The sequence below is a fragment of the Delphinapterus leucas genome, chromosome 11 (assembly GCF_059928025.1).
Source record: "Delphinapterus leucas isolate spDelLeu-1000000601 "Yukka" chromosome 11, BTC_Dleu_Yukka2, whole genome shotgun sequence".
Classification (NCBI taxonomy): domain Eukaryota; kingdom Metazoa; phylum Chordata; class Mammalia; order Artiodactyla; family Monodontidae; genus Delphinapterus; species Delphinapterus leucas.
In genome coordinates, this window is record NC_143139.1 from 75,766,517 (window position 1) to 75,838,605 (window position 72,089).

Below are 72,089 nucleotides of genomic sequence, written 5' to 3' on the forward strand. Positions count from 1 at the left end.
TTCAAACACCAGGCCAAGAGTGCAGGGAGTTCAGTTCAGACATGCTGAGTTGTGGCGTGGCTGGTGAGGCACCCAAGTGGTGATGCCCGTCTATTGGATTTGGTAGCAGGCGCACCGTGTTTACCTTCAGGGAGAATGCTTTCAGTGGCATGTAAGGCAGGGGGACTATCGAAGGGAGGTGAAGAATGAATGGGATTGAGGAAAGCTGAGATGGGGGTGGTCAGAAGCCAAAGAGAATGAGGACCTTTTGCACTGAGGACAGGCTTTCAGGGCCCAAGGCGATGCCCTAGAGCAGTAGTTGTCGAAGGCTGGTACCCAAACCTGCAGCAGCAGGCACCCGGTAACTTACCAGGAAAGCAAGGGACCTACCCAAGACTTAACTGAATCAAAAACCATAGGCTAGAGCCCAGAAATCAGTGTTTAACAAGCTCCCAGGTGATTCTGATGTAGGCTAAAGTCTGAGAACTAGGCCCTAGGAGGCAGGAGAAACAAGCTTTGATAGAGCTGGTGGTGCCATCTGTTATCAGGGAGGCATCTGTGCGGGTTGTGAACATGTTGAGTCCGGCTGGGATGGCTGGAACCAGAAAGTCTGGTCTGGGGTGGGGGGTGGTGGTATCGGACCTAAGGGCATGAATTTCTGTAAAGCAAGGAAATGAGGAAAGGGACTGACTGGTTCCTTCCCAGGGCAGGATCCCTGCTGCTTGAGTATGAAATACACCTGTTTTGATCTTTCGAGCAGACCATCAATTCTACATCTTTCCACTCCTCTGAGCAACATAGTAGTGAGCGGATCTCTTGAAGCAGGAGCCTGGTGTTTGGCTGAAGCTGTCACAAAGTGGCATTTCTCACAGTATTTGCAGAGCCCCTGGGAAATGTTAACCAGAAACTCCGCCTGCTCTTTCACTTCAGTCTTTATGGTTGAAAACCTTTCTAAAATGGATATTTTTGTCACTTCAGAGACTAGGATAATATCCAGAGTAGCAAAGTTGTGAAAGATTTATTATCTTTCACAGATAAAGATAAAGCAGAGTGGCTTTAAGATGAGCTCTCAAATAGTGGCACTCTTACTCACTTGTGTTCTGATTTGCCTTCTTGAGAGGAAAGGATTGGGATGGAAGGAGTTCCTGCTGGGTGCTGGGACTTGCTTGTGACCTTCGGCATACATGATCTATGACACACTCTGTTATGAATGTCTCTATCGGATTTCCCTTTAATGGCTATCATGAAAGTCATCTGTCCAGTGGCAGATAGCAGGAAGGATGGCACAGTGTAAACCTAATGAGAGCAGGGCTGGTTAGTTCTTGGTTTTCTCTCTAAAACTTAGAATTATAACAGCACCCAGTAAACATGTTGAATGAATAAAAATACATGGTAATTATGGGGCTTCCCTGGTGGCGCAGTGGTTGGGAGTCCGCCTGCCGATGCAGGGGACGCGGGTTCATGCCCCGGTCCGGGAGGATCCCACGTGCCGCGGAGCGGCTGGGCCCGTAAGCCATGGCCACTGAGCCTGCGCGTCCGGAGCCTGTGCTCCGCAACGGGAGAGGCCACAGCGGTGAGAGGCCCGCGTACTGCAAAAAAAAAAAGCGGGATGTGGGCGTAGGGGCTGTTTGCCAGGAAATCCAGTAGAAGTCCCAAGCCTGTGCTGTGAGCCAGGGTTGTTGGGTTGGATAAACCCAGAATATATGACCCAGGAGTGAAAAGGAGAGTTTCCGCTGTGCCACGTAGAGTAATGCTCTCAACCCCACTCCAAAGAGGTCTATATCCCAATCTGGAAGGAACTGTGAATAGGTTACACGGCAAAGAGGAATTAAGGTTGCCAATCAGCTGACCTTAAACTAGTGAGATTATCCAGGTAAACCCAATATAATCACCAGCATTCTTAAAAGTGGAAGAAGGGGGCAGAAGAGGGACAACCAGAGAGATGGTAGCATGAGAAGGACTTGGCCTGATGTTGCCGGCTTTGAAGATGGAGGAATGAGGCCATGAGCCATGGTATGTGGGCAGTCTCTAGAAACTGGAAAACGCAGAGGAACAGATTCTTCCCAAGGGCTTCCAGGAAGACCCAGCCCCGCTGATACCTTGACTTTAGCTCAGCGAGACCTATTTTTGATTTCCAACCTCCAGAAGTAAGTAAATAAGATGATAATTTTGTATTATTTTCAGCCACTAAATCTATGGTGGTTTGTTACAGCAATGATAGAAAACTAGTACATTCTCCAACAGGAAAATTTTAGAGCACTCCTACTAAAACAAGGGGGAAATACTGGGCAAGCAAACAGACCAGACAGATGGGTGCTGTAGACTAGATCTCTGGGATCTCTTGTTCTATGGCTCCCTGGATATTTTCCTAGGGGAGACAGAATATACTATACAAAGTGTTGTCAATAGTAGCATGCACATGTTCCAGAAAACCAAAGCTCACGGCACCTGCCAGCAAGAGCAGAAAAGCCTGAGAGTGTTGCTCTGAAGGCACTCCACCTAGCCTGGAAACCTGGTTCCTTCACCCGTCAGCTGAGTTACTGTAGGCAAGTTAACCTCTATGTGCCTTAGTAAAAGAGGATGATAAATATGTATCTGATGGAGTTTTTATGAGATTTAACCATGTTAATACATAAAATTAATTATCATGACTAGCATGTGGTTAAGGCTCAGTAAATGTTAATGGTTGCTGTTATGACTAGGCAGTATGTATAGAGGTTAGTAACCCTGGATCTGGAGCCAAACTCCCTGGGGTCAAAGCCAGCTCTGTCACTTACATCATCTATGCTGGGGCAAGTTATTTAACATCTACGAGGCCTAGTTTTTTCATGTGTAAAATGGGGATATTAAAGGTACTCACAGTTGTGATGGGGATTAATCAATTAATACACGTAGAGTCCTAGAACAATGTCTGATACATCCAGTAAAGGTCATCTGTCGTCGTCATCATCATCGTCATCAGTATTATGGGACCACTGTCACTCTAGATGATTAACAACTAAACAACCCCCATCATGAATTCAGTAGCATCTCATGTGATCATCCAGACCTTTTAGGTTAAGGAGAACCATGGTTCCCAGACTGTGGGAGTTACAGGGAGCAACACCATCTTTCTTATCAGGAAATCAAATCATAGTAGCACCTAGGTAAGATGCATGTGAAAGGAAAGTGAAAAAATTAGTCATCAGAAACACCAGTAAGGAAAGACTCTTAGATAAGAGAGAGCCTACCTACTTCTCTTTTTTCCTCTACTCTGCAATTATGCAGGGCTGTACTTCCCTGTTGCTTTTGATTCAATGTTTTTACACTTTGTAACATAGTAAGAACATTAGGTTAAGGAACCTTGCCACTTTCTTATTCAGAGCAGTCCTCTCCACAATGCCAAGAATTCTCACTTCCGTAGATAATGACAAGAAATACGACACCCCATTAGTAAACAGGCAAATCATTTCGTGGCAACAGCCGATTTAATCAAAACATTCTGGTTTTTCCCTCATCTGAACCCACACAAGGAATGAACCAATCCAATGGGAAAAAATATTTGTTTTATCTTTACCACATTTATTTACTCTTAGGGACTGTTTAACTTCATCGGGCAGAGAAGTTGGAAAGAACAAAAATACTCGAGGCACTGAACAGCCTTCTCTATCTCCGGCACCAGACGGGAATGGCCTGGAGGTATTTCCACAGGGACGTGTTCTTGAGCTTTTTCTTGAAATCCTTTGCCCTCTTCTTCACAGGGGAGAACTAAACTATTTGTGCACCACGTTTTGGGGGGTAGGGTGCAGAATGGGAATTGAAGGATAAGTCAGTCGTTTAACAATCCTGCCTATCCATGCAAATGATTTCAAAATATGAAATACTCATTCCAGAAAATTTATTGACAATTTATTGTCAAGGTATTGTGTAGGTGTTACAGAAAGACAAAGGTAAATTACACATGGATCAAATCTCAAGGAACTCCCTGTCAAAGAAGTCATGTAAAAGACACACAGATACCTGTGGGGAGTAGAAAGCTATGGGTGTGTTTTAGGTTGGATTCCTGGAAGTACAGCTAGAGCAGGGCTTGTGGGCTTTACTGAGGGAGGGATCTGGGGTGAAAACTTTGAGGCTGTGAGCGGAGAAGGACAGAGCAGGAGAGAAGCTAGGCAAAGAGGTGGGTGTAGCTGGAGCCTGATCCCATGAGGAGCTCTAAAGGATGATTTGTGCCTGTGGTATAATAAAAAATATATATCTGGTCTTTGTCCCTGATTTTGGAGTACAGAGCTCCTAAAACCCTTACAAGTTATCTTCTGTATGCTAATGAGGTGAGTCCCCAGATCGTCTCAGGATGGGAGCTCGTCACAAGAAAAGCCAGCTATATGATTAGAGGGTTGGAACTCTCAGCCCCATTTCCCAACTTCTGGGGAGGGCAGAGGGGCTGGAGATTGAGATCAGTTCCCCAATGACCAATGACTTAATCAATCATGCCTGCATAATGAAACCTCCATAAAACCCCTAAACAATGGGATTCAGAGAGTTGCTTTTTTTTTTAATTGAAGTATAGTTGATTTACAATGTTAATTTCTGCTGTAGAGCAAAGTGATTCAGAAATATATATCTATATACGTAGATATATATACATAGATATACATATATATATATATATACATTCTTTTTTTAAAATATTCTTTTCCATTATGGTTTATGACAGGATATTGACTATAGTTCCCTGTGCTATACGTTAGGACCTTGTTGTTTATCCATTCTATATATTAAAAGCTTACATCTGCTGACCCCAAACTCCCACTCCATCTCTCCCCCAACCCCCTCTCCTTTGGCAACCACATGTCTGTTCTCTGTGTGAGTCTGTTTCTGTTTCATAGATAAGTTCATTTGTGTCACAGTTTAGATTCCACATATAAGTGATACCATATGGTATTTGTCTTTCTCTTTCTGACTTACTTTACTTAGTATGATAATCTCTAGTTCCATCCATGTTGCTGCAAATGGTATTATTTTGTTCTTTTTTATGGCTGAGTGGTATTCCATTGTATATATTATTACATCTTCTTTATCCATTCATCTGTCGATGGACATTTAGTTTGCTTCCATGTCTTGGGTATTGTGAATAGTGCTGCTGTGAACATTGGGGTGCATGTATCTTTTCAAGTTATAGTTTTGTCTGGATATATACCCAGGAGTGGGATTGCTGGATCATATGGTAATTCTAGTTTCTGTGTTGGTGAACACATCCATGTGCTGGGGCGGTGGCTCACCCCAACTGCATAGTGCAGAAGCGCCTGTGCTTGGGACCCTTCTGGAACTTGCTCTATGTACTTCTTCATCTGGCTGTTCATCTGTATTCTTTGTAGTAAATTACAACATAAGTGGAGCACTTTCCGGAGTTCTCTGAGTCATTCCAGTGAATTATCAAACTTGAGGGGGCATCACAGGAACCCCTGAATTTGTAATCAGTTGGGCAGAAGTGTGGGTCTCCTGGGGATCCCACTTCTGACTGGCATCTGAAGTGGGGGGCCGTCTGGCGGGACTGAGCCTTTTAAGTTGTGGGATCCAATGCCAGCTAACTCCAAGTAAATAGCGTTAGAATTTAACTGAGTGGTTGGATACCCGGTTGGTGTTGGAGAATTGGTTGGTGTCAGGAAGAACCATACATTTTGTGTTAGAAGCGGTGTCAGAAAACAACATGTAGTACCACAAAGGGGAAAAGCTGTTGTACACTGTGTCAGCTAGCCATTGGCTGTGGGCTGCCCCTGGGGATAGAATAACCTCCCAAACGTTTCTGGGCAAGGTGGCTCCCATGAGTCAAGGGCAAACTCTCCAGAGAAGGAGGCAGCTGTAAGCCTGTAGCAGCTGACACAGCAGCTGTGGGATGCCCACATCTGCCTGGCAAAAGCATCTGGACAGGACACAACAGCACTGATTACAAGGTCGCATTCAGAGGAGCATAGGAAAGTGTTGGGGGGAGTTCCAGTGAGAAGTGAACTGAGCCATTGAAATCAGCAGGAGAGAGGTCATTCAAATGGAGGTTCTTCCAAAGGAAGTAAAACAAATACCTCAGAACAGTCATCGAGGAAGCTCCTGCCTGAAGATTCCAGTAAGACATAGGTGATTGTATCAGCCAGGGTTCTCCAGAGAAACAGTACCAATAAGGGCAAGTAACTTGCTAAGGGTCACTCAGCAAAGGAGTGGGGTTCCTGCCCAATCCGTGACTCCCACTAACGCTGCTCCCCACACCATGCCACCGCCTCCTCCTTCACGCTTTCTCCTTAGCTTCCCTATGACTCAGTGGTTCTCAAACTTCAGTGTGCATCAGAATCACCTGGGGTGCTTCTTCAACCAGACTGCTGGGCCTGGCCATAAGAGTTTTGTTTCAGGTGGTCTGGACCCAGGCAGAGAGACAGCTGCAAAATTCACTGCGTCCAGTGCAAAAAGAAAATGCAGGGCCCTGTCCTGGGGGGGAGTCCATCTGCCCTTCCCACAGGCCCACGGCCCCGGTGCACCCTTATCAGATACCCTCGCCTATTCCCAAGGAAATGCAACCTCCACACCAGGATACACTCAGTACCTGGATCAGGGCCGGCGAGAGGCCCCTGAAAAGTCACTGTGGTACTGCCCACCTGGGATGGGGACAGCGCCACCTTGCCCTGACCTGAGCACCGAGGGGGCGAGGGGTGCGTGTCCCACCCCTCCTCTCCCTGTGTCTGTGACCAGGGCCCAGCCTGGGGCAGAGGACAATGGCAAATGCAAGCCTCCCCTCATCACTGCCACTTGGCTACCCACCCCCCTTCCCTGAGTGGAGGGAGGCAGGGTCCTGGGGCAGGGAGGGTGGAGGCAGAGGGCCTAGAACCCGGGCAGGGAAGCGCTGGGAGGCTCCAAGGTCCTGAACCATTGTCCGAGCTGACTTCACTTAGGAAACACTCAAAGATAAAATTAAACTTCAACTGCCGGGCTCTTCTGAACCCGTGGCTGTGTGTAGCTACACTGGTTGCACGCCATGAATCCCGCTCTGGCCACAGGGGATATTTGCATTTCTAGCAAGTTCCTAGGTGTTTCTGAGAACCGTGTAATCATTCTTTTTTTTTTTTTTTAAGTGAGGCAAAACATTGCTGCATGCTGTGGCTTTCCTTCCCTTCTCTGTAAAATGGTGACACTTCTGCCTCACTGGATTGGGGGAGAGGACACAGGGGAGCAGGCTTAGCACAGAGCTAAGAACACAGCCCACACTCTAGCATAATGATGTCAGCAACAACGACACTAGTAGTAATGATCATTACTGTCATCACTACCTCTACTTTTGTGCAGGCTATTGTGTCTAATGCTTTTATCTGTCGTTTCCTGCTTATTTCCTCTCCGCTGTCTGTCACCTCAATTTTGAGAAGGAACTGAAAAGTACAGGGGAGGGCTTGGGGTGGGAGTGGGGAGGGACACCTCTGGCCAAAGCCAGCTATGGCAGGAAGCCACATCGAGAGGAAATGTGTAAGGATGCTGCCATTTGCCTTAACAAATATCAACCTTGGATCCTCTGAAATTGGCACTAGAGGGAGAAGATAAGTGTGAGGAGGCGTGGGTGGACCGCTGCACCCCATGTTCCCCTGGGGACTGAGCTTCTGTTCTGTAAAGGACATATGAATATCTTTAGGGAGGAGACAGCTCCAGGTGGTATTCAGAAAAGGACAAGATACAGTCCTGGGGATGGAGATGCAGTTCTCACTGCCACCCCTCCTGTCCCTTCAGGTGTGAGTGGAGAGGGGCCACTTTCCCATCAGCACCTAGACCAAGTTAAGACGTCCAGAAGCACAAGACTGCAGCAAGGCTGGTTCATTTCCACAAGGCTTTATTAAAGTCAGGCTTACGGGGCCTTGCTTGCTCTCCAAGGCTTGCCCCATCCCATCCCCTGTAGAAAGAATACACTGTTCTCAAATTCTAGTGCGGGGAGACTAAGGCCCAGAGAGAGAATGAGACTGAGTGCCTCTGCAATGGGTCTCAACCTTGGAATCTTCCTAGGAACTAAAAAACACCAGTGCTTAGGGCCTACCCCAGGGGTTCTGATTTAATTCATTTGGGGGGCATTCTAGGCACTGGTGTTTAAAAAAACCTCCACTGGTGTAACGACTGTGTATGGAGGTTGAAAACCACTGCTGTACAGCTCACTCAGCTCTGGGTGGCTCTGGGGACCCTTCCATGCAGAATGAGCCACCCAATCAGGGGCACATCCATTATTCACAATTGTGTGTCCTTGCCTGAGTGGCTATCCAGGAAGTCCTCAGGACACACAACATGCACACAAGACAGTGCCACTATAAGGCCAGATGAGGATGGGGTGTGGAATTATTTTAAGGGAAAGTGGGAGGGTCACTGGGTCACAAGTCACCATAGGGTGAAAAATCAAGAGGAGGGATTCTAGGGTTGTGTCTAGAGTATGTCCCCTGGAAATAAAATGAATGATATAGAAAATCTTCCTCTTGCTGTTCTGATTGGCAGGAACCCCTTCCTCACGGCCTTAAAGCAGCTGTGCCGGAGGGTGTTTTCACCGCTGTGCCCTGAGACCTAAGCCTGGGGTAGGTGCCGGATGTTTATGAGAATTTTGCCTGGTCTGCCCTCTCCTCTTTGCCAGATACAAGCTGCCAACTTGAGTACAATCTCCTCACCTGAAATCAATTCTACAAACATTTATGGAACATCTTTTCTCTGACGGCAGCACACGAGGAACTAGGGAGCACACGATAAATAGCTGTTGTCATTGTTGATTAATACTCTTTTTAGAATGTTGACCTCAAGCAAGTTAACTTGCCTCGCAATATTTTAGTTTCCTAACCTGAAAACGTGATAATAATAGGGCTTACCTTGAAAGGTTGTCTGAGGTCTAAATGAGTTAACACATCAGAACACTTAGAAGGGTGCCTGGCGTATATTAAGTACTTAACAAGCATTAGCCAGTGTCATTATGATGATTAATATTAATGTTACTAACTGGGGCTACCACAGTGAATAAGACAGGCATAGTCTTTGGTCTTATGAAACTTACAGGCAAATGGAGAAAACAAGCAATTATAATAGAGTGGTGGGTGTTAACATAGCCAGAAGTAGAGGTGCTATAGGAACATTCAGGAGGGGCCCCATACCAGGCTTGGGGGAATATTGAAGTTTTCTTAAGGGAAGCAATGGCTTGGCTGAGACCTGAAGAATGATTAAGAGATTTGCAGGTACGGGAAGGACTGTGATGAGGGGAGAGGCAGAATGATCTTCCAGGCAGAGGGAGTAGCAATGTCAGCAGGTGAGAGAGGACTGGCTCAGCAGAGAAGAGGAGGACACAGGAGCAGGTCCTTCAGGCCTGGGAAGCACGCTAAGGAATTTGGACTTGATCAAAAATGGATGGGGCTTCCCTGGTGGCGCAGTGGCTGAGAGTCCGCCTGCCGATGCAGGGGAAGCGAGTTCGTGCCCCGGTCCGGGAGGATCCCACATCCCGCGAAGCGGCTGGGCCCGTGAGCCACAGCCACTGAGCCTGCGCGTCCGGAGCCTGTGCTCCACAACGGGAGGGGCTACAACAGTGAGAGGCCCGCGTACCGCAAAAAAAATGGAGAAGACACAGGTCCTGCCCTTGAGTAGCTGCCAGTTACGCAGGACAGATGGACATAAAATAGATACTTTATTATTTTTATTCATTATTTAATATAATGTGAGACTAGAGAGGAAGGGCCTGTGGCAGAGAAGGAAGGGTTTATAGAAAAAACAAAGATGAAACGCCCAGATCGACATGGACAAGTGCTACATGGGAACACTTCCTCTATCTAAGCATGTCCTCTTGCCTCTCTTCCCAGGTTCTTTTGCTGTAACAACATCCTCTACCAAGTCAGAACCTTACTGTGATCCCCAGTGCCATTTTCTCACTCACTCCTCACATTCAACCAATGGCCAAGTCCCACTGAGTTGCCACTTCTCATTGCCCTGAGTGAGGGCTTTATCATCCCTTAAGGGATGCTTTCAACAACCATGTCTATCGATCTTGAGTTGCCCTGATCAAATTCAGTTTCATACCACGACTGCCAGAGTGATCTCTGCAACATAGAAATCCAGCCATATCCCCTCCCTGGGGCAAAACTATTCAGTTTTACAGCATCTTGCTTTCCCTGCATTTCTACCCATGCACAGAGCTATTGTGAGCTAAGGATGCACATGTGTAAAATACCTTCAGTCCCTCTGGGGAAATGTAAGAGTGCTATTTTTATCATTTATATTTTTAATTTTAAAAATTGAGATATAACTTACATAACACTGTTTAAGTTTAAGGTGTACAACATGATTTGATACATTTACAATTTACATGATTATCACCCCATCACAAAATTATCATTTCTTTTTTATGGTAAGAACATTTAAGATCAAGTTAAGAGTGCTATTTTTAAACCTGTTTTTAGTACTGAAGTTAAAACAGTATCTTCTCCTATCTGTAATTTCACTGAACCTGAACTATTCTCTTTCTTGAGTAACCTGAATTAAAATGGGGAGGGGTACCTAGACCTTTTAGTTGCAGAGATAAAACTCATCCTTACCTCCCTTATTTGTCTTCCCAGAGTGAGAACCATACAAATGCCAAAACACAGGTTAGAGGGAAGGTTATTTAGTGATGGAGTCTTGCATGTACACTGACCTAGCCTGAATAACATAAGATTTCAGCCTTTTCCTGCTTTTTGTCCTTCTCCAAGGTAGTTCTTTTCCAGTTTTACCTTTTTAAGAGTCAGGTTTATTGGGGAATAATTCACATAAAATAAAATTTACCCCTTTACAATGTATCGTTCAGTGAGTTTTGTTGATTGTATACAGTCATGTAACTCCTGCCTTAGTCAAGATATAGAACATTTCTATCAAGTCCGAATGTCCCCTCATGCCCTCATTTCCTGGCAACATATGACCTGTTTTCCAGAATGCCATGCAGATGGAATCCTGTAATGTATAGCCCTTTGTGTCTGGCTTCTTATGCTTAGCATATTGCTTTTGAGATGAATTCACATTGTTGCATGTGTCTGTAGTTTGTTCTTTTTTTATTGCTGACTATTATTCTATGGTCTGGATGTAGACAATTTGTTTATTCACCTGTTGGCAAACATTTGGGCTGTCTTCAGTCTTTAGCTATTATGAATAAAATTGTTTGAAATATGAGAGTTTCTGTTGCTTTGTATGCTCACCAATGTTTGGTCATGTCAATTTTTAAAATTTTAAACATTCTAGTGGGTGTACAATGGTATCTTCTCGTGTTTTAAGTTACATTTACCTAAACTCAAATTAGCATCTTTTAATGAACTAATTTGCCATTCAGTTGTATTCTTTGGTGAAAGTGTCTGTTTAAATATTTTGACCACTTTTTAGTTGGATTTTTAAATATTATTCTTATTGAGCTGTAGAAGTTTTTTGTAAGTATTCTAGATATAAGTCTCTTATCAGATATAGAATTTTCTAATAATTTTCCAAGTCTGTGGCTTTTTTTCATTTTCTTAACATTATTTTTATAACAACCTTATTGAGATATATTCATTTAACATTATCTCTTGAAGAGCAGAAATTTTTAATTTTGATGAAGTCCAATGTATTATTTTTTTCTTTTATGGATTCTGATGTTTGTTGCCTATCTAAGAAACCTTTGCTTAACCCAAGGCAACAAGATTTTCTATGTTTTCTCAGAAGTTTTATAGTTTTGTTTCTTAACATTTAGGTCTATGATCTACTTCAAGTTAATTTTTGAGTGTGGTATGAAGTAAGAATCAAGGTTAATTTTTTTTTGGATATCCAATTGTTCCAGCACCATTTTTTAAAAAAAATTATTTATTTTACATTTGGGTGTGTTGGGTCTTCGTGGCTGTGCGAGCCTTCTCCGGTTGTGGCGAGAGGGGGCCACCCTTCTCTGCGGTGCCTGGGCTTCTCATTGCGGTGGCCTCTCTTGTTGCGGAGCATGGGCTTTAGGCACGCGGGCTTCATTAGTTGTGGAGTGTGAGCTCAGCAGATGTGGTTTGCGGGCTCTAGAGCACAGGCACAGTAGTTGTGGCACACGGGCTCAGCTGTTCCCTGGCACGTGGGATCTTCTTGGACCAGGGATTGAACTCGTGTCCCCTGCATTGGCAAGCAGATTCTTAACTACTGCACCACCAGGGAAGCCTGCACCATTTGTTTTTGTTTTTTATAAATTTATTTATTTGGGGCTGCGTTGGGTCTTCGTTGCTGTGCACAGACTTTCTCTAGTTGCGGCGAGTGGGGGCTACTCTTCGTTGTGGTGTGCGGGCTTCTCATTGCAGTGGCTTCTCTTGTTGTGGAGCACAGGATCTAGGTGCGCAGGCTTCAGTAGTTGTGGCACGCGGGCTCAGTAGTTGTAGCTTGTGGGCTCTAGAGTGTAGGCTCAGTAGTTGTGGCACACAGGCTTTGTTGTTCCACGGCATGTGGGATCTTCCCAGACCAGAGATAAAACCTGTGTCCCCTGCATTGACAGGTGGATTCTTAACCACTGCACCACCAGGGAAGTCCCCAGCACCATTTGTTGAAAAACTGTTGTTTCTCCATTGAATTACCTGGACACTTCTGTTGAAAATCAGTTGACTGTATTTTGGTAGATCTATTTCTGGACTCTGTGGTCTGTCCCTTTGATCTGTATTTCTATCTTTAGACATAGGCACTGTCTTGATTACTGTAGCTTTAGAATAAATCTTGAAATCAGAGTGATTTCGACTCCAACTCAACTCCTCCAACTTTGTTATTCTTTTTTCAAAAATCATTTCTAGGTCCTTTGCACTTCCAAAAACTTTTTAGATTCAGTTTGTTAATTTCTACACCACCACCACCAACAAAAGCTGATCAATAGTTCAATTTGGGAAGAATTGACATCTTAACAATACTGACTCTTCCCATTCACGAGCATGATTTGTCTCTTGGTTTGTTTAGTTCTTCCTTGATTTCTCTCAGCAATAAATCTACTTTTCGAGGTACAGCTCTTGCACATAGTTGATTATATTTGTCTCTAAGTATTTCATGTATTTAATCTTTTGTGAGTGATATTTTTAATATTTTCGATTTCCAATAGTTTGTTGCTAGTAAATAGAAAAACATCGTATTTTTTATATTGACATTGTGTCCTAAAACCTAGCTAGACTCATGTTTTTGTTGTCGTAACTATTTGTATTTTTGATTTCTTAGAATTTTCTATGCAGATGATTATGCTATTTACAATTAAAGACATTTTAACTTTTTTCTTTTACAATCTATATACTTTTATTTATTTTCTTGTTTTATTGGACTAGCTAGGACCTCCAATATAATGGTGGAAAGAAGTTGTAAACGTGGGCATTCTTGCTTTGATCCCAATCTTAGGGGCAAAGCACTCAATATTTTACTGTTAAAAATGATGTTACAAATTTATTTTTTATAGATAAGGTTTGCCATATTGAGAAAATTTCCTTCTATTCCAAGTTTGCTGAAATTTCTTATAATGGATGGATGTTGAATTTTATAAATGCTTTTTTTACATGTATTGAGATAATTATATGATTTTAATATTTTTGTCTGTTGAGATTGTGAATTTTACTGGTTGATTTTGAATGTTGAACCAACTTTGCTTTTCTGGAACATACCAAAGTGGGTCATGACATATTACCCTTTTTATAGATTTCTGGATTCAATTTGCTAATATTTTGTTACTATGCTCACGAGAAATATTGGTCTATAGTTTTCGGTCTTATCTATCTTTGGTATATAGATAATGCTGGCCTCCTAAAATGAGTTGTGAAATCTTCCCACTTCTATTTTTCTGGAAAAGTTTATGTAGAATAGGTGTTATTTCTTCATTAAGTGTTTGGTAAAATTCACCAGTAAAGCCTCCTGAATCTGGAGTCTATTTCTTTAACAGGGCTACACAGGTTATCCATTTCTTTCTTTCTTTCTTTCTTTTTTTTAAATATTTATTTATTTGGCTGCTCCAGGTCTTAGTTGCAGCATGAGGGATCTTAGTTGTGGCATGCATGCGGGATCTAGTTCCCTGACCAGGGATTGAACCTGGGTCCCCTGCATTGGGAGCATGGTGTCTTAGCCACTGGACCAGCAGGGAAGTCCCTATCCATTTCTTTTTCAGTGGGCTTTGGTAACTGGTGTCTTATTCTCTTGTGGTGGTCTTTGTGTGAGATGTTGGCATATTATAACAGCCTTCTGATTTCCCAGTTGCTATCAGTGATATTTGTTTATTCATACCATCTTTATTTATTGTGCCTCTTTATTTTTGTTCATTTAATGGCTGCAATAAACAGATCACAATAAAATGAATCTGGTTGACAGTGAACACATGGCAGGGGAAGTTTGGTGGTTGTGGCAGAGTAGAAGGCATTGTAGACTTTGGCTAAAAATTTTTATGTCATGAAAGAGAAGGATTTGCCTGATGACTTTGTCAGACAAATTTATCTCTTTTAAGTATCGCCTTTAAAAACAGGAGAAAAAAAGGGAAGTTGCAATAAAAATCTCCTTCCCAGCAAGCACTGGAAAAACCAAAGGGAAAAATAGCAGGACTTACAACATGATGTGCACAGAGTTATTTCTAAACAGGTTTTTTGTTTTTGTTTTCGTTTTTTTGGGCATTTTATAAGAAATAAGACTTTACCTTAGTGTTTATTTTGGAGTTAATGGCACATACTGAAATGTGATAATTTATTGATTGGGAGTATTTTAAAACAAAACAGAAAGAACCCAACTGTCCCTTCAATTCCTTATCCCTAGCCTATGTTTAAATATTGTAAATAACCTTTGAAAATGTAACAGCCATATTCGTTGGAATAGCATTCAGTGATTTGAATGACCTATTTTACAAGCAACTTACCCTACAAGTTACTTTTCCATTTAAAATGTTTTCTTTGTTCATACTAAACCCCATTCTGTTTTCCCAAGGACAATTTGGTTACAAGTACAGAATAACCTACTTAATCTACTTTGGTTTAATTTACTTACAGGTAAAGTAGATATTTCTTTTCCTACCACCGTCAAAGGGTTTTTATAAGAGTAAAGTCAGATATATGCTATAATATATTGGTGAAAAAAGAGTAAAGCCATCATATAAAGACAAACTGATGATATTATATTGCTTTCCTGTGTGGCAGGGCATGATCATTATAATTTAATGTGCTAGGAACAGAAAAGGCCTGTATGTGTGATCAGCTGGCCTTTTCACGTGGGATGTATATGGAGGTTGTCCTGTGGCTTGAGGAGGTGGCTACTGTTTGCATGGTTTAGAGCTTGCCTTTTGTAGCTCTGGTTGTAACATGCCTTTGGTTAAAGTTAGTCTCACCCATGATTGCCAATCTCCAGGTTGGTTCACTGGGTGCTGCTACTTCTCAGAATTCCATGACTAAGCCAGGAGTGGTGTTTGTTATTTACTAATAGGTATTTCTTCTGCCTGTTCTGCTTACCACATCATCATACCAGGCCTTGACCTTTGTGAACTCCTCTGGAAAATCAAACATACCTAGAAGCTGCCCCAGCTTAGGTCTAATAACACCATCAATTGCTCTTTGGGAGGTTGTGGAACAGAGCTTGGAAGGTGATTTGAATGAGAAGGAAACATAACAGCTCATCAAATCCAGATTTTCCATGAGAAGACAAGAATCCAGAGAAGTTAAGGGTCTTGATTAAGGTCCCTTCTTCCAGGAAGCCTTTCTGGACTTCCCAAGGTGGTTGTACTGGTGCTTCCCAGCTGTTTGCAAAGCCACTCTTAATTCCTCCACAACTTTTCACTCTTTGCTAAAATGATTTCCTGGTGGTGTCTCTCACTAACAGAGGACTGAGTTACATTTGTTCACAAGGCCTAGAACATTTTAAGCCCTCATGAACATTTGTTGAGTGGCTGAGTCTCTCACTTACTAGCTACTAGGTACTACAGATGTGAAGTCAGGCTCATGGAAATTAAGGAGAAACTCCAGGAAAGCCCAAGCTCTTCTTGGTAGCAGATCAGTCTGTAGGCTAAGCCAAAGACTGAGCTGAGAAGCACATGTAAGCAAGGGAAGATGAAAAAATTAAAGGGAGCCAGTCCAGAAAGGAGCTAGTGAAAGTGTTTCAATTTCCCTACTTGTAGATGCATTTGTTTAATTGATTCATTCGGCAACTTTATATTGGGCATCTACTATGGACCAGGAGCTATTTCAGGCATTGGAGATACAGTAGTGAATAAAACAAAGTTCCTCTTATATTTCCAGTGGGAGAGAAACATTAAACAAATACCAAGTGAAAAATACTGATAACGTCAGGTAGTGATAAATGCTGGGATGGTAAATAAAGCAGGGGAAAGAAATAATCACTGATAAAAAAAAAAAAGGAAGGTCTCTCTGAGCAAAGACCTGAACAAAGTGAGGGAGCGACGCCATGAGAATATTGGAGAAAGAGCATTTCAGAGAGAATAAGTACAAAGATCCTGAGGCAGGCTTGGTGTGTTTGAGAAACAAGGTGACCAGAAGTTTAGAGCAGCGTGGGGAAGGAGAAAGGAGATGAAGAAAATTCTTCTGCACTAGTGAAACTGTCCTTTCCAGCACCAGAGTGTTATGATTGGTGATCTCTGACTATATAGAGCAGTTCCAATAAAGAACGCCCCATACAGTGCTGAAGCCAGACCTTTATCTCTCAGGAGTGCTCTATTGAAGACTACCCACCCTCTAGGACGAGGGTTCTCACCTGAGGTCAACAGGCCCCTGGGGGCTCACAGTCAGGCTTCATATGGTCAGTTAACCCCCTCCCCAATCTGTGCCTCCCTCCTGAACATTTTTCTGCAGATAAAGTCTTAGATGGAACCTGTCTGCAAATGCCTGCAGGACCAGGTAGGAATATAGAAGAATGAAATAGGCCAATGTGAGAACCCAGCCACACTTTGTTTGCCTATTAAACAGAGGAATATCCTTCACTTCCACAGAGAAATAAGCTCTCTCCCATTTGTTTTGAAATAGTCAATCTTTTGGTTCTATTTTTAATTTCCTCACTCTGGTAGAGACTTAGGGCCAGAGAAATACTTCTTCACCATAAGAAAACCAGCAATGTAAGGGTGATGACAGATGGCAAGTAATGTTCAGTGCTGGGGATCCACAGAGGATGCCGAGGATTGTGGAGAATGGGAGGGGATGTACCTTCCAAAGGCGGCAGCCGCCACTATGCTTCTGCTGCTCACTGCCTTGAGGGACTGGGACCCAGTGTGGACAGATCTTAGGACTGGTTAAGAGAAAGCAAAAATCTGGATCTCTTTGGGGGTGAAATCTCCAGAGATTTTATTTGGTTCACATTTTTTTTTTAGAACCCTGGTAGACCACTCATAACACTCAGGGTCAAATATGGCCCATATGCAGGTGGTTTGTTGAACTCTGATCTATAGATTTTACCAGAATTTCTGAGAGATCTGTGACTTAACATTGACAACTACTGTCCTAGAACATGATTCCCTTCCACTTCTGTGGGTAGAAAGACCAAGGACACAGCCATCAACCATGTCCCAGGGTCCCAGAAGTCTAGGGGACAGCCATCTGCCTGGCTTCTCCCTCCCCCCATCCCTGACCCAGAGCACAGAAGCCAGCAGGATCTGCTCCTTTTCCTCTGTCCCCCAGTGAGTGTCCTCCACTATAGGGGTGGAGCAAGCAGGACATTGTAAAGGGAATTGGTACTGAGAAGCACCAGATGAAGTTTAAGAGATGCTCATTACTGTGAAAGGCAGCTCTCTTCTTTGTCGTCTCAGTTCTCCACTCCACTCCCTCCCATACATCCCTCCACACCCAAACCACTACACCCCATGAGAGTATCTTTGATTACAAGTTATGGAAACCCAAATCAAACCCTGTGGGGAAAAACTAAACTCTTTCATTCCTGTATCTGAGAAGCCGAAGGGCAGTGCAGCTTCGGGCATGTTGGATTCAAGTGCTCAGGAATCTCTCCCTGTCACTCAAACCTGAGCTCTGCTTTCTTCTCTGTTGCCTTTGTTCTTTGACAGACTCTCTCGAAGTGGTGGAAAAGTTGGCTTGCATGGTCATTACTGCTCATCATCTCAGAAGGGGAGGCACTTACATCAAGTCCTAAAAAAAATAATCTGCTTGGGCTGTGATACTGGACAAACCCCTGTGTCCAGGGGCATGGGGTACTCTTATTGGCTAGCCTGGGTCATATGCTCTCCAGAAGAGTGGGTTCCAGAATCACAAGGAGCTTTGAAGGTGCTGAGTGTGAGTGTGTGTGTGTCTGTGTGTGGTGGTGGTGAAATGGCAAACTCTAAAAGGAAGGGATGGTGGCCACTTAAAAGGGTACCTTCTACCCACAGGCACTTCAGACACAACAGCCAACGGTCATTCCCTCAGCCCCCAAACAAAACCCAAAAAGCTCTCTCTGCAACTCAGCAGAAGCTCAGTGCAGATTGCTCATCAATTCCAGTATCAGAACATCTGCACTGCAAAACCAAGAAGGTGCAGTTCGGGTTTGGTACACAGAGATTTTCAAGCCTTGGCAATTCCTCCACGCGGGCAACAGAAGACACTCTCCAGCTTTGTGAAAATCACTCTCCCTTCCCTCCCCAATTAGAATGAAAGTTCACTACTGCAGCCATGCACCTGCCCTGCTGAACAGAACAGATGTACTCCTGAAAAGCTAGGAACAAACAGAATCACTATTTTACCCTATACATTTAAAGCTGAAGGTGAACTCCAGGGAATCAACTAACGGGAAGTTCTTGGGCAGTGACCAGAGAGTGACTGTTGGGTTTCATATAGGCAAAAATAAGATAATCTTACCCCTAGGGAGAAAAATCCAAACTCACTGAGAGTAAAAGAATGAGAGTTGAAATAATAGCTAATCTTTATTATTTGCTAAGTGCCAAAGCACTTTTTATAGATTATCTCATGTAATTCTCACAATATCTCTATATGTTTAATTATTATCTCCATAAGAGGCTAAATCATTTGCCAAAGATTACATATGCAGCCAGCAGTGGCTGAGTGAGGATTCATGCCTGGGCAGTTTAACTTTAAAGCCATTCTGATGGAGCATCAATTCATTCATTCTACAGTCATGTGGAGTGCCTACTACATGTTGGGAACTATTCAAGGTGCTGAGATATATAGCTGTAAACAATGTAGATACAAATACAGATATATGTCCTCATGAAACTTACATTCTTGTGGGGGAGAAAGATAGGAAACTGGACCAATGGATAAAACATAAACTAGGTTAGATAGTGATCAGTGTAAGGGAAAAAACTATGGCATGGAGGCAAGAGAAGTGGGGGGGAGGGGTGGATTCTGAACAGTCAAGTCTCACTAAGAAGGTGACACTGAATAAAGATCTGAGGAAGTGAGGGAGTGAACCATGCAGATTATCTGGAGGAAGAGCATAATAGGTAGAGGAAACAGCAAAGACAAAGGCCCTGAGGAAAGAGCAAGGGCAGCATGCGCTACCAATAGCAAGAAGTCCAGTGTGACTTGAGCATTGTGATCAAGGAACAGAACAGGAGGGGATGAGATCAGAGGTACCAGATCTTCTAGGGTCTTGCAAGTGGCTGTTAGTGTTTTGTCTTTTACTCTGGTGCAATGCAGCCACTTGGGTTAGAGCAGAGGAGGGACGTGAAATGACTTAGTTTAAACAGGATCTCTCTCACTGCTCTGTCAGAAATAGCCTATTGGGGAGCAAGGAGGCCAAGAGGGAGGCTGCAGCAGTAAGCTGGGTAGAAATGGAGGTGGCCTGGACTAGTGTGCAGTGGAGATGCGGCAAGTGCTTCCATTCTGGGTTTATTGTGAAATCAGAGTCAGAGGATTAGCTGACAGGTGAGATGTGGGTGTGTGTGAGAAAGGGCAGTCAAAGATGGCTCTAAGGCTGTTGGCTGGCCTGAGCAACTGAAGAATGGAATTGACATTTTCAGAGATGGGGAAGGGTGCAGGAGGGATGGCTTTGTTTTTATTTTCTTTTTAAGGGTGTGGGGGGAAGGGTTATCTAGGCCCCATTTTGGGACCTATTAAATGGGAGATACCGATTAGACATCTAAAGGGTAATGCCGGGTGGCAGGTCTGGGGTTCAGGAGGGCAGTCCATCAGCTCTACAAACTATACTCTACCCTTTGAGAGTAAGTGAAGACTCCTGCATGCAATTTTGGGAAACTGATGGCTGTATCAGAAATACTAGAACAGTATTAAGGAAAGTCAAATTTAAAAATTCACCCACATCCTGCCACCCTAAAAACAGCTGCTTTTATTTCTTCACGTTCTGTTTTTGCCCACATGCATACATACTTCTCTAATGTCAAAATCATAGCATGGATACAATTTCATATTGTACTTTTTTTCACTTAACATGATCTCATAAATATTTTCCTAAGTGGCTCCCATATGTGCTTCCTGGGGCCAATAAAATGCAGAGCATTGCTGAGACCTTTCAGAAACAAAAGTTAAAAATCCTACTTTGGTACAAAGCTTGGTGCCCCTACAGCTGGCATTGTGTTTATTGAAATCTTTGTGGACAGTGACTCTCTGTGGATGTGACTTTCAGCTGGGCCCTGAATGATGAGAGTCTGCCATGCACCCAGTCTGGGGAGGGGCATTCCAGGAAGTGAGGAGGGTGTGTGCAAAGGTCCTTAGGAAGCCACAGGAAAGCACGTTAAGAAGTGCTGCTGGCAGATCCATTTCAATTGACAATTAAATAGAAATTATTTTATCTTTGTAAAATTTAAAAAATATCTTTAAACTACAGAAAAGTGGGTACACCCTTCCTCTGGGATGCTCTACCAAGGAAGGAGAGGTCAAATGGAATAATTTAGAGCATAATGAACCCTAGTAGATGTAGTGGCCCCTAAACGTTCTGGGCCTCAGACTAGACACAAACTCCACATGGAATCTTATTTTTTCATTCATACCAGTCCGTCACCCAGAACCAGAGTCCAGTCCCTTAATTTTATAGAAAAGGTCTAGGGTCCAAGGACGATAAGCGACTTGTGCAAAATTATTCATCTCCATTATAGAGGGTTTTAACTAGGATTCAATTAGCTCTGCCCTCCAGATCAGACTCTAAGAAACAAAACATGATTCAGTGCACGCGACTCCATCGTTGACAAAACCCTTTGTTAGCTGGGAAATGCAACCCCCCCTTCCTCTCCAGCTAATCTGCCTATCATTTGCATAATTATTTACTCAAAAGCAGGAAAATTATTGAGAAAAACCGTTTGTCCAGGACTCCCGGCCTGAAGGCAGGAGCTGGTTTATGCTTCCTCGCAGAGCCAGCAGGGGGGTGCACCAGGCAAGGTTTGTGAGCCGCGCCTTCCCCTACGCCCCCTCCCCTTTCCTCGCCCAACTTCCCTATGGCCAACGCTTCAACTAAAAGTGGCCATTGACCTTTCAAGCTTTTGAATAGTGATGCAATAGAATAGTATTTCAAAGAAAAATGGTTATCGAAATTTTGGATCCGGTTTTCCCATGAGTGTTAATGGTTTTTAAAAAGTAGGTCACATTTAAAGTAGGTCACATTTCGGAGGCGGACGTGCAGGGAAGGAGATGAGTTTCAGCTGAGGCCAGGTGGCCTTCAACCAGGTGGGAGGAGGTGAGGGTCCCTGGGCAGGGAAGAAGAGCTGGGATCTTTCCGCATTTCCGGGCCCCGGGTGCAAGCTCTGCGGGAAATCTCAGAGTCGAGCGCTCTCGGCCTGCGGACACCGAGACGGGCTGGCCAGGACCACCAGGGCGCGCGGGTCTGGGCGCCCCCTCCGCGATCGGCGCAGGTGAGCCGGAGGGCCGCCGGGTGGCCGGAAGGAGACAACGGAGCGGCGAGGAGGAGGAAGGGACGGAGGAGCCGGGCTGGGCCGGTGCGGGAGACAGCGAGCAAGACCGCCACGGGGAGGAGACAGAGCGGCCGGCGCCGTTTAACGAGGCGCCGCTCTACGCCCGCTGGCAGCCTTCTAGGACCGGACCCGAGAGGACCGCCATCAGCCCGCTCCCTCCGGGTCCCGGGCGTGGGCGAGGGGGTGCTGAAGAGGGAGCTCTCCCACTCCATTAATGTGTCTTAGAGCGGGAGGGGCCCTTTCCGAGGATCTCTAGTCTCTCCAGCCACCACCCCCCCGAAAATGGTGCGGCCTGGAAAGTCGCCTAGAGAAGGCGCGGAGGGGATGGAAAAGACAACCAGCCGCGGCGGGCCGAGGGGCGAGAACGTCTGCTAACCGCTCGACTCCGGCGCACAGCTTGCATGGGTTGGGCGCAAGCTCCAGCCGCCGAAACCGGGACGGTGATGGCCTGGTTCTTCTCCTGCGCGTCTCCGAGAACTCCGGGGCGTGGGGTCAGAGGAGGGCGGACTCCCAGGCATCCACCCCGCCCTGGCCGGCACCCGAACGCTCTGAGCCCGTCTCTCCTGAAGCCTGCGCATTAGCACCGGAGTCTCTTTAAAGCAGTAGCGGGGGCCGCGGTCACGTGAGGTGGATTCCTGGAAAGTTCCTGGAAAGCGGCCTCCGCAGCCGCGGGGCGGGGCGCGCGGGGAGCGCGGACTAGGGAGAGAGGCGGGGAGCGAGGGAGGCGCGTAGGTCTGGGAAGTCGCGCGCACACAGCGCTCCGGGGACAGACATTTAACTCTTGTCTAGTCTCGCCGCCGCCGCGGCTCGCGGGCCTTGGGCTTCCCTTGAAGCATGAGCCTTCTCGCCCGCCGCCACTGGCACTGCGCGGGCCGCGGACAGTGCGCGCCGGGGCCCCGGGCGCACAGCCTCAGGATCCCCGTCGCCTACAGCTGGGGCGCCGGAGGAGCTCGGGCAGGGGCCCGCGGCAGGTATCGGGCCGGGGAGCTCAAGGGCTCCGCCCCTAGGAGGGCTGGGGAGGGCACTGGGGCGCGGCCGAGAGAGCGGGGCAGCCTTGGCTTCCGCAGTTTCGAGCCTCTGGGCTAGAGAGCCCGAGCTGCAGCTCTGCCCCGAGGCTGGGAGCTACTGCCTGCTTTCTCCAGTTCTTTCCCGGCGTCTGGAAGTCTCCAGAGTTTTTGTTTTTGTTTTTCCTCCCCTAAACTGCCATCCAGATTAATAATCCTCCTAATAAGCTGATCTCCCGCTCCTCCCCACCCGCCTACCTCCCGCCCTCTTTCCTCCCTCCCTCTCTCCTTCTCATCTCCTTGGTTGCAGCCGGAGGGAACCCAGCAGCTGCCCCGGGTCGGGGGTGTCCGAGCCCGGAGGGGGTGTTAGAGCCCGGCGAATCGAGGCGATGGTCCCCGGGGCTCACGTTTGCCCTCTGTGCAGAGAACTCCGACCGCCCCCGCCGTTGAGCACAGGGCTCGTCACATCCCCAGGCATCTCATTCCCAAATTAAAAGTCAACAGGGGAAACTCGGGCAGACACCCCTCCTCCCGGGCCCCTCCCGTCTCCCCCGCCCCATGCCTGCTGGGGAGGCTGCCTGGTGCGGAGGCGGCAGCGGCGGCCGAGGCCGAGGTAAGGGCTCAGCGTTGGTTGTCTAGCACGTCCCGCAGCGCTCTCTGCCGCCTGCTCGGCCCCCGGCTCGGGTCAGGGCTCGGAGCCCCCGCGCGGGCTGCGCGCTCGGGCAGATTCCTCGACAGCGCTCGCGGCGGCAACAGCAGCCTCAGCCGCCCGGCCTCGGGAGCGGCAGCCACGGCGCCCCCAACCCCTGCCCCAAGCGAGCTCCGGGAAGCGGGGGGAGGGGAGCGAGGCAGCCTCTCCTGCTGTGTTGCGGCAGCTCCCGCACCTCCGCGTCCCGGGCTGCCGGCTCTGCCCGGGAAGCCCCGCGGCGCTGTAGGGCCGGGAACTAGGTTTGTGCGGGGTGCTTCCTCCTGGGGCTCCCCGGGCTGTGCGGAGTGTGAGATAGGAATGCCAAGTGGGGACCTCTCCTGTTCTTTCCTTTTTACATTTTTCTACTTGTCCTTGACTGAGGCCTGTTTACCACCGTACCCGCAGGTGACTCTTTGCTCTTCTCATCTCCTAGTCTGCGATTTCAGCGAGCAGCCCTGGGCGGGAAATAAGCCGGTTCGCCGCCCTCATCCTGTCCCCCGCCCCAACTCTTGCGTCTTGGATCCCTGCTCTCTCTTTATCCTTCTTTCTCTAGAACGGGCCAGGGCAGTAACTGGATGCTCGGGGTTAAATGGTGCAGGAGCGCAGACGCGGAGGATTCCCGGGATTTTCCATGTCTCTGTCCCTCCACCCACGCCCCGGCCGCAGGGGTCCAGTTCCGACTGACCCAACCCTCCACTTTCTCTTTGCAGGCAAACTGTGCGTGACCGCGCCTGCGGGGGATTTTGCTATCCGTGCACCGGGACCGGGGGAGGAAGAACCAGCGGCTCCCCATTACCTCCCCCTCCATTTCCATTTCGCGGACCCCTCAGGGACTCGTTTTGGGGTTTCCACTGACTTCTAAGAAGGACGCGTGCCCCTCTCTGACCCCAGCTCGGGCGGCCACCTGTCTTTGCCGCGGTGACCCTTCTCCCATGACCCTGCGGTGCCTCGAGCCCTCCGGGAATGGCGCGGAAGGGACGCAGAGCCATTGGGGGACCTCGGGGTCGGCGGAGGAGCCGTCCCCGGAGGCGGCGCGTCTGGCGAAGGCCCTGCGGGAACTTAGTCACACAGGTAGGGAGCGGACCGGCCGCAATGCGTGCGAGAAGGGGGCGCCTCCCCAAAGACAAGGATGCGGTTGTGCTAGCGAGGCTGGGAAGCAGTCGCTACCCTCCCCGCCCCAGATCAGGGAACCGCGGGGAGAATGCCCCTACGGACCTGGATCCATGGAATGCGAAAGAAAAGTGGTTCTCGGGGGACTCAGAGGCCTAGGGTAGGTTAGAGCGCTAGAAGGGCTCTTTGGAAATAGACTCTTAGGGCGCTGGAATTTTTGCTATTTTCCGCGGCCGTTTGGGGGTCGGCACTCGGGCTCGGACCTTAGCCGGAGAAAGTGCCCGGCTCCTTTCCTGTCCGCGGGGTGAGAGGGCGGCGAGTGGGCGCTGCGCTGCCCGCAGCTTCAGCTGCATCTGGCTCCCGGGCCGGGCAGCCGCTGCAGCCTGGAATCTTGGCGGCCAAGTTCGGGGACCGGCTGATTGCCGCTCAGGACTGCCGCAAAGCCGGGAGGAGGGCGGGCTGCGAAGCCCCAGCCGAGCTTGGCCTCGCTTGTTTCAAGTGCAGTCTTGCGCTTTGCGCGGCTCGCTGTCGTCTCTCGGCATCTGAAAGAAGAAAAGATGGAAAAAAAGATTCTGGCAAACCTGCAGGCTTTCAAAATCAGGATCCTCAAAGCTTACGTTTGGGGCAAAGTTGAAGTTTTGGTAGCAGTAGGGAGAAGGAAAAGTTCCTTCACTTGCGGTTCCGGTCTTTCCGTGCAGGCCACGGGCTTTCCCTCAGCGGGAGGAACCGGCAGATTGCAGGTACCCGAGCAAGTTTTTTTTTTTTTTGGAGGGGGGGGGAGCATTGTTCAAACTTTTAAACTGTAAGATGTTGCTAAGTCAATTTTGAAAACGGGATGGGAGATGGAACTGGCAGGTAGACTCGAGAATGCTGGGGAGACCGACGGTTGTGATTGGATTTGAATTAGGGCAAAGTCCAAAAGAGTTTATGGAAGACTGTAAACTGGAAGTACTAACTATCAATTGGGCTTTCTCTCATTTCTCAATGGCTGATAAGGTAGTTGTAATCAAAGCAGCGAACAGAAGCTATTGTATCATACTAGAACTGCCCTCTTAAAACAAGTAAATAGCGGTGCTTTATGGGACTTTGAAAAGAGATATGGACGCAGCCGCTAACAGATTTGGGGAGGGTGGGAGTGGACACCAACCATTCAGAAAGTTGCTTCTTTTTATCTTGTTGGTATTAACTGGAGTTGGGTTTTCCACTTTTTTAAGGGCATGGCTTTTATTTCTAACTTCTGACTTAATTTACATTAAATCTTTGATTTCACTTGACTAGTGGAGAAGCACCATGCCCGGTCAGCCAGTGTGTCATACTGCAAACATTCTTTTGTTTCGTTAGGAGAAAGTCTTAAGAGAGTTTAAAGAACAGCTACAGAAAGTTACTTTTAAAAAAGAAAACTGGCTTGCAGTTTGTTCAGAAAATAAAATGGACCTATGTTTTCATCAAATTTCTATAGAAAGTATTTATGGTAGCCTCTGGTAAACTTTCACACACTTCTTTTTAGAGCTAGAAAAATTGTTGCCAAGTATTTACCCTATTTTAAAAATTCTCTATAATAACTATTTTACTCTCTTTTCTTTTTCTTTTGAACAAAAACCCCAGGTTGGTACTGGGGAAGTATGACTGTTAATGAAGCCAAAGAGAAATTAAAAGAGGCACCAGAAGGAACTTTCTTGATTAGAGATAGTTCGCATTCAGACTACCTACTAACAATATCTGTTAAAACATCAGCTGGACCAACTAATCTTCGCATCGAATACCAAGATGGGAAATTTAGATTGGACTCTATCATATGTGTCAAGTCCAAGCTTAAACAATTTGACAGTGTGGTTCATCTGATCGACTACTATGTTCAGATGTGCAAGGATAAGCGGACGGGCCCAGAAGCCCCCCGGAACGGCACTGTTCACCTTTATCTGACCAAACCGCTCTACACATCAGCACCACCTCTGCAGCATCTCTGTAGACTCACCATTAACAAATGTACCGGTACCATCTGGGGACTGCCTTTACCAACAAGACTAAAAGATTACTTGGAAGAATATAAATTCCAGGTATAAGTGTTTCTCTTTTTCTAAACATGCCTCCTATAGAGTATCTCCGAAAGCAGCTATGTAAAAAGAGAACCAAAACTTGAGTGACGGCTCTGGATAACTACGCAGAATTCTAAGAACAGCTGAAGTCAATCTAATTTAAATGTGTGGAGGGGTAGCTAGGTATTTAAAGTTCCCCCAGATATTTTCACCTGAGTGATGCTTCCCTTCCTAAGGCTGACCAAGACCAGTTTATCCTTTTAAGTTAAAAATAAAACGTCCCAAGTAAAGGCTGAAGGAACAATTTATCAGAACTCTTTGCCTTTCTGAGGTTCCTGTTAGGTGGAAGGTGCCAGCACCGGCAGTAGAGAAGGAGCTCCACTTAGGAGTGCTGAAGAAGTGGAAGGAACCAAACTGACACAGGCTTAACTTCAATTTTGTATGCCTGGTGATCAGAGTCTATTTTAGGACATTTGATACTTTGCATTCTGATGTACTTAGGAGATTTGTTAAACAGATATGCTTGTGAGTATTTATCCTTCATTTTATGCAATTAACCAAATCAACCAAAAAAAGTGACCATGAAATCCTGTATTTGTCTTTTTACTACATGTATGAACTCTCTCATGTGAATGAGTACTGTAGTAATCCATTTCAAGGGAGCCTTATTTCAGAAATATTTCAAACTGGTGCAAATGGAAAAGACTTCTTTTCCTTTAAGGCTAAAGACAAGAATGTCATGCTATACAGGTGCAACTCAATCCCTGTTAATAAAACCATGTAGATAGAGACATTTTACCCTTTGAAGTAGCTGTGTCCCACAACCTGTTGCCATTGATTTTTCAGAAATGGCTTTAGAAATTTCCAAGTGGTCTAACCAAGGACATTAGCAATTGTCTCCCTTCTACCATGTAGAATACTCTGACTTAATTTTCTTCCAGATATAGGGGGATACCTGCCTGTTTTTCAAAGTGTTTATTTACTGCTGTTACTATTTGATTAGAATGTATTAAATAAAAAAACCTGACTTTCACAAGTTGCACTTAATTACTTTGAATCGGAGAGGACATACACTTTCATGGTAATAGAGGGTTGCCATAAAAACTTACTGTCAAGTGAAATAACTAAGTATTCAGCCAGAGGTAGAACGTTACTTGCCCTTCTCTAAAGTTACAGGTCACACTTGCCCTTTGCATTTTGGAAAGCATGGTTTAGAAACTACAAGAATTGCCAAGTGGCCTGGTCTTTTACAACTTGAAAAGGCATAATACTAACGCCCGTTGTGTTTCCGAAAAACCTGGTTTAGAAACTACAAAAATTTTTACAGGTTGAATAGGCACAATACAAAATACAAAGTAAGAGTTTTATGGCCTTTTTTTTTTTTTTTGCCACACGGTCTCACGACTGATGCAAATGCACCATCTTTTCTGGAGTTCAGACATTATTCATTTTGCTGCCTTTAAAACAAAATGTGCTGCATAGCTGCATACTATGGTGTGTCACTGGGAAGGGGAGCCTAGTATATGATGTGTGTGCCCCAAGTGAACAAGAAAATTCAGTTATAAATTATAGTAAAACCTGCTAATCGCATATCGTGAAAATATGAATATTTTCATGAAGCTCTTAAAAACCGGTTTTGTGCCTGGAAGGAAAACATAACTGTGCGTGTCCAAACAGCAGAGCCAAACACAAAAGATTGCTAGGTGTGCCTTAGGAAGAATTTATTTGTAACCTAAAATTTACAGAAGAGCTAGACTTTTAAGGTCTGGTCTCTGATGGGGAGGTAACCTTCTCATTAGGATTCTCAGAGTCTGTGCTTTATTTACCCTCTTTTTCCACCAAGAACCATTGTGTGGTGTGGGACGTTTGGCTTTTCTGGCGAAACTTGCACATGATCGGTGCCAAGGGGCTTTGTGGAATTTCTTTAAGGTCTTTTGCATTTCTGTCCTCATTGTTTCAAACACTCTGCTACCTCTCAGTTATTGAGAGTTGGATGTATAGTGGGGTGTGAGTACCCGTGGCATTGTGGAAAGTTCTTCTTAATGGCTATCAAGTGACTGATTACAAGAAAACCAGAGGACAGCAAAAACATCTCTGGATTGTGCTGTGGAACTATTGTTGCCTTATGTTTCAATCTTCCCTATTCCAAGTAAGTCGATAAGCATCAGGAAACAGCCCCCCTCCCGTTTTTTTGGTTTTGTTTTGTTGTTTGTGTGTTGTTGTTTTTACAGTTAGTAACATCATTGATTTATTGAGTTTATTGTGTCCCAGATGCTCGTTCAGCACGTTCCATGCATTATCTCATTTAATCTTCACACTGAGCACAGTACAGTGATTACAGGAGGCATACCTTCTAATTTGTGAGTGAGGAGGCATTCCAGGAATATCCTAGTCCTTTTTATTCCTGGAGAGGAATTACGAAGAGCAATTTACTGCTATTTCTACATTGATCCAGATGAACAAGTTAGAGCAGGCTGTAAGAGGAACCCTCAGCCTTTTTACTGGTGCCTCAACGGGAAAAGTATAGGTATCTTAATTAGCGTTGTGCTCTGTGGGATTGGAGCTAGCTTGGCCTAGTGGTTTTTTCCTAGTGTCGGGGTGGGTCAGGAGGGGGTTAACTGTTTTACCTGGTGTCTGGTAAGTGATGCCAGTTACCAATTATCGGTCACCCCATTTTACAGACTGGCCAACAAAAGAGTTAAGATTGTACACTTGTCTAAATTATTCTCAACAGAATCAGAAAAAATATCAGTGTTCTCCTTTTATGAAGGGCAGTTTGGGGCATCAGTAAAGGTTTGTTACTGTCGTTATTGTTGAGGAATATAGTATACAGGGCTTACATCTCCACAGATTTAAAATATTTTGATCTGAGTTTCCATTCTGAGCAGAGTTGAGGCGGTGGAGTTTTTCATTCCATCTCAGTGGGCACTGGGGACTGCTTTTTAGGGACTTGGAGGTTTTTTAGGGCTTTGGACAGTGGAGAAAAGGCGGTTCAGCTTATGAGCTGAGAGGTCTTTTCTGGCGTGTCAATAAGAAAGTCTTGACTTCATAGCAATTATGTAATCCAAATAGGTAACAGAATGGGACAGTTGTTTGGGAGTGTTTATTTTCTTGGGAAGGATTTTTCTCTGCTTTTAGAAAATTGTACTCTGGGAGGAGGGTAGGAGAGAGACACGTCATCAAATAATCCATGGGATGGAATGTCCCAGGACCAGGCCATGCCCTTCTCAGCTGAGGGTTTAGGCACAAGGAATGGGGGTGGAGTGGCAGTGGTGACATCTAACAGCTAGGCAGAGGCCCTCCTGTGTCCGAGGTTTCTAGCCTTTGGAGCAAAAAAGTGTTGTCATTCATTCTAGGCCTTTTGTTTACTAAGTGGCCTGCATTCTCCTCTCCCAATTTTTTCACTTCCTAGAATAAAGCTTGAAACCACTTTTCAGATGACATAATTTAGTTCCATCATTTTACTGAGGAAGACACCCAGCCCCGGGGAGATCAGGAGAATCGCGTGCACATGTACACAGAGACACACACACCATCAACCCAGCAAGTCAAGGGCGGAGTCCATATTGGAACACAGATATTTTAAACTCACGTTTAGTATTTGTAAAAGCTGCACCCTCCTACCCTTTGTTTCAATCATCAGTACTTTTCTTTGGCGACCCTGTACACCCTACGGTTCTTTGAACATTGGGTTTTCCTTCCTTTGGAATTTAGACAGTGGGCCTTGGGAATACTCTGCAGGCTAATTCCCGGTTCTTGGCTCCTTCCACCGAACTCTGGAAGAATCAGCTTCTGCTGGTTTTCATGATATTTTGATTCGCATCAGAGTTTTGCATTAATTTTTAACTCCTCAACGTTTCTAATCTACTTGCTGTTTTAAAATCGAAACCCTGCCATCCATGCTGTTTTGTGATCTCATTTTTGCCTCTGCCAGATGTGACTCACGCCCAGCTGGTGACGCCTGTTGGCCCAGTCAATGCCTACCCTCCTGTCCTCACCAGGGGAGCCATTCTTTCTTTCGCCCACTCTTGGTCCTAATGGCTCAGTTCATTCCTGCCTTACTTTCCCCCTTTTGTAGCATGAGGTTGCTCTGTTTGCTTGTCTGACCCAGCCCTGCTGGCCAGATCATACTCCAGTGAAAGGGGGTAGTTAATTACCTTCTCCCAGAGTTGGGTAACTGAGTGATTTAGGATCGGTAAGATTAAATCTGACTCTTTGTCTCATTCTTTGGTTCCTTTCAGGTTTTGAAACAAGTAGCCAGCCCCAAATGCCACGCTTTTGTCATGTGCATTTTTTAACTCTCTTTATGTAAAGTATCAGAAGCTGCTTCTTCACTAAGTTGCCCTTCATTTGAATGGAATGGAAATACCCTCTGTTCCTTCCCTTCTGGATATCTATCTGTAAAAATGAATCTGTGATAGTTTCGTTTCACTCTCCTATGTAGGCATGGTTTTCTTGTATTCTCATCTTCACATATTTTTGATGTTTCTAATTTTTTCCTCTATGTGGCTTGAGTTCAGGTTACTTTATTACTAAAGTAAAGTAACAGCTGTTGCCACAGAAGCTTCTTAAAAGCCCCGGAGTACCAAATGCCTAGATAGTAAGTCAGCTGAAATCATGGAGCAAAACCTGGGTATTCCTTCGGGAGCTTTGTCAACGAGAGAGGCTGGATCACACGAGTGTTGTCACAGAGAATGGGGTTGCATCAATAAACATCTAAGCCATAAAACTGCTTTCATAGACAATTCTCACTCTGAACTGCATCCTTAACTTATAGGAACTCTGACTTGCCCTAGAGATCAGGAGCATATTTCGTGAAGTATTATTACTCATGTAGTACTGCCTCTGTTAAAAACAGAGGGAAGGGGAAGGCAAGCCAGAGTCCTAGTGAGAGGGAAGGAAATATTGCCAGCTGCCTTCCTCTTCTGTCTAAGCATAATTACCACCCAAGGAGCCCCTTTCCTATGGCAGAGAGAGTGAGGCTTCATCACAGAACTTCATAAAATTTATATCTCTCCAGTTTCCAACCACGTTAAGATAAAAACTTACATTTTGCTAAACGGTTTTCCCTTCCGTTAGTTTGGTGTGCTTTTTCCTGTTTAGATTTTGGTCCAGAGAGCTGCTGTGATCTTTAACATTCAGAAAAATATTTTCCCTGTTTATTTCTATCCAGGGGAGTTGTCTGATTTCCCATTTTAACATGCCCTCTGCCATCTTTTTAAAAGTTGAACTATCGTTGATGTACAATATTATGTTAGTTTCAGGTGTACGACATAGTGATTTGACATTTAAATACATTTTGAAGTGATCACCACAAGTCTAGTAAACATTTGTCCCCATACGAAATCATTACAGTATTATTGACCATGTTCCTTATGCCGCATTTTACATCCCCTTGACTTATTTTATAACTTGAAGTTTGTACCTCTTAATTCCCTTCACCTGTCCTGCCCATCCCCCTCCACCCGTTTGTTCTATCTATGGGTCTGTTTTCATTTTGTTTTGTTTGTTTTGTTTTTAGATTCCACATATAAGTGAGATCATATGGTATTTTTCTCTGACTTATTTCACTCAGCATAATACCCCCAAGGTCCATCCATGTTGTCACAAAAGGCAAGATTTCATTCTTTTTTGTTTTAAAGGCTGAGTAGTATTCCATTGTGTATATATATATATATATATATATATATATATATATATATCGCATCTTTATCTTTCATCTATGGCTGCACACTTTGGTTCTTTCCATATGTTTGCTATTGTAAGTATACTGCAATGAACATGGGGATGCACATATCTTTTCAGTTTAGTGTTTTTGTTTTCTTCGGGTAAATACCCAGGAGCGGAATTGCTGAATTGTATGGTAGTTCTAGTTTTAATTTTTTCAGGAATCTCCATACTGTTTTCCAAAGTGGCTGCACCAGTTTATATTCCCACCAGCAATGCATGACGGTTCTTTGCTCCACATCTTCACTAACATTTGTTATTTGTTGTATTTTTTGATGATGGCCATTCTGACAGGTGTGAGGTGGTGTCTCATTGTGGTTTTGATTTGCATTTCCCTGATGATTAATGACATTGAACATCTTCTCATGTGACTGTTGGCCATCTGTATGTCTTCTTTGGAAAAATGTCTATTGAGGTCCTCTATCCATTTTCCCTTCTGGCATTTGATGAACTTGACCCTTCTTAGGTTTCTAGCATAGCTTTTTTTGGCCTCATTTCTATTACCAGGTTGTGGCCATTAATTCTATATTTGATCAGAAAGTATGTTTATATTTTGCACATTTGATTAGGGCATCTGCTCAGTTATCTGCAGTAATAAGGGGCAGAGAGCATAGGGATAATTGAAACCCATAGACACATGGCAGTTTCAGCTTCCTCCCTCTTCAATCTCCTTTGCTAGAACCACTGACAGAAAAATCATCTGCTCTCTCTTTTATTTTCCTTGTCCATCAGGCAATAAGGATGTTAAAAAAACAACAGAGTGACTAAAAAGATGGCAAAAATGAGAAAATTAAGAGGAATGGAGAATCAGTGGTGTACTGAGGGCTCCTGAGAGCCAATTGTTAAATGCTTAGGGATTTGGGGAGCTAAATTATTATAAGTGTGTCATTAGTAGATTGAAATCACCTGTGGTGGGAGTATTTACACCACAGAAACTGGCAGGCACTACAAGTTAAGGCTTCTTTCCCCCCTCTCTGGTTTAATAACATACAACTGATCTATGTGTGTTAATTGAGACCTCACTAGAGTAAGATCAGTTTATTTGTATTCTCATTTGTGTTAAGCCCAGCATTTAGAGTGGAATAGGAATGAACAATTTGGGGAATGAAAATTTTTTAAAATATATGTGCCAATCCTATAATGGACTACAATGCCTTCTGCTGGTAGATCTGCCAGTCTCTGGATTCAGGGTCTTTTCTTAGTGACAGTAGTATCTGCAGATATCCTTTCAGAGTTTATTAGTAGAGAAGGCTACGACATTCTCACAGTCATATGACCAATGTGTATAGTAACTTTGTTAGCTCTAACAGATCAGGGTCTCCTTTTGCTTCTAGCTTCATTCATTCATTCATTCATTCATTCCATTATTTAATTTCCTTCTTCCTTTCCTCCCTTCCTGCCTCCTCTGCATTCCTCCCTCCCTCTTCTGTTTTTTTTCCTGCCAACATTTATTAAGTGCCTACTGTATTATTCACCAGGAATACAAAAGAGTAAAAAGAAAGTTCTAGCATTAAGGGAGCTCTTATAGCCAATGGGAAATGGGAAGGGATGGAGAGGAGAGGAACTAACATTTATTAAACCATCGAATATGTTTTCTACCTCATACTGTCATTCCATTTAACCCTCCCAGCAAACTGTTAAGGTATGAATTTCTTCATTTACTGAAAATGAAACTGAGGTTTGACTTCTTCAGTAAGTGGGGAAGTCATGGTTCAAACCCAGGTTTTTGTTGGGCTCTGAAGCCCGGTTCTGCCTCTCAGGATACCATGTTGTTTAGGCTCTTTAACCACATGAACAATTTATTGTGAAACGCCAATATAAAGGCAGTAATAATTACCTGTGGAGAAGGTGCCATCAACCTGCTTTGAGGGGTTAGGGAAGACCTTGGAGGAAGGTGCCTTTTGTCTGAGTATTAAAAGGCGGAAAGGAGTCGTTAGACCCTCGGTGAGGAAGGTCTTTCTCCCACAAGGCTGAAGAGGAGGCAGAGGTAAGTCGGGGCAGATCTTATAGGCCTTGCTGAAGCGCTTGAATTTTATCTGGAGGGCAGTGGATAAAAGCTTTTTAAATGGGGCAATAACTGAACTCGGTTTGTGTTTTATATGATCCCTCTGGAAGGACCCTTTGGAAAATAGCTTGGAACAAAGCTAGAGTGGAGTTAAGGAGACAAGTTAGGTGTGAGGGGATGGGAAGGAGGGGGTGGCTTGGGAGAAGATCAGTGGGAGGGTGCAGACATCGACTCCTTTTCCTTGTCTGCAGGCTCACATTTGCCCTGGAGTTTGGGGCTTTGGGTCCCCCAGATGCATGCTTCCCTTTGAAGGCTGGCTTCCATGCCAGGCAGGCTGAGGTAAGTGGCAGATTCCATTCTCAGGAAAGGAGGAAGTTGTGTTACAGTGGGCAGAACCTTGAACTAGCAACTGGAAAATGTGGAGTCCACTTCTGGTTCTTTGACCTTGGGTCAAACACTGAATCTCTTAGGGCCTCTTTGTGGCTTCATGCTTTTTGTTCCCTTCCAGCGAGGTACCCCAAGTGCCAAAATATAGGAGCAACCTCTCTGCCATTGGGGTGGGAGTGGCCTGAGAAGGGGCAATCTCCATGTTCCTGTGGAGTCTCAGTTTCGACTTAAGTTGTAATGTAGATTTTGCCTCTGCGCCATAATATATTCTCATTTATTTTGAAAAAATAGTAACACCCTCTTAACTCTGTACTTTTTCACAGCTGGAGCCAGTTGACTCCATTTTCATCCTGGTCAGAAGAATTTGTGTTTTCTCCTGGCTATGGATCTTTGTGCACTACCCTATAATCATAGAGTTTGGACTTGGGTTTTTAAATCTTGGTTGTGATGAAGAAACAGGAATCTGATGTGTGTCAGCCATTATCACAATAACCCTCTGGATGAATTTTCATTGTTTAGGGGCCTGGAGGTCTGTCTGTGCTCTGCTTCCTGGCCAACACAATAGATGTGCTCCCAGAAAATTGTGGGCAGAGGATATGCTTTTGGAAGTCATTTTTCCCACTTACATAGATTTTTCTCATTTTTGATCAATCATTAATGGATAAAGAAGTCGTTGAGTTTTATTTTTCCTTTTCTCTGTCAAACAATTTATTAAAAGGAAAGAAAGAAACCTGCAAAGGACTAAGGAAATTTCTGGACTCTTTGGCATAATGACAAGAATCTTAGAGCATGAATAATCCTGCCCCAATCTATCATCTTGCATATTTGGATTTTCCTGGATATCTTTTAAAGTGGGGCACTGGTCTTGATAACCTAGGAGGGTGGGAGTGTGCAGAAGTCATAGGCAGAGATACAGCACTGAGCCTGGTAATGGCTGAAAGCTCCCATGAGATCCAGTTTGAAGCTGCATTGGGTAGGCATGGGATTCGCTATGTTCAACACAGGACAGTAAGGCAGTCATTCTATAACCAGCCAACCCTTGGGCTTCCAGGGGACTGGAAAAAGCTAGAACATTTAGTAATACCAGGCAGTACACTTGACACTTTACAGATATGACCTCAATTAGTGCTCCCATCAAACCTTTGAAGTAGGTTCTGTTTTCATCTCCACTTTAGAGATAAGAAGACTGACACTTAGGCTGATTTAAGAAGTAGAACTGAGATTGAATTCAGGCCCATCTAATTCCAAAATCCATGCTTTTATTCACTCTTCTATCCTTTTTCTGAGTAAGCTTACAAGTGCTTTTAAGCTCTGAGGCCTGCAGCCAGCATATACCTCAATGGTGTTTGCTAGGCCATGTACCTTTAAGTCGTATGTAGTTAATATCAAGAGTGCTATGATTTTGCCCAATTTGTAATTATAGTATTATTAGGACTTTGATTTCAGAAGTAATACAAGATCTCCCCAAGCCCTGGGCACCCAGCTTGGAAGGATCCTTTACATCTGAATTTACACCTTTCCTCTCTTCCACTAATCTCCTTTAGAGCTCTATCCAGGGCAGCCATAACACACCATCTCTTCCCTATCACTCTTTTCCTTTCTCTGGAGGTAAATTATTTGAATAATATGTCAGTCATAATAAGCTAGGTTATGCTGCAAAACAAACAGCCCCAAATTCTCAGAGGTTTAAAACAACAAAGGTTTGCTTCTTAAAGTAACACAGATTTCTCTACCCATACATGTGTCACCAGGGAAACTCTTCTCTTAGTCATTCTGGAACCAAGGCTGGCAAAGCAGCTGCCTCCTCAAACGTGATGGGAGCCGGTGGGAAAGGAGAAATCCAATGATGTCTTGTTGACATTTAAATGCTGTCACTTCTATTCCCAACTCATTGGCCAGAACTCTGCAAAATGGTGCCACCCAACCACCAGGGCCAGGCAGTCCAGTCCTCCATGTGCCCAGGAGGAGGAGAAAAACAGACAAATTAGGTGAGCACCAGTAATAATCGCCACATATTTCATGCCATGTATACCTTGATTCCTTCTTTTTTTTTTTTCCTCCCCAGCTTGACCAATTTGACCTCAGGTAAACTTTACAGAACACACATAGCCGCCCCCCCCACTTTTTTTTAACATCTTTATTGGAGTATAATTGCTTTACAATGGTCTGTTAGTTTCTGCTTTATAACAAAGTGAATCAGCTATATGTATACATATATCCCCATATCTCCTCCCTCTTGCGTCTCCCTCCCACCCTCCCTATCCCACCCCTCTAAGTCTTCACAATGCACCAAGCTGATCTCCCTGTGCTATGTGGCTGCTTCGCACTAGCTATCTATTTTACATTTGGTAGTGTATATATGTCCATGCCACTCACTTTGTCCCAGCTTCCCCTTCCCCTTCCCCATGTTCTCAAGTCCATTCTCTATGTCTGCGTCGTTATTCCTGTCCTGCCCCTAGGTTCTTCAGAACCATGGTTTTTTGTTTTTTTTTCTTAGATTCCATATATATGTGTTAGCATACAGTAGTTATTTTTCTCTTTCTGACTTACTTCACTCTGTATGACAGATTCTAGGTCCATCCACCTCGCTACAAATAACTCAATTTCATTTCTTTTTATGGCTGAGTAATATTCCATTGTATATATGTGTCACATCTTCTTTATCCATTCATCTGTTGATGGGCACTTAGGTTGCTTCCATGTCCTGGCTATTGTAAATAGAGCTGCAATGAACATTGTGGTACATGACTCTTTTTGAATTATGGTTTTCTCAGGGTATATACCCAGTAGTGGGATCGCTGGGTCATATGGTAGTTCTTTTTTTAGTTTTTTAAGGAACTTCCATACTGTTCTCCATAGTGGTTGTATCAATTTACATTCCCACCAACAGTGCCAGAGGGTTCCCTTTTCTCCACACCCTCTCCAGCATTTATTGTTTTGTAGATTTTTTGATGATGGCCATTCTGACTGGTGTGAGGTGAAACCTCACTGTAGTTTTGATTTGCATTTCTCTTATGATTAGTGATGTTGAGCATCCTTTCATGTGTTGGTTGGCAATCTACATATCTTCTTTGGAGAAATGTCTATTTAGGTCTTCTGCCCAGTTTTTGATTGGGTTGTTTGTTTTTTTGATATTGAGCTGCATGAGCTCCTTGTAAATTTTGGAGATTAATCCTTTGTCAGTTGCTTTGTTTGTAAATATTGTCTCTCATTCTGAGGGTTGTCTTTTTGTCTTGTTTATGGTTTCCTTTTCTGTGCAAAAGCTTTTAAGTTTCATTAGGTCCCATTTGCTTATTTTTGTTTTTATTTCTATTTCTCTAGGAGGTGAGTCAAAAAGGATCTTGCTGTGATTTATGTCATAGAGTGTTCTGCCTATTTTTCCTCTAAGAGTTTTATAGTGTCTGGCCTTACACTTAGGTCTTTAATCCATTTTGAGTTTATTTTTGTGTATGGTGTTAGGGAGTGTTCTAATTTCATTCTTTGACATGTAGCTGTCCAGTTTTCCCAGCACCACTTATTGAAGAGGCTGTCTTTTCTCCATTGTATATTCCTTTGTATATTTTCTCCATTGTATATTCCTTTGTATATCTCCATTGTATATTTTTGATAAAGCCTCCTTTATCAAAAATAAGGTGACCATATGTGCGTGGGTTTATCTCTGGGCTCTCTATCCTGTTCCATTGATTTATATTTCTGTTTTTGTGCCAGTACCATACTGTCTTGATTACTGTAGCTTTGTAGTGTAGTCTGAAGTCCAGGAGCCTGATTCCTCCAGCTCTGTTTTCCTTTCTCAAGATTGCTTTGTTTATTTGGGGTCTTTTGTGTTTACATACAAATAGTGCAATTTTTTGTTCTAGTTCTGTGAAAAATGCCAGTGGTAGTTTGATAGGGATTGCATTGAACCTGTAGATTGCTTTGGGTAGTATAGTCATTTTCACAATGTTGATTCTTCCAGTCCAAGAACATAGTGTATCTCTCCATCTGTTTGTATCATCTTTAATTTCTTTCATCAGTGTCTTATAGTTTTTGCATACAGGTCTTTTGTCTCCTTAGGTAGATTTATTCCTAGGTGTTTTATTCTTTTTGTTGCAATGGTAAATGGGAATGTTTCCTTAATTTCTCTTTCAGATTTTTCATCATTAGTGTATAGGAATGCAAGAGATTTCTGTGCATTAATTTTGTATCCTGCAACTTTACCAAATTCATTGATTAGCTCTAGTAGTTTTCTGGTAGCATCTTTAGGATTCTCTACGTATAGTATCATGTCATCTGCACACAGTGACAGCTTTACTTCTTCTTTTCCAATTTGGATTCCTTTTTTTTTTTTTTTCTTCTCTGATTGCTGTGGCTAAACTTCCAAAACTATGCTGAATAATAGTGGTGAGAGAGGAAAACCTTGTCTTGTTCCTGATCTTAGAGGAAATGGTTTCAGTTTTTCACCATTGAGAATGATGTTGGCTGTGGGTTTGTCATATATGGCCTTTATTATGATGAGGTGAGTTCCCTCTATGCCTACTTTCTGGAGGGTTTTTATCATAAATGGGTGTTGAATTTTGTCAAAAGCTTTTTCTGCATCTATTGAGATGATCATATGGTTTTCTCCTTCAATCTGTTAATGTGGTGTATCACATTGATTGATTTGTGTATATTGAAGAATCTTTGCATTCCTGGAAAAAACCCCACTTGATCATGGTTTATGATCCTTTTAATGCTCTGTTGGATTCTGTTTGCTTTTTTTTTGTTGAGGACTTTTACGCATAGACTTTTTAACTCCATTCCTCCTTCCTCTTTGTCTTCCAAAACTTTTTCAAGTATTGCAAAAATAATTTCTCTTTTTCCTTTGTGTGAGTCATTTGTGGGCCAAAAGGAAAGGTCTTAAGTCTTGAAATGAAATTATACATATTACAGAGCTAGGTACAAACTACTATACATATAATAGGTAGGCAACAAGGATTTACTGTATAGCACAAAGAATTACAGTCAATATCTTGTAACAACTTATAAAGCAATACAGTCTGCAAAAAAAAAAACCCAACACCCAAATCACTATGCTGTACACCTGAAATTAATGCAATGCAATATTTTAAATCAACTATACTTCAATTGAAAAAAAAAAAAGATCTAGGGCTACTATCTTTTGCTGCTGAAATAACCAGAAGTTTCTTCTGATCTTCACAAATACCTCCCTGGGCTTCCTTACCCTGCTAAAATTAAACCTGTCTTTCTTCTAATTGTTAATATTCAAGATAAATGATGTTCACATTCACTTCTGCTTACTCTTTTGCTTAACTGGCTATTGCAATAGTATTGAATAGTATTATTTTCTACCACTTTTCAATTAAACATGGAGCCACAGGCACATTACAAATCAAATGGGCTTTTGTATGATCACCGGTTTTAACTGGCTTCTGAGGGAAATTGTATTCTAAATTCTAGACAACTGGTTTGCAAACCTTATTTTAGAATGCAACCTATTTTTAGGTTGAGGTCTTTTTATATAGCATATTTATGTATAATCAGAATACCAGAACAACTGCTGTGTTTTAATGGGCAATTATCTTCTACTGCATTCATGGATGATCTTTGAAAACTTTAGAATATGTGAAATGTCCTTAAGGTAAAATTTTATGAACACAGTATTTTCTTTTATACTCCATTTCACTTTTTCTCCATTAACCCAGATTAGACACTGTAATCTTTGCCTTTTCCCTCTTCATATTTAGCTCTTTGATTTATTTAGGCATTCATTCACTGCATCATTCAACAGATATTTTCGGAGCATCTACATGTGCCAGGCAGGAGGCAAAGTCCTGGAGAAAGTTAAAACACAGTCACCACCGTCAGGGAGATTGTGAGTAGTAGGGAGACACACATGCCAGCAATTATAATGCAATACAATAATCAATATAAGAAGGTATGTACAAAGAGCAGTGGAAGCTGAGATGAAACACCTGGGTCTGCTTGAAGGCATCAGAGAGGAGGTGGCTTTTGACCTGGCACTTAAGAAAGAGTTGGCCTGACAAGGAGGGTGAAGGAGTCCCAAGGGGAGAACATACCGTTGTGGGTGGAGCTTCAAATGCAAAAGACGAAACCCAAGTGTGGATAAGCCTCAGTTGGTAAGCAGAGAACAGGGCAAGGGCTTTACCTACCTTTCAGAAGAGTTTGTATTTTACCTGTGAAGCAAGGGAGCTATTGAAGAGTTTTGAGCAGGAGAATGACAGCATAAGATTTGTAGCATTGTGGAGGGTGGTTTGGTCGGCCATGACCCTGGATCAGGGCTTCTTATCCCAGTTCTTTGACTTGCAAGGGACCCATGGATAGAAAGCTTGGGATCTATGAACTTGGACAGGGAAAAAATTAACATTGTCACTAACCTCTAACTGAAATTGAACATTTTTTTCAAATATGAATCTGGGCAACAGATCACAGTAGAATTAGCAGAAGATGTGAGTTTATCACCAACAGAAATCAGGAATTTTGATATAATAATACAGGTGTTGCAGATATCTCAAAATATCCTTTACACTTTTCACTAAACCAAAATTACTGTAGCCAGGGCTTCCCTGGTGGTGCAGTGGTTGAGAGTCCGCCTGCCGATGCAGGGGACACGGGTTCGTGCCCCTGTCCGGGAAGATCCCACGTGCCGCGGAGTGGCTGGGCCCGTGAGCCATGGCCGCTGAGCCTGCGCGTCCGGAGCCTGTGCTCCGCAACGGGAGAGGCCACAACAGTGAGAGGCCCGCGTACCGCAAAAAAAAAAAAAAAAATATTACTGTAGCCATTAGACCCACAGCTACATCTTGTACATCTTGTCATTTAATGAATTAATAAAGAAGTATGCATGAACTTATGTCAGAACTTAAAAATAATTTGACATATGCATTTTTTAATAGAATTCATCTTTTGTGATTTGTGTATTTAATTTTATGATGTAAACACTGTATTCTGAGATGGGGTCCACAGTCTTTTCTGGACTGCGGAAGGGGTCAGAAAATGTCAGAACTCATGCATCAGAGGAAGGTGATTGTGGGGAGGTCATTGCAGCCCAAGGCAGTGGTGGGGAGGAGGGCGAAGGGGAAGAATTTGTGGGAGATTCTGGAGACAGAGTGAACTTGATCTGGGACATAAAGCAGAGGGAAGGATCTACATGTACCCTATTTCCCCCATCAAGTTTCTGGCTAAAGCAGAATTCTTCGTATTGCTTGTTACCTGCTCCTTCCTTCCCTGTGCTATTGTTATGTAGCTCTTACACTTTTATCAAAGTCATACATGCAACGTGGTTCAAAAAAACCAAGGAGTATGGAAAGACATAAGGAAAAACAATCATCCCTTGCTCCCCTCCTCTCCACCTCCAGTCTTACAACTTTTTGAACTCTTAAAGTGGTATCTTCTCTAGCTAGATGGCAAATTCTGTACAGGAAGTGCCTTTTAATCCCCACTATGTTTTTCATTTTAGGTGTTGAACAAATGACTGATAGATTCCAAAGTCACTTTCTGTTGCAAGGTCACTATGTACATCAAGTATACCATACTCTAGTTACAGAAGTTATACCAATGGTGACATTCTAGGAAATGGTTCTTTTCCCTAAATTCCCATGTTTTGTGTCACTTGTCTTCACATGAAATAACACAGAATGTGCACATAAAAATTCCATTTACTTAGGCTTTCTGGTTGTCTTTGTGAAAGTGAGATTAGTGTGCTGGTGGGTTAAATAATCCTATGGAATCACAAACCAGAAATTGAGAAGGTGGATTTGAAATTTCCACCCATTACTTTTCTTGGTGGGTTGGGGGGCGGGGGTATTACTGTCTTGGTAGCAGTGGTTAATTTCAGCGTTGTTACCCAAGTTGTACACTACAGATGGAGTTGCCCCTGAACCCTTTGGTTGGCTGGCTGAAATTCCTTGCCATGCTTCTTGTGAGGTCCAGGAATGTATAGTTTTGTGGTCTGATATACTTTGATGGTTGCCAGATAAAATTGATGTCTGGCACTTTTTCTAGGAAAAACACATTTAGATGTTTCCAAATTGATTCGTAGGAACTTAGTGTTACTAGAATTTTGTGGCAGAATTTTTTCTCAAGTGCCAGAAGAAATAAAGGAACTTCAGTTTTGAGGGCTGTTAACAGCACCTTCCATTAGTGCCAAAGCTGAGAAGACTGACAAACAAATCCATTGTTACTATGGATTTATGATAAAAATAAGCAAGTATCTAGACTTTTAAGAGTTACCGATATAGTACAGTTTTAGCTACTGACACTAGACTAGCCCCCAAACTTTTAGAAAAAGGCACCTTTTCCCCTTATTTTCTGATAACATTTCTCAATCTAGTAACCAGAGAGACTACTCTGGGGTTAAACCTTGAGATTTGATTGCCATTTACTGTTCTTACTGTTTTATTGGAGGGAGGGAAAGCAAGGCTTGGGAGAAATAGACTGCAGAAAAATTAGCTTCCCAAGTTACACGTGAGAATCACAATCCTTTCCTTCATTTATGTTATAAATATTTGAAGAGCAAGTTAGAGATTGTTTGTGAAGAAATGAGAGAGATTACTAAGTAATATGATGAGTTAATGCTTTAAACGTACTGGCTTCCCCCTTAACACTAACTGGCCAGATAACAAGTTTCTACTTGTGACACTGCAGTTAAGCCTCAGAATACTAGCAGCAAAATGACTGTTTTTCAAAAGCTGCTTCATTGAAATATAATTTTAGTGGAGGAATATTTTAGATTTAGAAGAACTATTTAGGCTCCAGAACGTCAAACCCAACATTTCTAAAAGACTTTAATGAGCAGGTTAATGAAGCCCCAGAGGAGAGAAGTTTTATGGTTAATCAAGGAGGTAAAAACCAAGGCTCAGTAGGAGAGACTGGAAACAGTTGACTTTGATTTATAGACATAAGACTAGAAACGAAATAGCCCGGGTGGATATTTCTAGGAACTAGTTAAGGGAGAATGAAAAAGACAGGAGTGAGGACAAAGTGTGTCTGTTTGCCGGAGGAGGAATCTTACTTATGAGAATTCCTGCCCTTTCTACATGAGAATTTTCAAACGGAGTTGCTACAGGGGCTGGCTCTAAAGTCTGCGACGTGCACACAGGCTGTTGACAGGGAAGTGATCCTGGCGCCACTGGGTGATGTAGAAAAAGTTCTTTGTGTGTAGCCGGCTTGAGTGCGGAGATCAATCGCGCAGTCGCGGCTGTGGCGAGGCAGCTCCTCCCAGGCGCGTCCCAGCGGCGCTGCTCCGGGCTCCTGGATCTCATGGAACTTAGCGTCGGAAGAAAGATGTTTAGAAACTGACCGACGTCAACGTGTTTAATAGTGGAAACACCCCAGGTGACTGTGGTATGCAGAGTAAACGGCTGTGTTGAACATTCTGCTGTGTAGCTAATGGGTTAACGTCCGTTCGCGTAGGCTTAGTTATCCTGGTAGAGATGAGAACGTGATTAGGCAAAGTGGCTTCCGAGGACTGTCCCATAAAAGAGCATCGCTCTGTTTCTGTTAATGTAGGTTTAGTATAAGCTCTTATTATTAGCTAGTTTTTCAGTTATTCTAAAAGTAATAACGTGGTTATTACCATGATTAGAAATCGAATCCGTTCAGAAGGGTATGAAGTGAAAAATAAAATTCAAAAACGCCTAGTCCCACTCTCCAGAGGTCACTATCATTAAAAGTTTCTTTTATTTCTTCCAGAATTTTTTTTAATGCAAGATACGCATATATTTAAATCGTTTTTAAAAAGCATAAACAAATAGTATCATACTATGCATTCTGTTCTGCAGTTTGCTTTTTTAATTTAAAATTTGGGACCTCGCTATAGCTGGATAGCTTTATATATCTTTTATGGTAACAAAAAACTTTACATCATTCTTTTGACATCTGTACAGTATTTCATGGTATGAATGCACCATCGCCGATTGAATCAACCCCCACTACCAGTGGGTATTTAGGTTGTTTCCAGCTTTCTGGTATTATGAACAATGATACAGTAAACATCACAGAGTAAATCTCTGTGCTAATGTTGCTGTGTATCTGTGGGAATATATATGTTGAGTAAATTTCTAGCAATGAAATTTTAGGGTCAAAGGTTATAGACATTAACATTTTAATGGATATTTCCAAATCATATTCCAAAAAGGTTGCACCAATTAATATTTCAGGTTTAAATAAGTTACTGTCTTTTAAATTGTTAAGTATAAATTGACGGTTTTCCTTAAAAAGCTGTTAAATTTTAAACAGTATATTTAGTATTCAGACCAAATAAAGTTGTTCATTTGCTAATTAAATGACCTGGAAGTTAAGTCTCTGTTCCACAGAGGATGTCTCTGGAGTGTTAAGTGTCTGCCCCAGGCCTTTAGAACCAGCAAAAGGCCTGGCCCAGCAGCCTGAGAACCTCAGACCCCGCATGACCAGAGACATCCAGAGCTATGAGATATGCACATGGCTTCATGCTTTGCCTGTGGCTCCAGTTAAAACAACTGACTGTCTTGAGAAATCCTAGGGCAGAATCTGAAAACACATTTTTTAAAATGTGCAATAATACCATCTTCCATTAGTTATGATCAAAAGACATTGATTAAGCACAACTATGGAATAAAGTTCCTTCTTTAACAACTGTCTGTCATCCCCACTCTCTATCTCCTTATCCTAGTTCTCTCTCTTCTGTCTCTCCTTTTGTGTTTGTTTCTTTGCATACCAACCACTTATCCTTTGCACCTACTCATGATACCAGAGGAGTGGCCAGTTCAAGGGACAGCTAAATTGATTTCCTGCAAGTGAAAGGTGGTTCTGGAGAGGGGATTAACTTTGCCTGTGGTTATTACCACAGTGATCAGACTCTGTATCTCGATTCTACCCCTCCATGGGATATTTGATCTGCTTATGATGCCAAATGCTTAAAGCATTCCACCTATACAAAAACACTTCATTTCTTATTTTTAAGTTTTTAAATAGTTAACACTTATTACAGATGAAACAAAGATATAAATCAAGTTTCAAAAAAGTTGTAACTCAAGTTGTTCGTAAATTTTTTCATAAATGATTATAGTAGCTCCCCCAAATACCTTTTAGATTATAGCCAACTCTTTGGGAATTACAGAATTTTGACAAGTATTTTATTTCACAAATTACCTGCTTTTTTGGAAAACAGCTCTTTCAAAACCCAGCTCTTTCACCACCCTCAAAACATCTTAAACAAGGACACAGTCACTTCAGAATAGGATTTGGCTCTCAGCAAAAAGGGGGAAACAACTAAACTAAACTAAATTTCCCATTTAATGTCTGAATCTCAGTGGCTTTATAAGCTACTTCATTATCATACAGAGACTTAATGCCTTAAAGGAAATAAACCAACAGGCACAGAAAGCCTGTCTAATCAAAACTCTTAATTTCAAACTCTCAGTTTCCCAGTGACACATTAGAAGCCAGCAGGAAGAGAGAGGAGGTGAAATGTGTTGTTTCATGTTGTCCCTAAATAGAATGTTCTTCCCAACTGGCAGGAAGCACCTGGGGGATTACTTGGTTTAGAAATCTGTAAATAAATTGTTTTTGAAATAAGAAGGGAAAAATAAATTGGTTTCTAAGTTCAGGTGCTCTTAACATTTTCACATACATGCATTTTTATAATCTGAATTCTCATGAGAATGAATTCAAGTTAAAAATGGTTTTAAATTTAGGGAAGAATGTAGATAACATCAAGATAGGGAATTGAGATAGGAAATTTTAGCTTAACTTTGAATCTCCTTTTCTTACTTTGACTAAAATTGACCTTCATTATTACAGTACTTTCATTTTTACAGCTCTTTACATATTCTGTAAGAAAGCTTAAAAGTGAAAGAAAGATGCTTCTTGACTATTATAATCTCTACTGTCCAACTTTTCTAATTTTTAAAATCCATTAAGACTTTAGAAGATACTCTTTCCCAAATCCATCTTTTAATTAACAATTTACTAATGGAATTGACATGATTTTTTCCATTTTTATTGTCTATGAGAAGAAATATTCTGGTTCCTTTTATTATTCTTATCTTATTTCTTTAGATGTAATTCTTTTTTTCTTTTAGAGTTAATATGAAATTAATTCATTGCAGAGAATTCTGTTGTTCTGACTGACAATATGAATACATATTTACCCACATTGCTAGTAAGAATGTTGTATAAGAGAGTTAGTGGGAAGTATCAGCTCTCGGACACTGGAAATTAAGGGAGAAATTTGTACTTGTAGACCATTGATCTTTGTGTTTTAAATAAAAATTTTAAAAGAATTTCACCATTATATAACCAGTACCTTAAGAAAATTTTACTACATTCTGTTAACATTGAATTAACAATGGACAATTAACAGAATTAGCAAATTGAATAATCCAACCAGAAACACAAGGTACTGATTCTTTTGGTCAGCAATACTTTAAAAGTAGGGATTTACTGAGAGTTCTTTTATTACCTCGACTTTATTTCTTTTGCAAAATATGTGATGGATGTTAAACTTAGATTTACTAGTGTTCTTAAAATCCTGTAACAATTTTTGTTATAAGTGTTGCTGATTTAAAAGCGTTTGTGAGGGGGGATGGTCCTGCTTTTGGAGTCTCACTCATTACTGAGAATAAAATATTATTGACTTTTGTTTCTTTTTATAGTAGACATGTATTTGACTGATTCCAAGTTGATACTTCAGGAATCCTTCACATATTTTAACTAATTTTTGTGATTTAGTTTTAAAAATGAGTTGCATTTTAGATTGTTCCTTCTTTTAGATACCTGATTTATGTATTTCTAAAGACATATTGCAGACCCTGTCATTACAAATTCAGTTGACAGACCAGTTCTTTTTACCATCCTTTGTTGTTCTGATTTCAGAAATTCAAGTGGGATTGTTGTCAACTTTAATGTACCTTTTGAGAATAAATGCAGTCTCCAATTTCTTGTGTGTGTGAACGCGCCTGGAGCTGGAATGCTTTTCTTCGGCCAACTGAAAGTGGAGCCTGGTCCGTCTCCTCTCACAGATTAAATCTAGTTTCAGTAGTTTTAAATTTAGTTGGTTCATGACCAAAAGAAAAGAAATGCCCTCATTTTTCTTTTTAATTTTGAACAACCGTAATCTATAGTCTTGCAGTAGTCTTTGGGAACTTTAAGTATACAGCTATTTTTGGCTTTACGCCTGGTTAATCTAATAGAGTCTATATATTCTCTTGGCATTGAATTTGTGATTATACCTTATTGTCGTCTATAGGGTTACACAAACACAGTGAGCCATTTTGGTTTATATTCTTTTCTTTTTCTCGTGGGGATATGGTTCTCCCAGCTATTTTCTAATAGGCAATTGTGGTAATTTTATTGAGTTTGCCTCACCCCTGTCCTTATCCCTACCTCCACTTACCCACAATTTAATACTTCGCAATAAGACCCTTCACATTTCACCTAGCACAAAAACCGGATTATGTGTTAGACAGTTTCATGCATAGGCCAGTCCTTGGGACAAATAGTAGATGTATTTGGGTTTATTTCACAGGTAATAGGCTGTGTTTCTTGACTTTTAATTGCACGCTTACTATGTGGCAAGTTTTATGCCAAGCACTTTACATGTATTATTTGATTTAAACACCATGAGTGGCATATAATCACATGCAGATGAAGAAGATGAGGCTCAAAGAGGTTGAAATAGAAGGCCATCCCTTTACCAAGTGGCAGAGCTGGGATTTGAAGCCAGGTTATCCGATTTTAACATCTGATCTATGATCTAATATCTGGGATCTCCAGCCTTGCTATGCAGCCTGAGTCAGTCCCTGGGAGTCACTGTTATATCAAAGGAAGGGCTACCAAGGGATCTAGACCCACGCATTTGCTGACTTGATTGTTCAAAGAAAACTATAGGTGCTGCAGGCCTCCCTGCCCTGCCCCATACGCCACCTACTACAAATCACTTTTGTTCTTAGGGGCCTCACTTCTCTCATCTGTTAACTAGAAACAATGTTATTTTGGGTAAACTACATATTTTTCTATTTGTAAAATTTTTGAAATAGTTATAAATTTATATTATATAAAAATTATAAAGATAGTTGCAAAGATAGTACAGAGAGGGACAGAGAGGAACTGTGTACCCTTCATCAAGTTTCCCCCAGTGGTTACATCGTATATAACTGTAGCACAAGCCGAACCTGAAAACTGACATTGGTATAAAGTGTATGCATAGTGCTATGCCATTTTATCACCAGCAGATTAGTGTAGCCACCCCGAAATCAGGATGCAAACTTCTTAATCACTGTTAAGATCTCCCTCATGCTACCCATTTAGAGTCACCATCCTCCCATCCCTAACCCTTGGCAACTATTGATTTGTTCTCCGTCTCTATAATTTTATTTCAAATCAATCTTTAAAAAAAAACAACACCCATTTTCATTATGAAATACCTTGATCAGAAAAGTACAGAGAATACTGTAACAATACTTCATAACCACCACTCAGATAAACAGATTTCATACATGTTGTTGTATTGCCTTCAAAATTAAAAAAAAAAAAAATCGCAGATTGAGTTTAAGGTCTCTTTGTCTTACTCTCTGAGCCTGTTGACCGCCTACCCTCCCCCGAGATAAACTCTACCCTAAAGGTATTGTGTATCCTTCCTGTCCATGTTTTTAATCTTTTACAACATAACTAGGAGCCTGTAAATACCATGTAGCATAGTTTTGTATGTATTTAAATTTTACATAAAGAAGTCAACAAATATTTATCGAGTACCTACTATGTGCTAGGTGCTGCTCCAGACCCTGGGAATATGGTGGTAAATAAAGCAAAACCCTTGTCCTAAATATATAAATATATGAATAAATGAGAGAATTGTACATATCTGTAACTGCGTGAAAATGATAAAATAGGATACTGTGGTTCGGATTATCAGAGGTGGGGGAGTGAGGGAGCTGGCAGGGCCCTGAGGAATGGCCTTGCTGAGGTATTGCTCTTCTAAGTTATCTTCGTTATTTTTTTTGTTCTGATATTAACTTATGGATCAACTTATCAAGTGCCATGGGAAAAAATTATGGATTTTAATTGTAATTGCAATGAACTTATAGATTAATTTGGAGAGAATTGCCATCTTTGAGTCTTCCCATCCCATCCATGAGCATGGCATATCCTTTAATTTATTTAGATCTTTTACATGCCTCAATCAAGCTTTATCCATAAAGATCTTGTATTTCCTTTGTTACATTTGTTTATAAGTTCCCCAAGTTTTTGTTGCTGCTGTTAATGGAATCTTGTTTTTTTGTTGTTGTTTTTTTTGTTTTTTTCTTTTGTGGTACGCAGGCCTCTCACTGTTGTGGCCTCTCCCGTTGCGGAGCACAGGCTCCGGACGCACAGGCTCAGCGGCCATGGCTCACGGGCCCAGCCACTCCGCGGCACGTGGGATCTTCCCGGACCGGGGCACGAACCCGTGTCCCCTGCATCGGCAGGCGGACTCTCAACCACTGCGCCACCAGGGAAGCCCTGGAATGTTGTTTTTAAATTATACCTTCTATTAGTTTTCTGTTGGGATATGGGATAACTTTTTTTTTTTGAATGTTCATTTGTATCCAACAACCTTTTTAATTCTGGTGGTTTGTCAAAGAGTCTTTTAGATTTTTTAATGTAGACAGTCATATTGTCTGCAGATTATTGCGTTAGTGTTTTTCAGCTAACCAATGTGTGGATAATCTTAAATCCCTTTCAAACCCTAGGATCCATGATTCTATCAATACTTTTGTATCTATGTGTGGGTAAAAAGTAAGCATGGGTACTCACTCTTGATGCATCATATAATATCTTGATACACTGTACAACAATCTTTTTTTATTCTTGCCTCCTATTCCCTTCTCTATTGACTTTACTGGGAAATTTTCACCAAAATTTTGATAACAAAAATAAAACAGTTATAATAAAAAAGTCTTTAAGAGATTAGACATCATTCATCACTTGCTGGTGACTGTGATACCACTATAGGCTTAGATGTACATGGCACATATTATAGATTGCAAGATGTGGGTCAAGACGAAGTGAGAAAAAGAAAATTGTCAATCCTCCGTATTTGTAGAACAGACACACGTACACACATACATAACACACATACATACCATACGTGTGTGTGTATGAAGTCAGGTGAGCTACACAATATATTGGCATTTAGATCATATTTTCTATAGTTGGAAACATCAAATTCAGGAAATATATACAGTTTCCAATTAAGGTTCAAAGGCATATGGCAGGTCTCTAAGAGACTTTGGGAGGTATTGTTTCTGGAGGTGAGTCTCTACTCTTTGATGGGTCCCTTGGACCAGGAGTGGATCAAGTTTGGGTGGTTCTCAACTCCTAGGATTATGGTCAGGACGGTCCCCAGGGTGGGTTGTAGCATAAGTCCCCTTCGCTGCTCAGCTCCTGGGAAGTAAGGAGGCATGTTCTGCCTCAGAGCCCTGTGTTCTGTGATTCCCTAAGACATTGGACCTAGCACTACATGGGGTGCCAGGTGGTGGTGGTGAGATGAACACAGGAAGTGCCCTTTTGGCATTTTCCTAGGTAAAAAAGGAAAGACCATAGGCCCACTCCTCTTGGGAAGCCTTCCGAAGGGCCTGGCCTATCGAACTTTGCTTGGGCTGCTTTTCTAGGTTGTCCAAACCTCCCTGGAGTGAGGTCCAGTCAGGATGTGGTCTGAGCTGAGAGGCAGTTGGAAGGCCATTTATTCCACCGCTGAATCTACTTGGTCAGAGACCAAGTCATAGCTGTTCCCCGAAGCTATGAGAGTAAACACTGCCTCCTATTTTTAGTAGTTCGTTGCTTGCAAAAATAGCTCAAAATCCAGACCTTTGAGTCTAAGCCGCCTTCAGCTTAACAGGCTACCCTGTGATAACAACCGCCTCAGCAATGGCCGTGACAGTCACCACTACCAGTTACCCGGGGTTACTGTGTGCAGGTGTTGTGCTAAGTGCCCTATATGCATTATCTTGTTTCATCCTCACACGGGGTAGTCATTGTTATTAGCCCTGTTTTCCAAATGGGAAAACCAAGATTCAGTAAGATAAGGCCACCTGTCCCAAGTCGCACAGCCCTTCAGAAGCAGAGCCTAGTCCTGAACCCAAGTCAGCCCAGCTAGACGCCATAGTTCACATTTTAAAAAATATTTATTCATTTATTTATTTTTGGCTGCATTGGGTCTTCGTTGCTGCGCACGGGCTTTTCTCTAGTTGTGGTGAGCAGGGGCTACTCTTCGTTGCGGTGCGCGGGCTTCTCATTGCGGTGGCTTCTCTTGTTGTGGAGCATGGGCTCTAGGCATGCGGGCTTCAGTAGTTGTGGCACATGGGCTCAGTAGTTGTGGCTCACGGGCTCTAGAGCGCAGGCTCAGTAGTTGTGGCACACGGGCTTAGTTGCTCCGCGGCATGTGGGATCTTCCTGGACCAGGGCTCGAACCCGTGTCCCCTGAATTGGCAGGTGGATTCTTAACCACTGCACCACCAGGGAAGTCCCATAGTTCACATTTTTGACTACTTGTTATTCCTGCCTTTCCATGTTCCATAATGGCATCTGTGTGGTATGTTTATTACATGGGATCTGGTCCAGGTTCCTCAATGAACTTTGGTTGATAATTGGATTCAGGTTAAAAAATCAAGAGATTTATGTCAATCTCTATGGGAGATATTAAATGTCATTTTTCTTATCGTTTTCTTATTTTTTAAAAGCCATTGGATTTACAAGTTACCTTGTTCTTCTCACCATGTTCTCTTTTTACAGAGAAACCCAAGATATTTTTCCAGCACAGTGTTATTTGGGGTAATTGCTTGACAATTTGAAGGGCGTCCAGCAGTTGTGTAGAACGTAGTCTTAAAATGGCCAATAATACCATCAGAATATGAGCAAGCTCCAGGGGTGGAACCAGAAATGTGGCTGCGTGCTCCTCCTTGATCGCTTTAGCAGAAAAATCAAGCTCAGGATCTTGTGTTTACTGAGATGACTGGCGCACATTATCAGAGTAGCTGTACCTGGAAATTTTCTGACTTAAGTCTACTGATGTCATGTAAATAGCATTTGGGAAACAATAAGTGATGGTTTGGTTGCCAAATAAAAATCCAGGGAACACCCACATGGAGACAATATACTTGTTTCTAATTTGACAGCTCTCAAGAGGGCAAACATGGTGGTGCCGGCCATTTCCTGATGAGTCCTCATTGTGTAGATGAGTAGATTAAAGCTTCACTATTTATGCGGTGAGGTGAGGTGGTGGGTGGCAGCCTCACAGAATGCCTGCACTGGGAGTTGTCAGAGTCAAGGCTCTTTTGCTTGCAAGTAACAGAAATCTACTTCAAAGTAGCCTAAACAAAAATAAATGAAGGATAGTATTTATACATGTACATACATACATGAGATAACATAAATAGGACAGGGGCTTTACTCGAAGGATACAGGGTTATCTCATGGAAGCCAAGGATGACCAGTGTTGGGGGCTTCGGTAGAGACCAGAATGCCTGTGCTCTATGGTGGCTGTCCTCTCGGGCACCTCCTCTCTGGGATCCATGGGCCCTTGTCCCTGCTTCTCCATCCTTCCTCCTCTTTTCTCTTCTCATTGTCTGTGGACCAGCTCTATCTGCTTCTCTGTGCACGGCTGCCGCACAACTCACAACGTCACCCTTCCTTCCTTAGCTTATGAGACTAAAAGACCCTGACTCTGTACCTCAAGTCCAGATTCTGGGTCAGAGGATGGAACTGACCCAGCCCAGCTCAGATCAGCAAGCCCGGTTGTCAGCTCTGGCTTGCAGGGGACGGGCACAAATGGGCAAGAAGGCTCAGTGTCCAAACACATTCTTTTCTTTCTACTCTTCTGAACACATGTATTCTTAAAAAAAAAAAAAAAAGGCTGAATTTTTGTCACTGTTACTCCTCTCATGGTGGGAGAAAATGTGAGAAGTAGTTGTTATCTTTGAATGAATAGGCCATGCATAAACAATGTATGAGGGGAGATACCTGAAAATTGATACTCCAATAATCTGCATTTTTATTCCTCAGACCAAGAAGAAATGATTCATTTTATCCAAATCTAATATTTTATATTTGAAAGAGTTTCACTGATCGCCTATCAAAATTAATTACAATAACTATAATAAAGAAGTAGTTTTGTCAGACATTATTTCATAGGTACAGTTATGTCTATCCAAACATACCTGAATTGTGTGTTTTAAGAAAAAAAAAACTGTGGTGGGTATTTTAGAAAGTTAGGCTACATTTGTAAAGTCATCTATCCATATCTGCTGGGTAAGTTCAGAATTTTTACATGTTGGGTTTAAAAGCAAAAAATATATTTGCTCACATATGTAGGGTAAAATATTTAGGAAACAACAAACTATGCCCTCCTACCTACTCCCATCCCCAGCCTGAGTGGTCTTGGTGATTTTGTAAGTCAGTACAGCTTCTGAGTAGTTCTTTTAAATTCCCTTACTTTTTATTTAAAAATTGTGCTTGTGATGTATTTTAAATACAGATAAAGCATAGAGAAGAATATGACACCCCTCTCCCCACATTTAACAAGGATGATTGTTGTGGCATTGTTTGTGGTGGTATAGCTTTTCATAGTCTCCTAAATGAGCAAGTTGCCAAGCGTTACACCCAGTGTATAACCAATATATGTAAGATTAAAAATTTTCCAAAGCTATACTACATATTTCTTGGGATACATATACTTGTTAAGACATATATACACAATGGGGAGGTACTCAGCCACTTCCGAAGGGTTGTTACCTGTCAGAAATTTGATGGGTGACATCAGAGGCTTCAACCACATCTGGATGCTTTATTAAAAAAAATCATCTGAAGCAAATATGGAAAATGTTAACAATTGTTGATTCTTGGAGGTTTTCAGTATAAAGCATATGGTGAGACAATTTGACTTTTCAAGTGGAAGCTTAGAAATGTTTTTCCTTCCCCTCAGCCATGTTTGTAATTAATAAAAAGGAACCACATGAAAAAATCATGGGTGGATGTCTATTGTAAGAATGTCACTTGAGTCAGAGAATGGAGTAAAGGGGGGAAAAGGAAATGTCCTTCAAATTGTGTAGCTCTTCATTTTATTCTCATCGATGCTCTTCTGAGGGGTAGTAGATGTAGAATTCATAACTATCACCATCATCTTCCTAGCTGGCATTTACTGCATGCTTTATAATGTGTCCCTCACTTGCCAAACACTTTACATGGGATATTAGTTAGGATACAGGTTCATTTGCCATAACAGAGACCCAAAGTAACAGTGTCTTAAATAAGACAGAATTTTATTTGTCACTCACAGAACAGTCTGGACATATGAGTCCACAGGCTGATACGATGGCTCCATGAGAGCCAAGGATCTGAGCTCCTCCTTTCTTGTTGCTCTGCCATTCCTAGGGTGTTGCCCTTATACTCATAGTCCAGGATGGCACTTGGATCTCCATTACTAGTTGTTGCTCATATTTCCTCGACCAGAATTGAGTCAGATGAGCACATCTGGCCGTAAAGGAAGCTGGGAAATGTAGTCTTTATTCTGCACAGCCATGTATGGCAGCTACAAAAACCGGGGTTTCTATTCCTATAGAGTAAGGGGAGATGGGTATGGGAGGCCACAAGAAGTCCGTGCCACAAGCAAAGAGTTTCTTTCCTTTTTTTTAATTTTAATTTAATTGGAGTATAGTTGATTTACAATGTTGTGTTAGTTTCAGGTGCACAGCAAAGTGATTCAGTTATATATATATATATATATATATATATATATATATATTCATTCTTTTTTAGATTCTTTTCTCATATAGGTTATCACAGAATATTGAGTGGTGTTCCCTGTGCTATACAGTATGTCCTTGTTGGTTGTCTATGTTATATATAGTAGTGTGTGTATGTTCATCCCAAGCTCCTGATTTATCTCTCCCCCCACGTTTCCCCTTTGGTAACCGTAAGTTTGTGTTCGAAATCTGTATCCAGCCATTGGCTTTTATTTTCCCATAGCTCTTGGATGCTCTGTTCTGTTTTTGTTTAATTTGTTGTGTTTTCTACTCTTTTTTGCCTTTGTGTTTCAGTTTGTTTAATTTGCATTGACCTGTCTTCAAGTTCACCAATTCTTTTTTCTTATTTAAAAATTTTTTATTGAAGTATAGTTGAATTACAATGTTATGTTAATTACTGCTATACAGCGAAGTGACTCAGTTGTACATATATATACATTCTTTTTCATATTCTTTTCCATTATGGTTTATTACAGGATATTGAATATAGTTCCCTATGCTATACAGTAGGACCTTGTTGTTTATCGATTCTAAATATACCAGTTTGCATCTGCTAGTCCCAAACTCCCAATCCAGCCCTCTCCCACCCACCTCCCCCTTGGCAACCACCAGTCTATTCTCTATGTCCCTGATTCTGTTTCATAGATAGGTTCATTTGTGCCATATTTTAGATTCCACATATAAGTGATATCATATGGTATTTGCCTTTCTCTTTCTGACGTACTTCACTGAGTATGATAATCTCTAGTTGCATCCATGTTGCTGCAAATGGCATTATTTTGTTATTTTTTATGGCTGAGTAGTATTCCATTGTATGTATGTACTGCATCTTCTTTATCCATTCATCTTTCAATGGACATTTAGGTTGTTTCCATGTCTTGGCTATCGTGAATAGTGCTGCTATTTACATAGGGGTGCATGTATCTTTTTGAATTATAGTTTTGTCTGGATACATGCCCAGGAGTGGAATTGCTGGATCATATGGTAATTCTATTTTTAGTTTTCTGAGGAACCTCCATACTGTTTTCCATGGTGGCTGCACCAACTTACATTCCCACTAAACATGTAAGAGGGTTCCCTTTTCTCCACACCATCTCCAGCATTTGTTATTTGTAGACTTTTTAACGATGGCCGTTCTGACCGATGTGAGGTGGTACCTCACTGAAGTCTGATTTGCATTTCTCTAATAATTAGTGATGTTGAGCATCTTTTCATGTGCCTGTTGGCCATCTGTATATCTTCTTTGGAGAAATGTCTCTTTAGGTCTTCTGCCCATTTTTGGATTGAGTGGTCTGTTTTTTTGTTGTCAAGTTGTATGAGCTGTTTGTATATTTTGGAAATTAAGCCCTTGTCAGTTGCATCGTTTACAAATACTTTCTCCCATTCTGTAGGTTGTCTTTTCGTTTTTCTTTACAGTTTCCTTTGCTGTGCAAAACTTGTAAGTTTGATTAGGTCCCATTTTTTTATTTTCGTTTTTATTTCTATTGCCTTGGGAGACTGACCTAAGAAAACAGTGGTACAATTTCTGTCAGGGAATGTTTTGCCTATGTTCTCTTCTAGGAGTTTTATGGTATCATGTCTTGTGTTTAAGTCTTTAAGCCATTTTGAGTTTATTTTTGTGTATGGTGAGAGGGTGTGTTCTAACTTCATTGATTTACATGTGACTGTCCAATTTTCCCAGCACCACTTGCTGAAGAGACTGCCTTTTTCCCATTGTATATTCTTGCCTCCTTTGTCAAAGATTAATTGACCATAGGTGTGTGGGTTTATTTCTGGGCTCTCTATTCTGTTCCATTGATCCATATATCTGTTTTTTGTGCTGATACCACACTGTTTTGATTACTGTAGCTTTGTAACATTGTCTGAAGTCTGCCTCCTGCTTTGTTCCTTTTCCTCAGGATTGCTTTGGAAATTCTGGGTCTTTTATGTTTCCATATGAATTTTAGGATAACTTGTTTTAGTTCTGTGAAAAAGATCATAGGTAATTTGATAGGGCTTGCATTAAATCTGTAGATTGCTTTAGTAGTATGGCCATTTTAACAATATTAATTCTTCCAGTCCAAGAGGATGGGATATCTTACCATTTCTTTGAATCATCTTCAGTTTCCTTTATTAATGTTTTATAGTTCTCAGCATATAAATCTTTCAGCTCCTTGGTGAGGTTTATTCCTAAGTATTTTATTTTTTGTGCTGCAATTTTAAAAGGTATTGGTTTTTTTTACATTCCCTTTCTGATATTTCATTGTTGGTGGAAAGAAATGCAACTGATTTCTGTGTGTTAATCTTGTATCCTGCTACCATGCTGAATTCATTTATCAGTTCTAGTAGTTTTTGTGTGGTGTCTTTAGGGTTTTCTATATATAGTATCATATCATCTGCATATAATAACTTTACCTCTTCATTTCCAATTTGGATACCTTTTATTTCTTTTTCTTGTCCGATTGCTATGGCTTGGACTTCCAATGCTATGTTGAAGAGAAGTGGTGAGAGTGGGCATTCTTGTTTTGGTTCAGATTTTAGCAGGAAGGCTTTCAACTTTTCACCATTGAGTATTATATTGGCTATGGGTTTGTGATAAATAGCTTCTATTATTTTGAGATATGTTCCCTCTGTGCCCACTTTGGTAAGAGTTTTTATCATGAATGGATGTTGAATTTTGTCAAATACTTTTTCTGTATCTATTGAGATGATCATTTGGTTTTTGTCCTTTCTTTTGCTTATGTGGTGTACCACATTGATTGATTTGTGTATGTTGAACCATCCTTGTGAACTTGGGATGAATCCCACTTGGTCGTGGTATATGATCCTTTTTATGTGTTGTTGGATTCAGTTTGCCAATATTTTGTTGAGAAGAGAGTTTCTATTTAACCTCATAACAAAACTAAGAGTCAAGCCTTAATTGATCTGTTGAACACAAGAGAAAAAGAGAGATTAAGTTACTTGCTGAAGGTCACACAGCTAGTACTTTGTGGAGCTGGATGAGGCTTTATTTTGATTACTTTTTGCATTTGTATCCATTTTTCTAAGAAGTTCTAACACTGGGATCTGGGCTGGGAGTGCTCAGCCTTCTTAGGACTGCCACACCTCATCAGTGCATACTTGATTTCATCACACCTTTTAAAACAATCACCTGGGAAGGAGCTGTGTGCCCTGTCCTTTAGACTTGAAAGCAAACACACATTTAATTGTGTTCAAGGAATTCTGTGACATTTCTTGAGCAATGGGTAGTACATTTGGATGTTGTCCAATCAGAACTGGGAACCTAGACCAGGGATATGTCATTCTTTAGTTCAGATTGTACCTGGCTTCTGGTTAGTGTAGAAAATGTGCCTCCAAAATCTTCTTAATAAGAAGGAAATGCTTTAATTAAATATGTGTTCTAACATCTTGTACTGAGCCCAATATTAAGGCCATGGACTATCTCCTGAGCTTTAAATAAAAAGTGGCAAATTTTCTAGAGATGATTTTAAGGAGAAAAAAGTAGCATCAAAACCAGATGTTGCTTTTTGACACCATCCAACCACCAGCATCTTCCACGCAACAAAACTTGGCAGAAGAGTGACCCCTTTCTCCCACTAGATCACAATTTTCAAGAGATGCCATGTGCTGAAAACAAAATTTCAAAAGGGAAACCTGTTTTCCTGAAGGTCTACATCTGACATTATTCAAGCTCATGCTAGATCAAAATGATACACCCTAGGAAAAGGCACGCAATTATACCTGTTATATATCCCTGCCTTTGGAAATGCTAGAAATTGAAGTCTTTACATGAGGAACTCAGAACAAAGGTCAGGATTAGGGAAAGGCAAGTGAGGCACTCACTTCTGGCAGCAAAATTCACAGGGGTACCGAAAAACTTATTAATCAAGTAAAATAGTATTTTAATGCAAAAATTTAAAAATAAAACTAAATATGAAATAAATTCATGGTGGAAAAGTAACAAAATTTTAAGTGAAGACTGGCTGTTGTTGCTTGTGTTACTAGCCTGTATTGTTGTGTGATGGGAACAGCCATGTCGAGTCAGCCCCTAGGTTCCTGGCTCCAGGGTCCTCAGATTACCCACCAGGAAGGTTTATAAGGTTTGACAATGTGTGCAAAAAGATTGGGCAATGCAAGGCTTTATGTACTGTCATGACTTTTGATCACAGAGCTTTTATTAATTTTTCTCACTTGGTTCAAAATATTCTGGAGGATATTTTAATGAGTGTATATAGGAGTGCATATTTCTCCATTGTCTCAGGCTCCAGTATGGCTCCAGAGGGCACTGCTTAGGACCTCTGGGAAGCCTGCTCTTCATTCTAGATGACGCTTTGCTGAAGGAGTTCCAAGCTCTTGGGAGTTCTAACAGTGTTGGTTCCTTTTCTGAGAACATTTGACTAAACACGTACCACAAATGCCCTTAGCCTTTTTCATTTACACCAGACCAAGTCTTTGCTTAGTTTGTCTAGAGATGCATTAATACCATCTAAACTAGGCTGGAAGTCCCTTGATACCCATCTCCCCAACCCTTCCCTTCACAGATTAGGTCCCTCTTTTTTCTCTCCCTTTTCAATGCTTATTATAATTTTACCTGTGTGTGTTTATTTCACACCTGTCTCCCCTGCTAGACTGAGGCATTATGAGGGCAAGGAGCATGTCTGGCTGACATCACTGTGCCCCCAGGACCTAGCAGAGACTGTATAATGTAGGGAGTGCATACAGACTTTTTAATAGCACAATGAATTTGTAAGTGACATGGTCCAATTCTAAGTGAAACTTCAGAGGCTTAATAAATATTTTCGGTATTGACGCTACAAGATTTTTTTTTAAAATCAAGAATGCCTTCAAATGTCAGTGAATTAATTCTCTTTCTTTTTCTCTTTTTTGAGTTAGATCCTGATTAAGCAATATTTCTCCTACCTGACAACCACTTATACTTTACGTGACGCTTTGCAGTATCTGAAAAGGTAACAATGCAAAGGCAGTTTGGCTTAGTGGGAAGAGCGTTGGATTGGAAGTTGGGAGGCCTGGGTAGGAAGGGTGACTCTAACAGAGAATGAGATGCTTTTGGTAGGGTGGGCTGGGTTTCCCCCTACAGTCAAGTAGGCCTCGTTCTCATTCTCTTAGAGGTTGCTGGCCATTAGCAAGTCCCTGATGTCCAAAGACCCTTTGTTTTCTTTAGGTCTGCCCTGCCCACCAGCTAATTCTGACCACAAGGCTTCTTCACACCAGAGCCCATCCATGACCCCATTTTGCAGCCAGTGAAGCTTCCATATCCAAGTTCATTGTCTTCTCTGAGTGTCTTCTCTTTGGAGCTTCTGGATAGTGTCAGGGGAACCTGGGAGCCACATCCTTGAGGAGGCCAGTGGGTCAAAATATTTAGCCAACTGAAGTTATGCTTTTGCACCAGATCAGGCAAGGAGTCCCTGTCTTCTAGGGCTGTCTTATCAGGCCAGGAGAGGCAGGATGGTGAGGGGGAAAGAGCCCTGGCTTTGGAGTCAGACAGACTGGGCTCTAGTCCCAGGATGACACTCATCACCCAGGTAGTCTCAGTTTGACACTGAGAAAGTAGAAAGAGAATAATATAAATACTCTACCAGCCAGAACTCTTGGTTGCACATGACAGACACCTAACTCAAAGTAACTTAAATGGGTATAAATAACTTAAACGGCATAAATGGGAATTAACCAGAGGGGCTTGTCTGGTTTATCTCCTGTAAGCCCAGCAAGGGTGGGATATAGCTGGAGTTTGGTGACAGTTGGAACCAGGATCTGCAATATTGTTAGGGCACCTCTTTCTGTCTCTGTTTTCTGCTTGTTTCTATGTGCAAAGATTTTAGTTCCTAAGGAGGGCTGCTTCTAGTGGAGGGAAAACATGGCCTCGTATTTCACAGTTTCTGCACTAGAGAGAGATTGCTTCTCTTCAAATGACTCCATTTGAAAAATCCTGAGAAGGATCTGATTGGCTTGACTTGGATCCCATGCTGACCCATGGACCAATCAACTTCGGCAAGCATGGGGTGGGTTACCGTGATTGACAACCTGCAGCAGAAGCACGTGTTGGAGTTGGCGGAGGGGCATTCCTCAAAAGAAGGGAGGTTGCTTTTTTCAGAATATGGAGAAGTGCCAGGAAGGTAAACAACTGATGTCCACCACACATATTTACCTTTTAGGCTTGTTTGTGAGGATTAGAAATAATATATGCAAAGCACTAGTGGTGCTGATGATGGGAAAAAGTAGTATCTTTCTATCTCTGGATACCCAGGCTCTACTTATGGTACCAAAATACCTCATAGATAGAAGCACACTCTTTTCTTTGTTATTCTCTTGACCCTGGGACAATCATCATAATAGACTCCTGTGAAGCCCCTTGGTCACAGTTGAAGATAATAAGACCTAAGAAGAATATGTGATTTGCTCAAGTACGTGAAGCTGGTTAGTGGAACGGTGAGGCCTAGACCCAGCCTTTAAGGCTCCCAATCTCCTTTTATATATCATGTGGTGATTAAGTGCCGGTTTTAAAGCTGGGCTGCCTGGCTTAAAGCTCAGCCCCTTTTACTGTGTGACCCCAGGCAAGTTCCTAACCTCTCTGATTCTCAGAGAGTCCCTTTGCAGGGCTGTTTTGAGGATTAAATGAATTAACATGGGTATATTAGCTATTATGATGTTCCCATCCTCAGACATTTGCAGTTAAGCCTCCTGCCCTAGCGCTTCTCCAAGTGTGTCTGGGGACATGCCAGGCACTGCAATGGGGCCACAGTTTGGTTTCACTGGGCACTAGGGTTGCCCTCAAATCACTTAGGGCTCTGAGTGACCAATGAAGTCATCGCCAACTCTCTCTGTCCCAGAAATAGCATATTAAGCAGTTTTAAAAATAAATATGTTCCCAACATAAAAGTTCTTAATGAACTATTGATGCTGCCAGGCCGCTTCACTGATCTCACAGGGGATGTTCAGCAAACAGCCTAACCTCCCTGTGTCCTTTCCTCCTCTGAAAGAGAGCCGCGGCCATGCCTGTGATTTCACGAAGAGCATAGGCTTTGGAGTCAGATAGGCCTGGGTTTGAATCCTGCCTCTGGCACTCGTTAGCTGTGTGACTTATACAAGGTGCTGGACCTTCTTTCATGTCTGAATTGAGAACAATATCAATATGCACCTTGTTGGGAGGAGTCTCCGAAGGGCAGGCATAGTGTTTAGTACAGAGGGTGCTCTTTAGATGGCGGCCATTGTTAGCATTAAGTATCACCTGCTGGGTATCTGTTTGAGAACATGCAAAATCATTGAGCCAATCTGGAGCCTCGTTTTTATAAAATAAAGACATTTGCATGTATAGTTTCTCATAATCATGCTACTTCTTTTAAGAATGCAGAAGGCTCAACTAGAAAGAGCCTTGGGTAAGAGTTTTTTACATGATTTTTAAAACGACAACAATAGTAAGAAAATATACTCACACACAGGAGAAGTGTCTTCTTTGGTTCTGTGAAAGGCTGAAGGGTTAATTCTTTTTTTTTTTTTTTTTTGTGGTACGCGGGCCTCTCACTGTTGTGGCCTCTCCCGTTGCGGAGCACGGGCTCCGGACGTGCAGGCTCAGGGGCCATGGCTCACGGGCCCAGCCGCTCCGCGGCATGTGGGATCCTCCTGGACCGGGGCACAAACCCGTGTCCCCTGCATCGGCAGGCGGACTCTCAACCACTGTGCCACCAGGGAAGCCCTGCAGGGTTAATTTTGACAACAGAAGCAAATAGGAACCTTCCCAGAGCAGCAAATGATTTTCACCCTTGGTTTCAGAGGAGGATAACGACTCCCACATTTATCTACCAGCATCATGCTGAGCGCTTCTGTCAACCTCGAAGCTGGAGGCGGACTGGCTCTGGGAAAGGCACATTTTTTTAAAAATAGAATTTGCAACATTCTTTCAACTTTCCTTTGTATCCTCCACATCCCTCATCCCCCAATCCTGCCTGGGGTCCCAGTGTGTTGGGACCATTTGTTGAAGGCTCAAGTCCTACAATTTCAAGTAATCCCTGTTTGCAAAATCCTCTTGAACATTTTAGGAATTTCCTTTGTACTCTAGAGAAAAATACTCTCCCAGTAGTGGAAAGTGCTTTCTAGTGTAATATATAATATCTTGATGAGATGTGCTTGTATTGGCCAGGAAAGGCTAGGTCAAGTGTGGTAGCAAACCACCCCCTGCTATCTCAGTGGCATCACATATGAAGTTTATTTCTCACCCACCCAAATCTACTGCGGGTCTGTTGAATCTCTGGGGTAGCTTCTTTCCAAGTGGGAGCTCAGGGACCCAGTCAGCTTGCATCTGGTGACTCTACCATGGAGCTCCCAGGCCGCTGCAACAGAGGAAGAGACACTCCCTCTCAAATGTTGCCCATCACTTCTCTTCACAGCTCATTGGCCAGAATCAGGTCTCACAGACACACCTAATTATACGGAGGCCTGGAGGTGTAGTTTTCCAATGTACCCAGGAAAGAGAGAGAACTAAAAATGAACAGCAGAAGACTCTGCTGCTATACTTTTCCAGTGCAGAGATCCTGGTTCCTGCATCAGGGCTCCCTGTGAGAAAAATTTGAAGGAGGCTTGAAAGTCTGAGCGGAAGGGAACAAGGAGAACCAGTAGTGAAATGGGAAAGTATTTTCTAAAGAATGCTGACTACCTTCCTGTCAGCAGTTCATGGTTCTTTAAAATAGCAGGAGAACTCAGAGAACCCAAAAAGCTTGAGAACGGAGACCAGTGGAGCATCGTGCCGAAATGCAGTACCACCCCCAATACGGTCACTCGTTCACCTCCTTCTCATCTTTTCCTTCCATCCTAGTACCACACACACCACTGGGTATCACCTTCACAATTCTCTGTTATTATTATCAACTTAAATTTTTCCTTTCAATAACTCACTTTTCCCTTAAGTAAAAGGAACTTTATGTCTCTGCCTGAGTGGAAGTCCAATATTATTTACCATACATAGATGGTATCCAATAGGAACAAATAAAATGTCAGCCAAACAGAGGGTTCTGAACCTGCAGTTTGCTCTCTAGTTAGAGAGAAACTAGCAAATATTGGAAAGATGAAAAAGACGAGTCAGCTCTAAACCTGAACTTCCTTTGTGGAATGGGATTGAAAGGATTATAAAGGAAGAGGCAAATAGCTCAGTAGTGGACTCCGTGTCAAGATGCCTGGGTTCTAATTCCAGGGCCACATCACCTACTAACTGTATGACCTTGGTGCCTCAGTTTTCTTATCTGTAGAACTGAGGATAGAACTCATAACAGTGCCTGGCACATACATAGTAAGGGTTATATGAGCATCAACAATTTTTAGCATTATTTCTCACAATGTGATGTCTTATTTAATACTGCCCTGTCTACCTTCTACAATCATCTCCCCCGACACATTAAATCATCTCTCCTTCCCTGGTAAGTTGCATTCCACTCTTGGGAAAACATGGATTTAATGGAACCAACACAGGTTCTAGAAAGTGACATCCTTGAACCCCAAACCCTTGGGCTTACTGGTGATCCTATAGGCAGGTTACTAACGTCTTTAAATCTCAGTTTTCTTTTCTTTTTTCTTTCTTTCTTTTTTCTTTTGACTACGGTGGCTTTTATTATTTATTTATTTTAAAATTTTTATATATTTATTTTTTTGGCTACGTCGGGTCTTAGTTGTGGCACGCAGGATCCTTCGTTGCGGCGTGTGCAGGCTTTTCGTTGGGGCACGCAGGCTTAGTTGCCCCGCTGCATGTGGGATCTTAGTTGCCCGACCAGGGATCGAACCCGCATCCCCTACACTGGAAGGCGGGTTCTTAACCACTGGGCCACCAGGGAAGTCCCTAAATCTCACTTTTTCTAGGTGAGGATTAAAATACCTACCTCCCTGAGGATGCTGTATGATCACAGAGGTAAAACAAAGGGCATCCGTCCAAACTTTTGACCTGTAAAGGATGCCGAGTACATATTGGCTTACCTTAAAGCAGTAATTCGTAGCCATCCCCGAGGGATTTGTGGAAATCTTCACTGAAATCTTCAAGTGTGTTGTCCACTGTATTATATTAATTTAAAAATATGCATACATATGTTAGAGCAGTGGTTTTCAGGCTTTAGCACACATGAGAATCATGTGGAGTTAGAGTAACCATTCCATCTCAGATCACCCTGGACTCTGCAGTTTTCACATTGGAAGTTCGTCTTCGACGGATGCTCCTCTGCCTGGGGCAAACTTGGACGCTTGGTCACTCTGCCTGGAGAATTGCTCAAACCCAGTTTTCTGGGCTCCCACCTCCAGAGATTCTGAGTCAGCAGGACTGGAGTGGGATGCAGCCTGATAATTTGCATTTCTAACAAAGCTGCAAGGTGCTGCTGTGAGTCTGAGGACTATTCTTTTAGTAGCACTAAGAGAACTTTCTCGTATTAATACCCATGCTTGGCGTTCCATTTCTAAATGTTGAGAATTGCTCAACTTTCAAAACTTCACAGGCGTTCTCACAGCCCATTTTATAGACAAGAAAACTGAAGCTTAGCAGGGGTTTAGTAATTTGGTTGAAGTCACGTAGCTAGGAAGTGACTCAAACCCCGGTCTGACACCAAAACAGGTTTTCTCAATCCTGTCTTCTTAAATCACAGATTTCCAGGCTCCCACTGCCTTAGTTTGGGATGAATTCTCTCCAGGGAGGCTCTCTAATGCCCCCCGCCACCCACCCCCCCACCAAGATGTGCACTTCTGGCCGATATTACCATAGGTCTGCAGTAGACACAGCAAAGACTCAAGTGGGGACTTCTGCTATGCAAATTTTGCTTACATATACATAGCTTTTCCAGTGAAAAAACAGAAATTGTCACAATGTGATTTTTGTGTTGCAGATTGCCTTATTTCAACAGATTTTGCACCCATCAGATATAGAAATCAGCTACATAATTGTTTACCAAAAAATATTTTTTAAAATCCTCTTTCATTACAATGTATTATTAGTTGCCTTGAGAGTCATTTTACTCTATGTTTCAGCACAGTCTACTTGATTTCTGCAGTTCCCAAAATGCAACATTGCTAAATGAATGTAGGAGTAAATCAAATCTAAAATTGTATTGAATTTTTTTATAATGATCAATGCTATTATGTGTAAATTTAGTAAACCTTGCTTTGGTCTTCAGTTTATATTGATTGCTCTCCTTTTTCATATTCGACAAAGGAGTCCTAGGTCAGCTTGCGTCTCTGTTTTCCTTATGACTCCTCTCTCTGCTCAGAGAACTGGCTAGTTTGATCTCAGCCCCCATCAATTGGTTGTGCTTTTGACTCCATGACCATCGGGCCTGTCACTTCTGGCTTCACATATTTCCAGGGAATATTGTTCTTTGATCTCAAGAGATGCTAGAAGGACCTGGGAACAAAACCTACCTCATGGGGTTGTTGTGAAGTGAGCTAGAGGATGTATCAAAAGTGCCCAACATACACCTGGCATGTGGTGAGCGCTCAACCATTTTCCCTTCAGAGAAGCTCTCCAACCTATTTCCCTTCCCATGCCCTCCCAATCCAGGGCTTGGCAGATGTGCTTCCCATGCCTGAAACCCAACCCCTCCTTTTAATCTTGGTTGCACTTTCTCAAGGTACCATGTACCTCTCCTTTGTAGCACCAATCACAGTGCATTATACATTTTTCTGTGATTATGTTATGGCTGCTGCCCCCTCTACCAGACTTTATGTGCTGGAGGCTCTGATGAGCCACTCAGATCCACCTTCAGGATTAAAGGCTATTGTTGCCTCCACTGATGGAAGTGTGACCCCCTTGGCCTTGCCTCAGCTGAAGAGAGCTGCTCCCCCAAGGCCACACCCCCTTTCAATGATTGATCTACATGGGGGTGTGAAGGCCTGGCCTCTCACTCACCTGGGAACAGCTCTGAAAGGTCATTCCTCTTTAGAACCCTGTGTAGGGCTGGCCCAGTCTTCCCTTGAGACTGTTTCATAGTTTGACTGCATTCTGGGCTCACTCCTGCTTACTTTCCTTCCCTCCATGGATGTTAATCCTAAGAGCACTCTGTAATATGATGTATGCATTCTAATCTGTCTCAGAGTCAGCTTCCTGGGGAACACTGTATCCTCAATAAAGATATGGATTATATTGGTGTTTGCCACTTGTGTACATTCTCAGAGCCTATGAAAGTCCCTGGTACCAGCTGGATCTCAGTAAATGTTTGTGGAATGAGTGAAGGAATCATGGTAGTAGTATCATTGGTAATTTCTGTTTTATGCTCCAACCCCTCTCCTTTCTTCAAGGGGAAATATAAGTTTTACACAAGAATTTGTTGGATTTCCATCCAGGGATTGATTTTCTTTCTTTTCATTCCTCTCTCCTTGCATGTTCCCAGTCCCTTTTCCGCTCCCCCTCCCCTTTCTAAAATCCCTGTCTTAGAATCCCTGCCTAGCAATCACCCTTAGATGTGGCTGAGGAGGGAGGAAGAAGCCTTGGGAATGCAGCTGAGAGATGGTGATGGGAAACAGCTAAATTACTTCAGAGGCCAATTCAGAAATTCCACCTTTCCTTTCTATCAGGAGCCTGTGTGGAGCCCTATGAAAAAGGGTAATGCCGAGAGGAAATCAATATCTGAAGGCTAATTGCATGGCTGTCAGAAGGTATTTGCTCATTTTGAATGAGAAGAAAGGGCCTTTTAAAACAACAAAGCTCTTGTACAAATAGAAAAAAAAAAAAAAGAAACGAGAACTCACATTTTGAGTCCACATGAAAAATGGCCTCTTGGTTACTAATTTCTCATCCTCATGTAAATCTTCGCAGTCAACACTTATTTTTGCAACCCAGTTTTTTGTTTTGTTTTGGCTTCTTTCACCCCCTCCTAGAAAAAATCCTGGATTCAAGTTAGAAGCCTGGGTTCAAGACCTAGCTAGACCGCTTTAGTAGCTGTGGAGCGTCTCTGAGCCTCAGTCCCTCGTCTGTAATGTAGGCATTTGCTAATCAAGTCACTGAGTTGGGTTATTGAGAAGGTCAAATGAGACTGGATATAAATAAGCTTTGAAAATTGCAACAGATTCTAAGGAGAGATTGTCATGGTCACTGTCATTGCTACTTAATCTTCAGTGAAACAGAGCTTGAAAGTTAAAGCTAGTACAAAAAAAAAAAAAAGGAATGCACTTCCAAGCCAAATATAAATTAAAAAAATTATTCCTCATCCTGCAGGATGTTTGGCAAAGGTCCCTGTTATCCCGCATGATTAAGAATTGACTGTCCTTGTAGTGGACTGAGAATGTCAGACTTCTATGGAAATCAGCCATTTTTTCAGTTATTCATTAATTCGTGACAGATTTGGGAAGCCACCTGTTCTCCAGACCACGTTTTAGTTTGATTGGGTAGATGTTGTTTTCACAGCTCAGTTAGTACTCTTCCTTGTTTCTCTTTGGTCTAAGGCAGCCCTGGCATTCAGATGCATCTCTGCTTTTCTTCCAGACACGTGATGCTCTGAGGATTTATGCCATTAGGAATAATCTCCTCTCAAGCCTGGGTGTGCAGGGAGCCATGATTTCCTTTGTGCAGAGCAATTTTCTGAGGAATATAGAACTTTCTCCTTTCCGCAGGAGGCAGACCCATAAGGCTCCTTGAGCAGCCAGCAGAGGGTCCCAGGTTTGCCCCTTGGATGCTGATGGATTGTTAAATCCTTGTCATAATATTTGGGGGCTGCAGAGATCTTGAGTTGTTTTATAATCAGGTGTGAGGTGTGGTCAGATTTCAGCAGAGACTTACAGATCGCCTGTAAGCATTTTTAGACCAGGGATGGGCTTTTTAAAAGTCTTTGTCCCAGGTGCAGGCATTTTTCTGAAGAGCGAGCTTTACGTGGAGCAAGGTGAAGTGTGAATAAACAGACATACATAACACAAAAACTACAGAAGCAAGCGGTCAGATACTGGGCATGAAGTCCTTCCTCTATCATTATAATGGTATGATCACAGACTCCTTGAAGACAACTGGCCTTATGTCTCCCTGACCCCACACGATACTGGTAGATCCTTTGTAAAAATGAGAGATACTGTGTTACCCTCCTGCTTAAAATCCTTCAGTGGCTCTCCAGTGCCTCCATGATAAAAATGCACCTTCTTGGTTTGGTACTCCAGTTCTCTACCGTGAAGCCTGGCCTCACCTCTTGCCACTGCGCCATTTAAACTCCACAGCGGCAGCCTCTTGCAACAAACTGCAACGCTCCAAGACTGCCCCAACTTGCTGCATTGTGAATGCCTTTCTCAACTGGCTAAATTCTTCTCTTTCACCTTCCAGACCCTATTCAGGGTCTCCTTAGAAACAACGCCCCTGATTATTCTCTCAGCTCCTGGCCCTCAACCCTATCTATCTCCTAGTGGGTTACGTGCCCGTCATCTGAGCCACCTTACCATCCTGCCACAGCCCTTGACCTTCTGAACTGTCAATCAGCGGTTTGCTTGTCTGTGCCCACCTCAAGACTGTTGTCTTAGAGAACAGGGGCTGTTCCTTGCTCACGTTCATTCCCAGAGCCTAGTACAGTGCTTGAGATACAGGAAGTGCATAATAATTACTGGTTGAATTAATCAATGAATGGCTGGTTCCGATTGCATCCCTCTCTCTCCATTGGCACCAGCCTCTCTGGCTTGTTTCTTTATGGGGTCACTGGGCAGGGATCTTGCAGAGAGCATGGGGAAGGCCTGCACTATGGTGGGGCTTGCCCCTTCCAAATGGCTTATCACATCGGTGGTTAAGTCTCTGCTGTGCCCCATTTTAATTGGATTAAGAAATTATTCTCTAAGAGGTAAAAACACTACGTAGCATGCCCATGAGAAATTAGGTGGAATCATAAAGTGTTAAAGCAGAAGGGATCTTAGAAGCTGTAGGGTCCATCCCTCTCTTTTTGCAGTTGAGAAACCAGTCCCAGAGGTGGAAAGATTTGTCAAGCTCTTGTGATTAATTAATGACTGGAGAGGATGCATGTGGCTGCTGCCGGCCTCAGTCCTTCTGGGGTACCAGCCCTTCCCACTCTCACTTCTAGCATTTTGGGTGGTGCTGACTTTACCCCCAAATCCACCATGAGCAAGTGAGCTGGGCCTCACCAACCAGAGCATCAGGACATGTGTTCCCAGGAGGACAATCAAAGCTAACGACACTTGATTTCAGGACCTTGGAATAGAGAAATTCATGTGCTCCCTTGGGGTTGCTGGGAGGATAGGACTGTTGGCGGAGAGCCAAGGAAAGCAGTGCCAAGATGTGGAGAGAGTGAGTCTGTCTTAATGACGTTGTTGGAGACCCTGATATAGCTGTATCTGATCACTGACCCCCGAAGGCACTCATTCAGTACTGGATTTTTTGTTTTTTGCTTAAGTTGAATTCTATCACTTTCAGCTAATTAACTATCCTAACTGATGTAATGTTAGAACTAGAACCAGGCCTCTTAACTCTCAAATGCAGAACTCTTTCTACTAAACCATCATGGGCATTCCTTGGATTAAGCTGATGCCACGCATTGTCACATAGCAGAAAGCAGAATTGGGAGAGAGTGGGAGGCGGGAGGGCTATGTTATGATGGGTAGGGCTGTGCGTGTTTCCGGTGAGGGACTCTGGGGCCAGTGGGAGGCATGAGGTCACTGGAGTTAATGGGAGGGACCAGAATTGGAATGAGCAAAAGAGAGCATCAAAACCAAATCTTGCCTGCTTCCCTGTTTTGACCCTGGCAGTGTAATGAAGGACAGGGGGAGCAGGGGTCGGGGCCTACATGTGACTAGAGGCAGATTCAGCTGGACTTTTCATCTGGATTAATGAAAACACCTTTTGGTCTGGACGTGGGAAAGCTGCTGGAGTGCAGCCTGGGAAAGCAAGGACAAAAGTCAAGACATCACTATTTTACTCTTAACATCTCGTGACTCATCAAAGGTGTGGGAAAATATTATGCTGCATGACAGCCACTGCTATGATAAACAGACCTTCTAATATATAGCCAGCGCTACTGATGTGACCGTGCTGGACCGTGTCCATTGATGGGGATCCAGGCTAATGAGGTTGCTTCACGCCTTGGGGATAATTTGGGTTCTAGTCTCTGAGGTCAGATCTTCATCACAATGCCCAGGAAGCATGAACTGAAACTGAGGGCCCGTCCCTGGTGGGAATCCCATGCTGCTCACACACCATGATGGGAGTTTTAGAGGTCTGCTTCATCCCACTTACATAACTCTTATCACTGCATTCATGTAAAGTTCAAAAACAAACAAAACTAAATTATGGTGTTAGAAATCAGGGTGATAGTTACCCTGGGGGTGGGGTGGGGAGTGGCCTGGAGAAGGTGCCAGAGGGGTTCCTGGAGTGTTAGGTTCTTAAGCTGTGTGCTGGTTATGGAGACGTTCAGTTTGTGAAAATGTATTGAGTTCTGTACTTGTGAGTGGTGTACTTTTCTGTGTGTGTGTGTTATGTGTTAATAAAATCGTCACACGATGTTAAACGCTGTCATTGTAGGCGATCATTTGGTGCTGTGGAGGTCTTAGAATCCAAATGACACGGAGTCACTGAAATTATGTGATCATACTACTAGATGATCCAGGATATGCTCATCTAATTTTGAAATATATAATCATTAAAATGAAAATATAAATTAATAAAAAATATA

The 72,089-nt window shown here is 42.7% G+C and overlaps 1 protein-coding gene across 4 annotated transcripts; it reads left to right on the forward strand.

Annotated features, from left to right (window-relative positions):
• The first annotated feature begins 20,939 nt into the window (after positions 1–20,939).
• SOCS2 (suppressor of cytokine signaling 2) lies at positions 20,940–27,649 on the forward strand. Of its 4 annotated transcripts, XM_089921121.1 has the most exons (4): positions 20,940–21,715; positions 24,178–24,538; positions 25,276–25,317; positions 26,183–27,649. In XM_089921121.1, the coding sequence occupies exons 2-4, from the start codon at positions 24,400–24,402 to the stop codon at positions 26,638–26,640; spliced, it is 639 nt and encodes a 212-aa protein (XP_089777247.1). In that variant the 5' UTR covers positions 20,940–21,715; positions 24,178–24,399; the 3' UTR covers positions 26,641–27,649. The 4 variants fall into 4 exon arrangements, with proteins under 4 accessions (XP_089777247.1, XP_022408152.1, XP_022408150.1 ...); XM_022552444.3 differs by lacking the exon at positions 25,276–25,317 and having other exon boundaries at positions 21,462–21,715; XM_022552442.3 differs by lacking the exons at positions 20,940–21,715; positions 25,276–25,317 and adding an exon at positions 21,743–23,392.
• The last annotated feature ends 44,440 nt before the right edge of the window (positions 27,650–72,089 follow it).

Bases quoted from the DNA above. Each gene is read 5' to 3' on its own strand.
- SOCS2 (XM_089921121.1), top strand. From the start codon at position 24,400: ATGACCCTGCGGTGCCTCGAGCCCTCCGGGAATGGCGCGGAAGGGACG. The intron at 24,539-25,275 runs GTAGGGAGCGGA...CTTTCCGTGCAG, and splicing joins GCGGGAACTTAGTCACACAG to GCCACGGGCTTTCCCTCAGC. The intron at 25,318-26,182 runs GTACCCGAGCAA...CAAAAACCCCAG, and splicing joins GAGGAACCGGCAGATTGCAG to GTTGGTACTGGGGAAGTATG.